This window comes from Perissodus microlepis, chromosome 4 (genome assembly GCF_051167445.1).
Source record: "Perissodus microlepis isolate ML-2025 ecotype Zambia chromosome 4, ASM5116744v1, whole genome shotgun sequence".
In the NCBI taxonomy this organism is placed as follows: Eukaryota; Metazoa; Chordata; class Actinopteri; order Cichliformes; family Cichlidae; genus Perissodus; species Perissodus microlepis.
In genome coordinates this window covers 15,245,307-15,306,254 of record NC_140464.1, presented here as the reverse complement: position 1 = coordinate 15,306,254, position 60,948 = coordinate 15,245,307, and the positions used below count along the sequence as shown (strand labels likewise).

The 60,948-nt window shown below is 40.4% G+C and overlaps 6 protein-coding genes and 1 non-coding gene across 8 annotated transcripts; 3 read left to right on the top strand and 4 right to left on the bottom strand.

Annotated features, from left to right (window-relative positions):
* The first annotated feature begins 5,103 nt into the window (after window positions 1-5,103).
* Window positions 5,104-17,632, top strand: sdr42e2 (short chain dehydrogenase/reductase family 42E, member 2). The gene is made up of 11 exons (XM_084924777.1): window positions 5,104-5,535; window positions 6,175-6,270; window positions 7,828-7,885; window positions 9,355-9,473; window positions 9,655-9,730; window positions 12,931-13,013; window positions 13,602-13,739; window positions 13,845-13,910; window positions 14,036-14,099; window positions 14,259-14,332; window positions 16,976-17,632. Exons 1-11 carry the CDS (start codon window positions 5,104-5,106, stop codon window positions 17,222-17,224), a joined length of 1,455 nt encoding a protein of 484 aa, XP_084780903.1. The 3' UTR covers window positions 17,225-17,632.
* A 1,098-nt stretch (window positions 17,633-18,730) lies between these two features.
* On the bottom strand, window positions 18,731-18,812 carry trnal-uag (transfer RNA leucine (anticodon UAG)). The gene has a single exon. It is a non-coding gene; the product is annotated as a tRNA-Leu (tRNA).
* Window positions 18,813-21,097: 2,285 nt separating this feature from the next.
* On the bottom strand, window positions 21,098-30,442 carry cdr2a (cerebellar degeneration-related protein 2a). The gene is made up of 7 exons (XM_084926017.1): window positions 30,015-30,442; window positions 27,830-27,942; window positions 24,605-24,753; window positions 24,287-24,463; window positions 22,737-23,051; window positions 22,299-22,575; window positions 21,098-22,145 (listed from the first exon to the last, which is right to left on the bottom strand). The coding sequence occupies exons 1-7, from the start codon at window positions 30,091-30,093 to the stop codon at window positions 21,870-21,872; spliced, it is 1,386 nt and encodes a 461-aa protein (XP_084782143.1). The 5' UTR covers window positions 30,094-30,442; the 3' UTR covers window positions 21,098-21,869.
* Window positions 30,443-30,533: 91 nt separating this feature from the next.
* Window positions 30,534-39,098, top strand: mfsd13al (major facilitator superfamily domain containing 13a-like). Of its 2 annotated transcripts, XM_084926016.1 has the most exons (8): window positions 30,534-31,060; window positions 32,375-32,689; window positions 32,773-33,201; window positions 33,733-33,887; window positions 33,995-34,078; window positions 34,566-34,709; window positions 35,877-36,002; window positions 37,614-39,098. In XM_084926016.1, the coding sequence occupies exons 1-8, from the start codon at window positions 30,893-30,895 to the stop codon at window positions 37,621-37,623; spliced, it is 1,431 nt and encodes a 476-aa protein (XP_084782142.1). In that variant the 5' UTR covers window positions 30,534-30,892; the 3' UTR covers window positions 37,624-39,098. The 2 variants fall into 2 exon arrangements, with proteins under 2 accessions (XP_084782142.1, XP_084782141.1); XM_084926015.1 differs by having other exon boundaries at window positions 35,877-39,098.
* LOC146388608 (uncharacterized) lies at window positions 37,895-39,262 on the bottom strand. The gene is made up of 6 exons (XM_084926018.1): window positions 39,178-39,262; window positions 38,774-39,070; window positions 38,593-38,690; window positions 38,444-38,491; window positions 38,138-38,236; window positions 37,895-38,008 (listed from the first exon to the last, which is right to left on the bottom strand). The coding sequence occupies exons 1-6, from the start codon at window positions 39,260-39,262 to the stop codon at window positions 37,955-37,957; spliced, it is 681 nt and encodes a 226-aa protein (XP_084782144.1). The 3' UTR covers window positions 37,895-37,954.
* A 1,684-nt stretch (window positions 39,263-40,946) lies between these two features.
* LOC146388607 (ER lumen protein-retaining receptor 2) lies at window positions 40,947-46,916 on the top strand. The gene is made up of 5 exons (XM_084926019.1): window positions 40,947-41,183; window positions 43,247-43,347; window positions 43,445-43,603; window positions 43,720-43,972; window positions 45,669-46,916. The coding sequence occupies exons 1-5, from the start codon at window positions 41,093-41,095 to the stop codon at window positions 45,701-45,703; spliced, it is 639 nt and encodes a 212-aa protein (XP_084782145.1). The 5' UTR covers window positions 40,947-41,092; the 3' UTR covers window positions 45,704-46,916.
* Window positions 46,917-48,880: 1,964 nt separating this feature from the next.
* LOC146388606 (lipid droplet assembly factor 1-like) lies at window positions 48,881-51,117 on the bottom strand. Its single transcript, XM_084926020.1, has 5 exons — window positions 50,963-51,117; window positions 50,599-50,712; window positions 50,318-50,486; window positions 50,084-50,229; window positions 48,881-49,510 (listed from the first exon to the last, which is right to left on the bottom strand). Exons 2-5 carry the CDS (start codon window positions 50,689-50,691, stop codon window positions 49,442-49,444), a joined length of 477 nt encoding a protein of 158 aa, XP_084782146.1. The 5' UTR covers window positions 50,692-50,712; window positions 50,963-51,117; the 3' UTR covers window positions 48,881-49,441.
* Between the last annotated feature and the right edge of the window lie 9,831 nt (window positions 51,118-60,948).

Sequence of the window (60,948 nt, the reverse complement as noted above, 5' to 3'; positions counted from 1 at the left end):
CCAGCTTCACCAGCCATGATTTCACCTCATGACTGATGACATAACTGGCATGCCACTCGTTTTTCTTTTACTGTTTGCCTGTTTTGATGTCATCAAAGTTAAAGTGGAGTTATATATATACCAGAAAAATATTTTTATTAGTAGCTGTCCAAGAGGGAATTTGTCTAATCTTTATGCACACACACACACACACAAACACAGACGAACCTTTTGTCCATACATACACACTTTCTCAAACGCACCTTTAACAGTCCACTGTGGACAAGCTTTATTATGAAGGTTTGAACTCTTAAATCTTAAGATTACAGTTGATTTACATTTGAATTACACTGTCACTTGCAGATTTGACATATCTCCTTCTGCTTTACATCCTACCGCTGTCCCTCTGCTCGCTGCACTGGAACTTTAATGAGCTCCTCATCCTATTTCCAGTCCTTGCCGTGAACTTCACCTCAGCGGAGAGCTCGGCAAGGTTGCAGACATGAGAGGTCTGTCTGTACCTCGGCGCTCCTTCCCCTCACTGCGGCAGCAGGTCAGACAAGGTGAAGGCTCCCTGCCGACTGTGATTCATGGCTGTGCTGGACAGACTTTAATGAGAGTAACTCAAGCCTTTTTATATCACAGAGAGTGCTGAAATAGCAAATGAGCAGCTGGGGAAAGACGTGTTCGTGTTGTATGGCTCGCTTTATGGTAGTGATTAAATTTCTTTTCTTTTGTTTAAAAAAAAAAGTAATTCTGAGCAAATGCACACCAACACAGACAATAAATCAAAGATTTATGTAACTGCAACTGGACTTCTTTGGTTTACGAAGAGCAGGTAAGAAGGTCACCGTGAATGACCGTATTTATTTTATTCACCCCTTTGGCTCAGAGCGACAGGCGCGACACCATTAGGGATAAAATATCTGGGACTCCTTATCAGATTTTATAACTTCATTTTTTTGGACGAAAGTTAAAAAACCCAAAACATAAAAAAATAAAAATAAACGTCCTGATGACGATGAGGTGGTGCCTTAAACATGTATTCCTCTTAACGGCCAGCAGGGGTGGAGGCTGCAGAAGTCCAGCTCTGTATAAGTCATGGGGAAAATGGCCCTCTGTGACCTCCTGATGACTTTATGGTTTCAATCGATACTTTCAAGCTTTCTTGGCAGGCGTTAGGACAGGTCTACCTCGGGATGTTCCTGAGCGTCACAATGCTGAGGTCAAGGTTTCGAAAACAGAACTTATATATTACTCAGTTTTTTTAATATGCAGCTTATTCACTAGTCTTTAATGGATAATATATGTATAATTAGAATATTAAAAGCCACAACAAACTCCTTCACTCACTTCAACCACTAACAACTGTAGATACCTGCTACCCTCAGGCACAGGCCGCTGTAGCTGGTACCTCACCTACACCTGAGGGTAGCAGTCGTCTTCATTTGAACTGTTGTTGGATGACATGCGTTGTGGAGGTGCTAAAAAAGAATCATTACCAGGTCTAGTTTGCTGATGACACGACATTACTCACTGTTACCTGGATGTCAAACAAAAGGCATGGCCTCTGTCCAGCGGTCTGTTTTTTAATGGCTTTTGTTACGCATCTATACCTGCATATAAATAAATAAATAAATAAATAAATAAATAAATAAGTTAATTTTAAAAATGGGTCCATGCTTCATCATACAAAAAGCACCACAATCCTTTTAGTTTGTCTCCAAATTGCCCCGACACCAGACAGCTCCGGTCGTCTCGGCAGCTGCTTGAGACTTAAATAAATGAATAAATTAGTTAACTTTAGAAAATGTGTGCATGCTTCTACAAAAAGATACAAAAAGCACAGTCGAAACTTCAGTTGAACAAAATGAGGTCTGAATTAAATCAGCACATAATGCGCTCTTCTTTAAAAGACAAAGTAAGTGCACCACAATGCTTTTTACTGCAGCTTGTCTCCAAATGGCTCTGATATGAGACAGCTTCAGTCATTCGGCAGCTGCTTAAGACTCCTCCTCCCCACCTCTTTAATTACGTTCAGTGTATTCAATGTCTGCTAAATAAGAAATGAGCCCTCTATTTCTGTCCTCTCCAAAAGCCCAGGGCGAGGAGTGAGTGTTTTACCTGACCGGTTATCTAGTTAGAGATGTCATTTGATGCCTGACCCCACATTTTCTCTTTCCTATTTTCAATGAAAATATTTTCTGTTATTTTCTCATAGCGATCTGACTCACATAGGTAAACTCACAAAGTGTTTGAATGCTTTACTCTCACTGTAATTACATTTTTATGGTTTTTGTGAGTTGTACCTGTTATTTTACACACTTAAAACACATTTATTCACTAACACTCAAAAATGTATTTGTTCAGACGTTATTGTGCTGCAGAAACTGAGGAACTAATGAACAGTTTTAATATTCATTCATAATAAAAATTGCTGCCAAATGTCAGCTTGAGGAATTTCTTTAAAAAAACATAGGCATTTACTACTTTTATTTATTTATTTATTTATTCATTCATTCATTTGGTACCTTGTTCTAAATCCTTCCAAGTCTCTTTAATCTTGTCTTATGAAAAACCACAAGTTTACTACCAGCCAGTGAGTCTAAAACATGTACAAATAAATTCACAGTGCCTTTTATGACTCCTAATCTTTATAATTAAGGAAATTTCTGATTGTGGGGATACAATACTAAATAATGGTTTAACCTTCCAAGTAAAGAATTGTTGGCAAAGGTCATTTGCTGATATGTAAAGCAGGTGCCCCTACTCACCGTGTACTAGAAACAACTCCTTGCATTTATCAAGAGATAAGACTTTCCCTTTTCTTTTTGTCCTTGATATTTATGCAGACTGCTGACTTACCGCTGCAATGACGGCAGGATGAGCAAACGCTCACCAGAAAATACACTTCCTGGCCACTTTCTTAGGTACACCTTGATAGGATGGACCACTTCTGCCTTCCTTACTCTCTTAATTCTGCATGGCACAAATTAAAAGGTGCTGGAAACATCATCAAAGGTTTTGATCCATGTTGACATGATAGCATCACACAGTTGCTGTAGACTTATTCATGCTGTGAATCTCCTGTTCCATCACATCCCAAATGTTATCCTGCTGGAAGCAAGCATCAAAAGATGAATTTTCTGGCTTACTTTCTATGAGTGCCATCGCTCTCTTTTATAATGTCTCTTTTTTGGGAAAACACTGTGTAGGATGTGTCACGTCAAGCGGGTAAAAAGATACAAATTAAAATTCCTTCTGTGGCACTGAGGTAAAAAGCCTGTGCAACTTGACTTCACCAGTCCACACCATTGTCACAGAAGGCAAAACAGGACAGCCTGGTTCATCTTGTGCTCTATCAGATGTTATTTCTTTTACTTTACTCGAGCTGCTCACAGATGCCCTGCAGCCTGTTTGCAAGTAAAGGAGGCAGCAAGAACACAGTTAACAGTTACTTTTTTGGTTAAGTATTTGTTGATCCTTATTGCATCTACTATCAGTTAGCCCTACCAGAGCTGTATGGACAAAGTGTGGGTCAAATATCAAATATCCTGGAACCCAAGTTGCTCTTCCATGTGCCCATTGGAGGGTGAATGTTAGACAGAAAGCACTTAGGCATAAAAAAAGTGCATGTGTGAATGGAATATGTTGTAGAAAGAGCTTTGTGTACTCAAGTAGAGTATAAGTACAATAGAAAGATCCAGTCTATTTACCACAAGACAGAAGGTGACCCTGGAGCTTTTAGATCATGAGGGGGGAATTAATTTTCCCAAGGGCCACATTAGAAACTACAATTTTTTTAGTTTTTGTTTTGGAGGACTTGCCAAGAAGACTGACTAATTTCAGCTCAACAGTAACAGTTAATTTTATCTCTCTCTGACTGAAGATCTACTTATGGTTCATTTAAAAGTAGAGTGTGGGGCAGAGCCTTCAGCTCCCACTTTGGATTCGGGAGACAGACACCTCTCTACTTTTATGATAAAGCTTTAAAGGGCTTCTCATGATGCACTTTGTATTTCTTCATCATTCACTTCATTTCACTCTCCTTGTGTTTATAGCCACTCTGCATTTAATCGTTAGTTATTATTAAGCTCTGCATCCAAATTCCCACCAGAGGTGTTCCTCACAATTAATTATAATGTTTAAAATAATAAAAATTATGTTTTTTGCAATCTGTAAGTGAAAATGTTGGGTTATTATATTAAAACTTTCTATTTGTAACTAATTTAAGTGTTACGTTTTTTTGCGTGTGTGTGTGGCAAAACCCCCCCCAACAACTTCCGTACATAAAAAACTGAAATGAGGTGCTTGCTCGTCCATCCGGTGCTTCTAGAAATGTGATCCTCGCTGCCGCGGGCCTGCGCACTGCCTGCAGACATTACGGTAGCAGATGTAAAGTGCAGGTGTGTGACAGGTGAGAAAGGTGACGCATCGAGAGGGCCCGACGGCGAGGTATAGACTGTATTATTGCATGAATCCACCAGCACGGGTACGGATGTGCGAGGAGGACAGGAGCAATCAGGTGAGTAGATGTGACATATAGAGATGACTATCAGGAAGGTATTTTTATTTAATTAAAGAGTGCACGTCATCGCTGTCGGACCTGCGTTTATTCATAGATTAGGCTCGTTTATTTTAGTGAAAAACACGTGATATTCTGCCTAATTTGGCGAAACATGATGGGTTTATTACTGACAGGCCAAAAACAAATAAAAAAAATACATATACACGCATACAGTAAAATTATGTATCATAAATTCTTCTTTCAGAATACCCCCCTCCCCACCCCCTTAAATATCCGTCTGTTATATGCAGTCTATAAAACATAACGTTATTATTTATGAGTGAAATGTTTGACCAGTTGTCATCTCTGACATCTTCTTTATCAAAACTCAACAAAGAGAAAAAAGTGGTGTTCAGGAGCACTGAGCTCTATTTTAAATAATGAAAGACTCTGAAGTGGTACAGCCATCCGAACTTGACTGATGTGAAAACAAAGGGATTATAAATGACAGGACACTTCAGAAAGTTAAGATAAATACTCATTACCGGTCAGTGTTTAATAATTCTGAAACAGTCAATATGTATTTTATTCCTCTTTAAAATCCCATCAGAGCATCCATGGAGCTGTGCAGTCCCAGCATGACTGAAAGCGGAGGCTCTCTGTGCCAGGTGAAACAGTTTCCCTGCCAAAGCGTCCCCATTTGTCGCCTGCAGACCAACGGGCACCACGGGCACAACATCGCCCACCTCACTCAGCAGCCGTGGGTCATCCATCCAGCCCCGGCGGTCGCCTCCAGCCCCTCTGCGGCTGTGAGAAACAGAGTAAACACCGCCACCGCTGCTACCTGCAGCAGCCCCGACTGTGTGGCCTCCAGACTGGGAGAGGAAAAGCACCGAGGTGTCCCAAAGGGGAAAGTGGTGGTGACGGGAGGAGGGGGATACTTTGGCTTCAGGCTTGGGAGACAACTGGCAAATGAAGGGTTTTCAGTAATCCTTCTGGACTTGAATAAGCCTCCCTGTGATATTCCCGATGGAGCGACGTTCTATCAGGTATGGCTTTACTCTGTTTACCCCTCTTCTCCACACATTCCTCATAGCTTTGCCCTGAAGAACACTTAATACTATACTGCAGTGTAACAGTACAGGAAACCTATTGTTTGATAACATCTTATAACACATGTCAGGTCTCTACATGGTGATGAAAAGCCATTTGAAGTCCAGGTCTGAAGCCTGTTGTGTCACCCATAGCACAGGTTTGGGTTATAAAGGTATGGTTTGTTTCCACCTAACTGACACAACTTCGTGTGGAGACGGGGAAATGAATTCTAGTATTTCCTCGTGTCAGCGTGCCTCTTTGGTCCGTATGCGTCTTGGCTGGAAACAGACACGGGTGATTGATCTGTCTCGGCGCACCAGCTGCTGCCTGGGTCAAAGAGGGTGGAAGCATGATTCGGGTTTCACCTGTACTCCTCTTGGCACACTTACCTTAATTATAACTGTCCTTTCGGGGGTTAGATATTGACCATTTTACATGAAAAGCACTGGGTGTTAATGTTTTGCTGTTGTACATTTCAAGCAAATCAACAGTACAAGCCTATCTTCATCCTCCCAGAAGAATCTGATTAGGCATCTTTTGTGTCCTCAGAGTTATAACTAATTATCTGATTGTCTTGTTCTACTTTCTTACAGAGTGACATTCGAGATTATTCTTCCCTGTATAAAGTGTGTGAAGGGGTTGACTGCATGTTCCACACGGCGTCTTATGGCATGTCTGGCCCAGAGCAGGTGACTTCATGCCTTCCTCTGCTTTTTTCCCCAACAGCCAGTCATTCAAACAAATCATGTTTCACTTATTAAACCTCCTGTGGAGGAACAGCCTTGTTTGGTATGTCACGCTTTCTGTTCAAACCGTGAACACATGACAGGCTGACCTGCACGACTGGTTGTTTTTCCATGCTCTCTTGATGCAAATCATAGGAGCTGCTTAAGGCTACTAGCAGCAGGAAAAATAGCACCTCAAGGTTCATCCTCAGACTAAATACAGAAAGTCAATATTTTAAAAACACATGCAACACCTGTTGTAAGTTTTAGCTGTGTAAGTCAAAAAGTGTTAAAAAGTATGTATTAAGTATGTACAAATAAATGTGCCCAGTGTTGCATATTAAACACAAGCTATGTAATTTTTATTTTCTATTTTTCTTTTACATTATCTAATATCATGCATCACTGTTTTGGTGTGTACCCCGCCTTTCAGGAGTGAGTGTCAGGCTCCAGCCTCCTGCCGCCCAAAAGCTGGACAAGTGCTTAAAAAATGTGTGGATATCCTCAATAGTTCATACGCCTATAAAGGATTCCAGCTGTGTGCCATAGCTATGAAATGAAGTGTCTGTTACGCATAAGATAACTACCAAGTCCTCAAAAGAAATGAGACTATATTTTGTTTTCCATAAGTTAAAATGTTGGTTTATTTTCTCAAATAATAACCTAATAACACAGAATTTCAAAGGATTTTTGGGGGGTTAATCTTGAATTATTTTCTTGGCATTTCAAGTCAGCAAGTAATGCTAATCCTAATTTCAAGTTATTCACTTGAAATTTTAATAACAACCCCAAATTCTGACTTATGGATGTCTTTTTTTCAGTGTGGGAACCAAGTTTCCATAAATAACAGCAAAGCTCATAATCAAAGAACATTTATAAATGAGTACTCCTCCCGTTTAGCCATTCGGCTTCTGCTTTAGAGCTCATAAACACAAAACAACATATGACCACAAATTTCTTTTTTTAAATACTGCATTGCCCACCAAACAGTTTGACTGCAAACAGTTCAGTCTGACAGCCAGATAGCTCAGCTCTTTAATGTCAGCTGATGTAGCTTCTGACTTTTTCTGAGGCTGCTCTTTATATTGCTTATGCCTTGTTTTCCTTATCTACAGTGGCTAGCATTGATGTATACAAATACGTAGTTCATCTTTAGTCTCCATAGCCTTGGATTCCAAATCCAAATATAGAAAAGTCAGTGAGGAAAAAAACAAAATTGCCATCACATGGACACATTTGTTTGCTGCAGACTTGTATACTTGTATTCTTGCTCTTCTGTTGTACATCACTCAAAATCCAATCTAATTTTTCCTATTTTTGTGTCTATTTTTACTATATTTAATGCTATTTGGCTTCTATCTGCTCTCAAAGTTGATTTTCTTTCAAATCTAATATGAGAGCCTAAGTGAGATGGATGTAAAGTCATTATTGTGCAGAGGTGGAAACAAGGGCTGTATTATCTATAGAAGAGAAAATATGCAGTCAGGAGTAACAGCCTTCCTCTTTGTCTCTGGCTTTTAGTTGAGGAAAGAGCAGGTGGAGTCCGTCAACATTGGTGGAACCAATAACGTCATAAATGGTAAGAAAATTGTCGCAGACAGAAAAGAAAGTTGTTACCTCTCAGCTTCACACACATCTCAGTAACAATAATCTCTACGAACAATTCCAGTCTAGTTTCCGTCCACCTTATAACACAAAAACAGCACTATGAAGCATTGCCAACAACCTCCTAATGGCAGCTGACTCCGGTTCTCTCACCATCCTCATCATCGATCCAAGTGCAGCCTTTGATACGATTTCTCACACGATCCTTCTGAAAAGACTTGCATCCATTGGCACAAGTCATACACCCCTTGCCTGGTTCACCTCATATCTGTCGGATAGCACTCAGGTCATTCAACTTAAATCTCACTCTTCAAGTTCATTTTCTGTTTCTGCTGGTGTGCCCCAGGGTTCGGTACTGGGGCCTCTTTTATTCCTTATTTACATGCTTCCACTTGATCACATATATAAAAAATATAATATTAACCATCACTGTTACGCAGATGAGACTGAGCTGTATATTTCTTCCAAACCCAATTTCACCCTTCCACTCATCTCCCTTTGTGACTGCCTCATGAAGGTCAAATCTGGTTCACCTCCAATGTTTTCAAACTCAAGAGTAATAAAACTGAAGTTCTACTTTCCTGCACAGCTTCCACATTAACCAAATCCCACAAGTTTTCCATTAATATTGACAACTCCTCCATCCTTCCCTCCCATCAGGTTAAGAGTCTGGGTGTCATCCCCGACAGCACTTTGCCATTTCAGTCTCATATTAATCACATCACCCAGTTCGCCTGCTTCCACTTACGCAACATCAATCGTCTCCGTCCTTTCCTCACCTCCCATGCTGTTGCTATCCTTGTCCCTGCTTTGATTGATTATTGTAATTCTCTTCTCTTTGATCTTCCCAACAAGTCCCTTTACAAATTACAAATTCTTCAGAATTCTGCAGCCCAGATCACAACTCGCACACCCTCCAGAGAGCACATCACCTCTGTTCTTCAACAGTTTCACTGGCTGCCCATAGATTGTAGAATCACTTTCAAAATATTGCTTTTCACTTTCAAATGTATCCATATCCTGGCTCCTTCCTTCTTGTATTATTTACTTAGGTCTTCATCCACCACTCACCTTATTATTCCCTCTCCCCATCTCACTACTATGGAGAACAGAGGTTTCAGCTGCTCTGAAATTCACTTCCTCCTGATAGCAGGAATACTGGCTTGCTTCCCTTATTCAAGTCAAAACTCTAACCCCATTTTTTAATACTGCCTTACTCTCTTTAAACATTAAATCCAATTATTTTCTAATACTGCTTTTTTATTATCCTTTTTACTGTTTGTCTTTTATGCTTTGTTCGTTGACCTTGGGTTTTAGAAAGGTGCCTAGAGAGTGACATTTTATAAATGGATGCACACCTGCATAATACATTGTGGCATATTGAGCATTATGTCAGCATTCATAGATTTGACTCTCTTTGCTGTGATCCTCTGTCTCATACAGTGTGTAAGGAGAGGAGCATCCCCAGATTGGTGTACACCAGCACCATCAACGTGGTGTTTGCAGGGAAACCGATTGTGGATGGTGATGAGGCTTCGGTGCCATATGTGTCCCTTGATGCTGTGAGTACTTAAAATAACTGCATTCTCACCACCATAACGATAACAAACCACATCACTAATGTTCGAGCAAAACCTTTGTCACACCAATAATAGCTTTGCAATTCTACTAAATACACGTTTGCCAGCAATTTTCTGCACTTTAGGGGTAAATAATAAGGCGGTATTTATGTTTCTGTTGCAGCATATTGACCACTACTCCAGAACTAAAGCGATTGCGGAGCAGATGGTCATCGCAGCCAACGGGGGCTCCCTCAAAGGTTGTGAAATTGATAGCTGTGCCTAATCGCTGAATTACATGGGAAAGGGCACATTGAGAGAAAATTGCAACCCGGCTTTTGCTTTCTGTGTTTAAAAAAACCAAAAAGCAACAAAAATGTGTGTTTGAAAGAGCAGAGGTGGAAAGTAACGAATTACATTTACTTGCGTTACTGTAATTGAGTAGTTTTTTTGTGTATTTGTACTTTTTAAAGTAATTTTTCAAGTCTGTAATTTTACTTTTACTTAAGTATATTTTTTAAAAAGTATTGTAGTTCGCTACGTTTTCAATCACACCCGTTACTGAGTAAATTAAAAATAAAAAAAAACATTGGGCTTCGGAAATACTGCAGGGAACAATGGGTAGTAGAACAAATTGGCGCTAAGGTCACGTTAAAGATGGAGTCTGACATCGGTGTTACGGATCCAGTGAAAAAAGAAGCCCCGTCGAATTCTGCTGACCCTGAACTCGAAGAAACGGATGTGAACTCCTGGCCGTATTTAAGGGACCATTTCGGCTTCAAGTGCAAGAAAGGCAACAGCTTTATTATGCAGTGTAAGCTGTGTTTGCCCAGAGAGACCGAGTTAGCAGCTTTTAAAAATTCCACATCAAACCTGCGCAAGCATGTAGAGGTAAGTTAAATACAACTCGTACCGTTATGGTAGCAAAAAGGCTGTGTTCAAATTAATCACATTACGTTAAGACATCTGTGAAGAACACATAAGGTTGGTTGGTACTAGCAACTTGCTGTAATCGGGCACGTTGTTGTCCACGCAACTTACATTTTTTTTACTGGGTTGGTAAATTGCCAAAAGAAAATGTGTTTACCTACATTTTTCCTGTTTGTTAATAATAATAATTTATTTAAAAAATAGTTAAATTAAAGACAGAAGCAGCTACTTTCTTACTTAACCCACATATGTTCACACTGCAGGCAAAAGAATAACAGAGCGCTCACTTACCTTAGATTAGTCAAAGACAGCTGACTTCTGTTACTTGTTAATTAGCACTTGCAACCTCCCGTTAACTAGCCTGTTACTGTCCAATAAAAAAAAAAAAACACGAGGTATATTGGTATAATTTACCAGCGGTAGCTATGTAATGCATTGATGTCTTATTAGGGACGTCAAAAAACTTTCTCTCAAACTTAACACTGGCCTGCCTGCCTCAGCTGCCTTCGAGCGTCTCTTTAGCTGTGCTGGACTACTGTTCACTGCAAAGTGAGCAAGGATGAACTCTGCTAACTTTGAAAATCAACTGCTCCTCAAAATTAACAGGAAGTTCAGAGAGTAACACTCTAGGATGGATACAAAGGAACTTTAATCTAGAAGTACAGTAGGGCAGGGCCAAGTTTAAAAAATTAAAAAACATTTTTAAAGCAGCTGCCGTTCAGTTCAGTACTTGTTCTCTTATTTGACAGTTTAGAACACATTCTCATGTGAAAGAATGATATGGTTTTGTATTGAAAACACTGTGATACCTGACAGTTTGGTTGATTGGTTTGGTGACCATTATCCATTTTCATGTATATACTTGCAGTTTACAAATTAAAGTGCAGTGGCAGTTAAAGTTTTTCTTTTCACTAAAAAAGAACTACTTTGAGATTTATATCCCACTGTCTTTTTTTGCACTACTCAGAAGCGGCTGTCCTCCTGCTGACAGAAAAGTAACTATGTAACTTTTACTCTGAGTACATTTTAAATGAGCTACTTTTTACTTTTACTTGAGTACAGTTTTAGACAGGTAATATTACTTGTACTTGAGTAAAATATTTTAGTACTCTTTCCACCTCTGTGAAAGAGTGAGAGAAAATAGACAGAGGCAACAGTTTCCATGGAGACTCGGTGTGCAACTCGATCATACAACGGTGATTGTGCTTTAAACTCAGCGCTGGCCAGAACAGTCTCATTAGTGCAGCAGTCACTTGACATTGATGTCTTAAACACACATGTAAAGTATATATCTGAGTGTATATAATGGCTCATTTTCTCATACAGTATTGTTGCTTTTTACACTGTGATTTATAAAGCCTTTCCTTTAGTGAAACCTGCACACCAACAGTGAGCACCAACATGCAATTAAGCTTAAAAGCATGCATGTCTCATTATCTACTGCAGCTGGTCATGTGTTTGTGTGCGTAATAATAATAATAATAATAATAATAATAATAATAATAATAATAATAATAACAGGATGCCTGTACCGATGTCAGGAACAACCTAAAAGTCACTGAGATGCTAAGACTGGGTCTGCAAACTTTTGTTTTGATTCAGTTGATTCGCTGAGATTGGAAAATAAGTTTTGAATCCTTATTAATGAGAAGAGAGAGAGAAAAACCCCTCTGCCCTCCAGCTGACTCCATTCCTAATACTGGCAATCAGGTCCAATCATGAGACCAACCACAAAAAATGAACGTAATCAAACACAAACACCATTTAAACATCTAATGAACAGCATACACATCTTTGTCTTCTTAAATTCATACGTGACTCCTACAAAGCCATTTTTAAGTAAATCTGCTCCACTGCACCTGCTCCACCTGATTGAGATTATATGTAAGGTTTACTTAAGAACACTTCACAGGCTTATTTAATGTCCAGCCATAGTTGTTGTTTCTCCATGCTCTCCTTTTAATCGTTTTCTTTCCATTCACCTGCCACAGCTTCTCACTGGTTCTGCTGGAGGTTTATTCTTGTTAAATGGGAGTTTTAAATCCCACTCTTACCATGTCCTGGCTTAAATTCGAGGGGAAGTAGGTTCTTTATATCGCAAAATTCCTTTAATTGGCATGATATAAATACAGTGAATGATATAAACATAAAAGACATTCAAATTTATCTTGCAGAAGTTTTCTTCTTCTTTGCTTCTTCCTTATTATTATTATTATTATTATTATTATTATTGTTGATGTTATTGTTGTTGTTGTTGTTATTTGCCTTAAATCTGTGTTAATTAATCATACAACATATAAAACTATCTTGATACATTATAAGGATCATATAAATAGATATAAATAAGCACAAGTCTTAATACCAGCCCTTTTCCTTGTTTCTGAGTATTTTAAGTACTTGTAACATTGGTATTTTAATGCATGTACTTAGTCCACTACTTCTAGAAGAGAAAAAAAAATCCCAATTAGATTTTAATAAAGAAAAGCTTTAAAATATTTATGAAGTGACATTTTGATCTTCCTTTATGAAGGTGGAGGCCCGCTGCGCACTTGCATCCTGCGACCCTGTGGCATCTACGGACCAGAGGAGAGAAGACACCTACACAGAGTGATGGTAGGGGACTAAAGCGAGCGTGTCTTATAGTGATGATGAATTACTTCTGTGCTGCTACTGGAAAAAAATGTTCATCTCGCGGTGTCTGAAGCCTCGCTGGCAGAATTATTCCTGTCTGAAGAGTTTGCATTATTGATGGAGCTCTTCTGGCATCCAGTTACGGATGCCTTTTCTTCCAGTGTCTCCTCTGCGAGGCGGCAGTCGGCACAGTCTGGTGAAGGGCTGCAAGGATTACATTATGTTCTGGGTTTACTACCGGCCAAGAGGCCAGAAGCGTTGACTTTTAATGTTCTGTCGGTTGCTTGTCTCTGTAACCACTAGTCTGGAATTGATGTGAAATAAAATGTATAATTAATCTGTATACATGTGGACTTAAATATTAGCAAACCCAGAGTTAGTAAAACTGACAGTAAAACACTGGGTTGAACATAAGGTTTTTGCATCAGACCGGTTTTGAATTAGACCAGATATCTGCACAGTGTGTGCAGATATCACCATCCAAAATGTTAGTTTGACACATTTTTGGGTTTAGTGTCCATGTTTAAATCAAGAAGACGATGCAAGACGAGCTTTTTGTCCCTTGCTCAGATGAACGTGGAGCGTCGGTTGTTCAGTTTCCGGTTTGGTGACCCCCGGGCTCAAATGAACTGGGTGCACGTAGATAACCTGGTACTGGCCCACAGGCAGGCAGCTGAGGCTCTCACGCTGAAGAGGAGCTGTGTCGCTGTGAGTCCACCTCAGAAAATTTAAACAGTAAACATGATGAGTTCCACTGCTCTGGCCTCACAGCTGCTTTGGTCATTTTTAACATGTTAACTGTTCCTTTTGCAGAGTGGACAGGCCTATTTTATTAACGATGGTGTTTCGGTCAATCTGTTTGAATGGTTGATGCCTTTGGTGAGTTGATGCCTCCGTCTGTCAGCAGACTTAATGAAAAAGCTAAAACCAGCGATTACCTGAAGAGTAACTCTGATTCTGAAAGCTGCTTTTACCTCTGTTTTGAATTCAACTTTCTGTTGCAGTTTGAGAAGTTGGGCTACAGCCAGCCGTTGATAAATCTGCCGGTTTCACTCGTCTATTCAGCAGGTAGCTCTTTTCTCTTTCACTTTCACTATAGTTGAGTGAAACTTTGGTGAGCTGCTGCTAAGTGTGTGTGTGTGTGTGTGTGTGTGTGTGTGTGTGTGTGTGTGTGTGTGTGTGTGTGTGTGTGTGTGTGTGTGTGTGTGTGTGTCTTCCTATTTCAAGCCATCCTGATGGAATATCTGCACGTGGTTCTGAGACCGGTGATAACGGTGCCGCTCCTTTTCACCAGAAGTGAGGTAATTATGCAGCTTTCTTCTTCTATAAAGGGTAAGTCTGATTCTGAAAGCTATTTTTAACTCAGCAAACTCAAGATGTCACTCTATACTGCAGAACGTTACAGCACCGGCAAGCTCGGTACATATATATCTACCTTGGAGATGAAGTTACCCGCTGTCTGATGAGAACATTCATGTTTAAGTCTCTCCAACGACAGAGACTGACTACATTAGTATTTTCCGATCAGCCCCCCCAGCCCCCCCCCTCCCTCATCTGATGCTATCTCTTGCACATGAATTATGAAAAACTAAAGTGAGCCCTTTTTTAAATTCAGCAGATAAACAAACAGTTAACTTTTAATTCTGTCTTTGTATCTGTGATGGTTTTGCATACATTTACTTGACTCAAAAAACTATCAAATTAAAGGAGCAGCTTGGAGTACGACACGTCTTAAGGCGCCTCCGTCACGCGCGGCCTGTGAGGTCCTCATGAATGTGTGATGAGACAGAAACCAAAGCTGAGCACCATGGGCCTGCATGCGCAGCTCTCTCTCTCAGGCAGCTGCTGGCTGTGGGGATCAGTGGTTGCCCTGTAAATAAAACATAAACTGCTGTGGGTCAGACCAGGAAGTTTGAGGTGAAGTTTACAGGAAGTGACATCACTGCAGAGGCGGTTGCTATGGCTGGGCCACCTCTCGGCCGGTCTCAAATGATCCCGGCAACCCTCAGGTTGAAGCGCGGTGTGATGCGCAGAGGAGATTTTCCTCTTCCTGCTCTGTGAAGGCACATAGGAAGACAGTTTCAAATTTTGAATCAATCTGTTGTAAGGAGCAACTAAGCATCTGGTTTTATTCTTATATCTTATATAGAATTTCAAATGAAGTACCTTGAAGTAAATATTTTAAAATGTTGCCAACAGAAATGAACTGTTTGGTAAAGAGGAAAACAGACAATGCATGAGGCAGAGAAGTTTTACTGCTCAATAAATAAATAAATAAATAAAATACAAAGTCTAAAAAGTTACACAAATACAAAGAGCACAAGAAACTGAGAGAAAAGGTAGATGGGCAAAAAAGATTCTGGTGCAGGATGTGAGGGACAACTGAAATTTTAAATAAAACAGGAAATAATCAAAAGACAAAACATGGTGACAAAAAAACTCACATTAAACATGTATGAAGAATTTTAAACTAACACCACAGCAGGAAACCATCTTAACAAAAACTAAACAGGAACCACAACCGAAATCACACTTAAAATCTAAAGCTCAACATCACCACAGCTGTAAGAGATCAAAGCAGGAATCCAAAACTCAATCTGCAGAATGTTAAAATCAGAAAAAGAATTGAAAAGATTAACTAACTAGGAATTCAAAACCCCAAAACATCACAAAACTACAAAACCATGATGAAACACTATAATTATTTTTGCTGTTAATGGTCTCCCTTTGCAAAAATGCACATTTTAATATTAAAGATCAATTTTATAATTTATCACGAGTTATATTCTGGACCCACTGGCATCACAAAAAGTAACGAGTCATTTCTTTATATTCTGCTTCCAGGGCGTCAAACTTTCTTGTAATTCTGTGACGTGGTCTTGAACAGTAGCTCTCCAGGGTTCCTGAAAGTCTTTCAAAGTTTTTCTTTCTTTGGCTCCTTTTTCACTTATTTTAAAACCAGTGCTTTATCTTGTATTATCATTGACCAATGAATCATTCAAGCATGAAAAAGGCTGCTAAGTCAAGGCAGCACCAGTGTCGTGTCTACACATAAAAGATCATTTTGACATGCTATCTTAAGGCACTTTGTTTCTAGCAGGCTGTTGCAAAACCATGTCAAGTAATTTTCCCCCAATTTTTTAGCTGAATTTAAAAAATGCCAAAGATAACACGGTTTGATTGCCATAAAATATTTTTTATGGACAAAGTGATTCCCAAGAAGTTATATGCTGAAAACCTGGCATATCTCAGCACCCTTCATAGGGGCACTAGTAAGAAGCCGAGCAGCTGCAGAAGGATATGTGTACTTTAGCCCAGAGAATACAAATGCATGGGTCACTTTTCAGCTACATTTGATTATAGTCTCTCTCCTGGAGTGGTGCCTGTGGCAGTGAGTTACTCCTGGAAGACAAGATGTACTCAATGTGAGACAATCAAGGAAAGATTGAAGGCTTTTCGAAATGCACGGGGAAAAATACTGTATATAGTCAGGATAACTGTCAGGTATAACAGAATAATCAGGATTCAGCAGTTTGGTATTAATGTGTGGATACACAACAGATTTGAATGAGTCATGCAGGAAAACTCCAAAGACCTAAAAGGTGTGTACCGACTGAAATCATTAAAGAAAATGTGACTCATGGATGGAAAAAAGAAAAGGGACAGTAGGAACTCTTTTTTTGTCTCACCGGTGTCTGTTTGACCTCTTCTGTCAGTCTGTGTTCACATGCCGAAACCTTAGACTCAGAGGAAAGAAGACACAGTAACTGGAGGCATCCGTCAGTCACAGGTTATCACAATGTAAAACTAAGTTTGCCAAACTGAGGCTAATGTGAGCCGTTAACCTGACAGAATGACCTTTAACTTGGACGACTCTGATCGTATTAAGAAATACAAAAACCAACAAAAAAGAAGCTATAAATGCCTCATCTCTTCCGCTGCAGGTCAGGAACATCGCAGTGAGCCACACTTTTAAAATTGACAAGGCCCGCCGAGATCTGGGCTACAGCCCGAAGCCTTACTCCCTCGCAGACTCCGTGGAGCAATACCTGAAGTCTCGACCGCCTCGCAACACCTCGTCGCTTTTCAGCCTTTCCCGGACCTCCCGGCAGCCCCGGCGCCTTTTTCTGCTGCTTCTGATGGGTTTCAGCGTGGTGATACTCATGCTATGTTGCGTAATTTGTCAGAACTAAACACATTCCTTCACTGATGCTCCGCTGCACTGCATTCATCTCAGGCATTGCAGTTTCAGATGAGAGACTGCTTTTACACAGCTTCTGTTAACTGATTACAGTGTGACAATGTAAGTGGTGACTGACTGATAATAACAAATCACCAGACCCAGCTGAACGTGCTCCAAAAATACGTCTCCAGAATACCAGGCTATGCAAGTTCTGTGTTTCCCCTTTTCAAAGACAGCCGCTGTTTTTATGTTTAGACCGCAGTGTGTGTCTGAGTTTAACGTGAGTCTAGCATTCGGCTGAAAACTATTATGTATTATGTGAATGTTATTGACTTCTCTGGGATTTGACTTTATTGTGGTTTATTTTAAAGCAAACATTTAACTTTATATCACAAAAAGAAAATTATCTGAACTGTAAGTCGTTGTATTTAAAGCATGCTTCCAATTTGTATCATAAAGACTTGTGATTTCATAGAGTTCGGTTATTATTGTAGCTGCAAATTTTGTACACTTTTAGAAATAAAAGCATCTAGAAAAATCCAGAGACCATATTTACATATACTGTATTTGTGCAAAAGAATTGAGTCACCCTTAATTTATTTGGTTCAAAGACATTATTATAGTCTTTTGCTGTAGTTATGCGCAATTTTTTTTTTCAGGGTTTCTGAATGTTTTTCAAACTTTTTACTTGCACGTTGGCTGGTTTTGCACTTATTTCCCAGTCCTTGTACCTGACCACATTCACTGGCTTATGAATCATTCAAGCATAAAAAAGGCAGCTAACTCAAGAGACGAACGAGTGTTGTGTGAACACATAAAAGACAGTATTAAATTGTATCGTCAGCACTTTGTTACTAGTAGCCTGTCATACAAAAACACATCATTTGTTCACATATCTTTTGCTGAATCTATTTAAAGGGCCGAGATAACACTATCTGACCGACATAAAATAGTATTTGTGGACGAACAAGTTGATTCGTGAAGAGGTATTAGGGGAAAACGTGCCATATCTCAGCATGGAGTGCGGTCAGTTTTTAAGGAAATATGAGTAAACTGGTCAAGTGCAGGACGAAAGAAGAAGTGGGAGGCCTAAAAAAAATATATGTTCAGCAGATGAACTATATCTGAAAGTCTGCAAAGATCTGACAAAGGACCCGAGAGATGCATTTAGTCTTTAGCTGCTATCAACTGTTCACAGAAGCCTCATCGAAAGTGGTCTTAGTGGAAGGATGGCTGTCAAAAAGCCATTCTACAGAAACAGGGACAAAAGACTGAGGGACGGATATCCAAACTATCGGGATCAGTGTTGGTTGAAAGCGCAACATTGTCATGTTTGAAGCTGCCACATGGGGGAGCACTTGCACTGCATAAGAATGCCAAGGGTTACCTGCAGCGTTAAAATTCACATCGTCGCTTGGATATTTAATGTTATTCATGACATCCGGTCCAATCTACCTGTCTACGGCCTTCCACATACTCAACTGAGTCATGGCTAAGCCAGAAAATAATACATTCTTGGCAGCGGTGGGATTCGAACCCACGCCATCGAAATGACTGGAGCCTAAATCCAGCGCCTTAGACCACTCGGCCACGCTACCACACCTTTGGGCCGTGGATACCTAGATTTAAATAACACATCGTAAGGTCGTGTAACCTGGGATTCGATGCGTTCGCGTCGTTTCGTCACGTCTTTCAGAAACGTCTACCTTTATATGCCGCAGAGAAAAATAAGGTGACAAAATAAAGGAAAATACTTAAACCCACGACACACTGAAGCCCTCTGGGGGCTCTGATATGCAGCACAGGTCATTTTGCTTTCATGATTTATGTTCAGTTCATCACTGCAAATGATCACAGTGGTCTGATGGAAATTAAAGTGATAAGAATCATATGATAGGGAAGTTGCAGTCAACAGATCACACAGACAACTTTGATGGACAATGTTTACCACTGTATTGCTCATTAATTTACAGACCCCTGGGCCCACATGTTTGATGGGCTCCAGCCTCTGATATTGAACAGAAAATGCAGCAGCCAGAGATATTTCATTAGTTTGCCATATGAATGATACTGAGCTATCTACACCTGTAGTCCTTCTCATATCTTTAGGGGGTTCTTGGCATCTGCCTGATGAGCTCCTATTCTTCTACATATCATCTCATAAATATCATCTACCAAACACACTTGGATGGGATGGGTCCCCATGTGACACTGACTCCCTACCCATTCAATATCTGTCTTATCCTATTCCAGATGAAGGAATAGTGTGAGGAGAGACCCAGATCCAGAGACTAATTACTGCCCCGATGGCTCTTTGGTAGCTCATGGTGGTCCATAAACCTTAACAATGCACTTTATGTTGCTTTCATCTGTCTGTATTTTATACACTGTTGGATGTTTCAATATTAAATTTGTCTTAATCTACTTTATCTTAATCGACCAGGTAACTGCAGCTGCCAGCTGCAACTCCTTTCTTTTTTATTTTTAATATGGAAGTTTTCAAGTAAAGTGTGAATGTTATATGCATTCAATCAAATCAATTATATCATTTGGTGCAGATCAAATGAACTTTTGTTGCTCAAAACAACACTGGATTATGTTCTTGTGAAACTGGCTGACCACCCCCAAAATGATGGAAACTACTTTGCTAATGGTGTCAATACAGTAAAAGGTCATTGTTCAAACAGTGTAAATCATTTCAGGAAAAAAAGATGATGCTTCCTCCACACACAGAGTTCATTGTTACCTACAGCAAGCCAGCCATTTCTCTCTGTACCATTTCATTTTCACTTGGTCTAGTTTTTCCACACAGCCGTCTGCTGCCTGCTTATCTGATGGCTTTGTGAGGTTACCACGTGCATGTCTTGCTAAGACCTGTCCCTTAGGGCGAGCATGGTATGCAAACCTCTTGTTTGGAGGTTTAATGGATTGGGAACTAGTGGCAAGTAGGGTAATTATGAAGCGAGACAAAAGGTTGTTTAATTGTTTGCTGTGCCAGCGTACACAAGGTCTCAGTGACCTTTAAGAATGAGGGCAACTCTGAGCTTTGCAGAAAATATGCTTCACTACTGTTGTGTGTGTTGATTAGATTTTCTCTCCCACAAAAACAGCAGCATTAGAGATAACTGAGTTTATTTTTACATTTGCTTTTATAGCAGTGTTCACTTTATTAGGTAACAGAAGTTTAAGAGAGGCAAGAAATAAGAGTCCATATGGTACATACTCCTAAGATTGTTTTTCATCTGCTGATAGCTCACAATTGTGCACTGAAATGAAGAACAGGTTGAAACATATCTGCTCAAAAGCTATGCAGTGATGCCATCTCTCAGATGTATGAAAAAAAAAAAAGCATGCTGCAAAACAGTCTGCACCTTTTTAAAAAAAAGAAAGAAAAAAAATACCGTATATATATATATAATTATTTTTTTCTGTGCACCTCCAAACAGGAGGTTTGCATACCATGCTCGCCCTAAGGGACAGGTCTTAGCAAGACATACACGTGGTAACCTCACAAAGCCATCAGATAAGCAGGCAGCAGACGTCTGTGTGGAAAAACTAGACCAAGTGAAAATGAAATGGTACAGAGAGAAATGGCTGGATTGCTGTAGGTAACAATGAACTGTGTGTGGAGGAAGCATCATCTTTTTTTCCTGAAATGATTTACACTGTTTGAACAATGACCTTTTACTGTATTGACACCATTAGAAAAGTAGTTTATCCACACACACACACACACACACACACACACACACACACTTTTTCCTGATCAACACAACTTTTCTTTCATATCATAGTAAAAACATCCACATAGGAAGAAATGGTCCAAAGGGAGAAAAAAAAAAAAAAAAAAAAAAAAAAAAAAAAAGACAAAAACAAAAGACAACATTGATTTTTTTTTAATGCTTTGTTTAATTTTGTGTTTCCACCACAGAAGAAGCACCGCATTGTACATTAAGTTTCACTTTGATTAAATTTTCTCAGAAAAATAAAGAAACAAAATAATAAATAAACATTTAATCATCTCTAATCTTTTGTTATTAAATAAATAAAACTGAACTCAGTCATGAAAAGTGCAGAGCCTTTCTGTGTCTTTCTGGTGTTAACACACTCGTTTTCCAGTGTCCACTTACTGTACGTTTTGCTCTTAGTGTGCCACCGAACCACCACTGGTGAGCCAACTAATGCCAACTTACAAAAACCTACTTACACTAACAATTCAACTCCTTAGACTTCCAATATTACAACATTCCAACTTCTCAGTTTACACAACTCTGACTCAACCGCCATCTTATCAAACACTGTAACACAGCGTAACACCCTTACATGTGCCTCTCTCTTCCAAACACCAAAGGGCCCAGTGGTCACGGGGCAGCCATTACAAAAAACAAAAACAAATAACTGAATACTATTGCAGGCGGACGTAATACTTTTGGATTTTGAAGTCAGTCTGCATGTGAAAATGTGCTTTTTGTTCATTGATCCAACTATAAATATTTCTCACAACAAATTTAATACATCTAGCTACTTTTTGCCACTTAATTTTTGATAAGGACGCAACAGGCATGTCTAAGACTTTGAGGGCCTGAAAGCATTTACAGCACCTGCACCCTCTGAACAGTGTAACAGAGAGCAAGTCATATTGAGATGAATAACATTCAGTTGGAGGATTCATCGTCCCTGACCGGTTGTTCGTTTCCGCTGAGGTCCTCTTTGGTCTTTTGGATGCAGGTGAAGATCTCCTTGAAGAGAGTCTTGTACTCCGGCTGCTGGCCGTCTTCAAGAAGCACGGACAGATCAGACAGAGCTGCAGAGCTGGACAGGCGGCGGCGGGAGCGGCCGCTGGCAAAGGGACTGCTGGATGTTTGGACGGCTTTGTGGCTGAGCTCGTCTGAGGCTTGCTGGCATCGCTGTAACAGCTCATCGTATTTCACCTGGAAAACAAACACATTTTAGGGAAATCTTTCTTCAGTTTTCAAACAGAACAAAAAACAAAAAAAAACAAAACAAAAACAAAAACTTTTACATCAAACATTCTGACATAGAAGATATTTTTTTAGGAATGCTCTGTTCCACAGATACACCACCTGCAGTGCGCTGTACTGTGCATCCACCTCATTGAGCAGAGAGATGCCCCTCTTTTTCACAGCCTCGGCTCGACGTATACATAGCTGCTCGTGACTACGGAGAATTTCATCTGGGTTTGTTGCCTTCAACACGCTGTCACTGTTGCACCTCTGTCGGCCGTATCTGCTCTGCTCCTCGACAGTTTCAGTCTTCTCCTCTGGCTTGCTTTGCTCTGGGCAGGGCTTGTCCTCCGAGGCAAAGAATATGGTGTCAGGCACCAGCAACTCGTCAGGTTTCCTGACAAGGGTGAGAGTGAAGGGGAACACGCGCATTTAAAAAAATATATATATAAAATAATAAAATTACACACTTTGGCTGAATGTCAACAGCAATATCAGAAATAGAGCTAAAATAATTTCACAGTTTGAATCTTCTCCATGCATGACATCATCATCAACCTTTTGGTGCAGTCGGCGCGCCACAGAAGCTGCAGCTGTTCTACTTCGGCCTCCAGCTCCTTTTGTCTGGCCTGGTAGCCCGACAGCTGGACCAGCCGCTGTTCCAGGGTGCTGTTTTCCCTTGCTGTCAACTCCATCTCCCGCTCTGCAGCCTCCCTGCGGCTCCGCTCAGCAGCTATCTGGCTTTGAAGCGTCTGGATGGAGCGCTGGAGAGCAGCGTTCTCCTCCTCTGGGTCTGGTTGCTTTTTTCGGTCTTGAAACGAGCCATAAGGTGACCAGAGTCCATCCACAAGGTGATTGCCATTGGCTAGATACCTTAGGCAGTGATTAAAGAGCTTATTAGAGCATCACTTTGAGAGAACAAATAACAAAAGCGATACTGAGGTGAGTTGTTGAGGATATCCTGAAGTGATAAGTGCTGCCAGCGTTACTGAAATATTCTTTGAACTGGATCTAACATGGTTGGACTCAGACACTAACAAACTCTCTTACAATGTGAGAATGAAATGAAACTGTTTATCATGGTGAAAGTGATTTTTCATTCTTCTTAAAAGGTCCAATTTGATAGTGTAGGAAATTATAAAATATTTAAAAGACAATAATTAAAAACTTCATAATGCAAACTAGATATTGTCATATTAATTTAACTAAACATTAGGACAGGTCTGAGTCGTTTTTGCTTCTAAGGTTTTTAATTTAACATCCTTTTACAACAAAGACATTTTATGACCTTACATCTCTCAACAAAATTTAATACCCAAAGACTAAGAATCTGCAGAACTCCCGTTACTATTTTGAGTTTTTCAATAAAACTGTGTCCTCAAAATCTAGTTCAGAGAAGCTCTGAGTTGAATTACTACCATACACTTCGAGCACTTAGGCTTTATTAGCAGCAGAGAGTAAATTTCCCTGTCCTCTTGGCAGAGGTTACTTGGTCTCTAAGCAGTCTGAGAAGAATCTTTATTGTAATTTTTAATGCATTAATATTACATAATTCTTTTCAATGCCATTTAAAGTCCACTACACCTAAACCATTAAATACATTTCTAGACACATCGTTCAGGATTTTTAAAGGCGACAGTTCTACAAAATACACCAAATAAGTGATATGAGATGCAGCAGCCGCATTAGTAAACAGTGACAATGGGGGAGGATTAGCTTCCCTCCCTCATGGATTATGTCTAAAGTAAGCTCTCTGGGTGACCTGAAGATGTCAAGTCAGCATACGTGACATGAGACAGCAGCGTACTGAAGGTACCACAGCATGAGAAAACGGACCCCAGCTCTCAGTGTTGAGATGCTTTCAGCTTCCCTTTTCTTCTTTGCTTTCATGTCAAGGAAGAAAGACGCTGAATCATATTTTCTTTGGTGTTGCCAGATAATTTGAGGCCATGTTTCATTTGTCATTGATCAAGAGTACCGAGACAACTCACTGTCTTTAATCCACAATGCTAGGTACAGTTTACCACACCATTTCCTCTGTGAAAACAGTTCCTCTAAAGATGAGCTATTAGCATTGTGTTGCTAAATGTGGATGATGAAAATAGTACCTGTCATGGTGCAAGTCATACAGCTCTTTAAGACAGGACACGCTCTGTGCTCCAAGGCTGCGCCTCTGCTCTGCCAGCTCTCTCTTATTTCGCTCTGCTTCTGCAGTCTTTAGTTCCCCGACTTGGGCCTGCAGGTCCTCCATGAGGGTCTGAAGTGCTTCGATAGTCTCAGTTAAACTGAAGGAAAACCAAAAAAAAAAAAACCAAACACCCGACAACATGTTAATGTGGTATATTTTTTTATTGGAAGCTGACTGGGTGGATAATTATTTAAAACACGATTTGAAAGGGTAATTCACAAATAACTGGTAGACTGACCTTTGGATCTTGTGTTGGGCCATGCGGTTGTCCTGCACCAGCCTCTGATTGCCTTGCTCCAGATCCCTGGCGGCCGTGTCTAGCTGCTCATACACTTTGGCATGCTGGTCATTCATCTGACGCAGCAGCTCCACCTGCTTGGTTAAGTACTGGTATAGAAGAGAGGGAAAAAAACAATAATAATAATTTCAAGTTGGAGTAGCACCACTCCTTAAATTTTTCCATGTCGCAACTTAAAATCAAGGGAGAATTTAATGTTCCAAGTTCCTACTCATACCACTCAACGAGTTACTTTACATTCTACTAGGAAAATGGGAAATACAGCAAACTAAGACAGTTAAGACCTGTTGCCACTGATTTCCCATTCAGGGGTCCGTTCTTCGTACCTCGCTAAGTAAGTTAGCTGGATTTGATTGTTGACGATTTCGCGTGATCTTGGATCGTTCGGTTCTCCGAAGCTCATCCGGGACTTGCTGTCATAGCAACAGATCCGTAAGCTTAAACCTGCTTGGGAGCAGGCTTATTTTATGTAAACAGGATTAGATCGCGGCCACTCAGGTATGTCCGCTTCATTTATACGAAAGCAACAGCGATATTTTTCCACTGTTTTTCCATAAATAAATATTATCAATGTAACTAAAGATAATGCAGTATTTGATTCTTTTATTGATTTCATACAGATACATACAGGTCATTTCCTAAAAAAAAAAAAAAAGGGGAAATGTACTATTAATCATTCTATTTCGTGTATTTGATTATTCCAGATGTAATTCATATTTTAGAGTAGTAATAGTAAATTACTTCGTGTAATCAAGATGAGAGACCACGGCTATAAAAGCGAAGGTGGATTTGGGAAGTCTGTCGCAGCCATGTCCTGTCCGTTTGTACGCGAGCAACCCATTGCGGAAGGTGCAAGATTGATAAGGAGAGTTTTCAGAATTCAGTGTATATTGCGGGATAGACAGGATCCTTTAGCTCAGCGCGACAGTGTGCTCATAGAGAGATATCGATTTTCCCGTGAGGGTATTATTTACTTAACCAACTAGTTGACGAGGGGGTGCAGAACCACCACCTGTCTTTCTTTGCTCTGCCCTTTTCTTGGTTGCTGTTATAAACAAACAAACAGATTATTTCAGGGTCTCTTTTCAAGAGACTAAAAGCAATATAAGTGATAAATATTACCATTCTGTAAAATATTCTTATATTTCACTTTTACTTGTTCCCATGTTGTAGTGGGTCCTGTTGTGGCTCTAATGTGAAAGAGGATATAATGTAATATAATATAATAAATTTACCCTACCGCCTACTGGTGTTGGCCAGAGGGGCCGGTGGCGCGATATGGCAGCCTCGCTTCTGTCAGTCTGCCCCAGGGCAGCTGTGGCTACAACCGTAGCTTGCCTCCACCAGTGTGTGAATGTGAGAGTGAATGAATAGTGTCATTGTAAAGCGCTTTGGGTGCCTTGAAAAGCGCTATATGAATCCAATCCATTATTATTATTGTTGTTATTAAATTACTTGTGAGTTTAATTTGTCAGCAACTTTCTGCCAGCCCTCTCTCCTTGCTTTTGCAGCCTTTGCAGTGTTCCCTTGCGTTTTAATTAAACTCTGAAACTCCTAAAATCCCTCAATCAAGAGTTCTTGCTCTGCTGCCGAAAAATACTGAGCGCGCTCCTTCGACATTTTCGCCGACCAATCAAAGGGTTGCCGATCAATGTTTCTACTATCGATGCGTAGCCCCTTTTAAGCCACCCAGTGATCTCACATTACTTCATCCAGCTGTACTAATCGTCAACAACAGGTGTGTTCGGAGAACCGGAATAGCGAGCTTAAAGTTGGCGCGATGATTTGATCTTGGATGTGTCATTTGATCTTGGATGTAGTAAGCGAGGTACGAAGAACGGACCCCTGTTCTTCCTGTTTCTCTTCTGTATGAACGGCCTTTAGACAGCCACCTTTCCACTGAGACAATTTATAATAGAGCTTTATTAAACAGCACATGGATCAACTGAAGGGTCAGATGCATCTCTCGAGGTCTGTGTGAGGTTCTTGCTCCCCCCCCCCTCTCATTTCTTAAGATTTTCAGATTCTTTCAGATCATGTTTATCTGCTGTTAGTGCTTCTTTTAAGGCTGCCACTTCTTCCTTTGTTAAGTTTCCTCAATTTTTTAAGGACATATTGCACACCATGCTGAGATGTGCCATGTTTTTGGCTAACAGTACTAACAATAGCCTTTTCCCACATAGGATACCAAAACAGCAACACCAAACTTTCCTGAGAATAAATGTGCTTAAAAAGTACATTAAAAATTCATTATTTCTTATATTTACTTCATACTAAAAGATAACCTTTTATTTTAAAAGCTGGATGGGTACAACTGATCACGAATGAACTTCAGACACAGAGTTCTCAGTACTGTAGTGTTAATGACAACACAGGCCTGTAACCTGTATTTGTCTGCTGACCAGCTTCATCAGTTGGTCAACCGATGACATCAGCATCAGCGCTTGGCTTTTCAAAATGCTACACTGGACTCGTGATAGTTTTCTTTGGCAAGCATTTCTCCAGACCTTTTGTAGTTTCGTGAAACAAAAGCACACCTCTGAGACTGGAAAGGCGGGTAGCCAGTACAATGTGGGTCAAAGAGATGTATTGGGATTACCAAAACAACCTCTGTAAATCCTTACACCGTAGACGTAAACAAATTAAGGCTCTTATGTGTGCTGACCTTCGAAGTGCTGTGTCCTCCAACTCAGATCATCAGCAGTTTACGCATGCGCTGTCTTAGAACTAAAATATGAGTCTCTCTGCTATTGGATGTTTATTATTTTTAGAATACAAAAACAAAATTTTATTGACTCTAACACAAAATCAAAACCAGGAACAGTGTCCAAGTAAAACAGTGGTATTCTGTTACTGGAAAACCAGTGAAAGTCTTCAAATAATTAGGTAGACAAATGTTCTGCTCCTTGCCAAAGGCTTATTAGATCAGACTGGGTGGGATTAGCTTTTACTCCAACCTATTTTCAGCTGTGCCAATTTCACAATGACTTTCCATTCGGACAGCTTTTCACATGTCTCAGCATGGACTTTTCTCAATGAGTGACCTCTAATCATGGACTCATTCACCTAAAAATCAACCAGAAACTGCATACACTGACAGACGAAATTCTGGAGCACATATTGAGCCTCAAAAACTCAGATTAGTTCCTTCCTAAAATTTATCACCTCGATTTCCTGCAGCTGCTCCTGGTTGGTGGAGTACATCTGCTGCAGGGCCTGCTCCAAGTCATGGTTTCTGTCGAGGAGGGTTTTCCCCAGCTCTGCTGCCAAATGAAGATCTGTACAAAAAAAAAAAAAAAAAAAAAGGAGTCAAGTAAAACATGCAAACACAAGTTTCGGGATGGACTCAGTGCCCGAATACAGACAGCTGAAAGAATTAGGCAAGTGTGTAAACGTAGCCTCGCGCCAGTGCCACTCACAACAACAACTCATTGTCCCACACCGAGGAATCTAAGGCATGTCTTGTGACCCCTTTCCCCTACTAAATTCTCATGAGTACTGGATCTTGGCCAGCCATGTGAAGCTGGTCTTTTGTGGGACTACTAAGTGCAGGAAATAAAAATGCAATTAAACCAAGCCAAGATAAACTTTAAATGTCACTAACAGAGATGGCAAAATTAACACATTTTTCATTCAAGAAGAAGGACGGGAAATTGTGTTTGAAAAGGGTCTGGCAGAAGCTGAAGTACTGATGCAACCTCTTTACTTAAGTAAAAGCAAAAAAGCACAGAGGCTGAAGTGTACTAAAAGTATAAATTTAAAAAGTGGCTACTCAAAGGAAATTTATACTTTCCATTTTTGTGCAAAGCTCATGTACTTTTCACACGTTTTTGTGTTCACTGCACACGTTTTACATACATACTTTTATTTCTACATCTTCTAGGTTAAGCGTGTGCAATCAGAACTAACAGTGCGTACACCAGCAGGATTATAAAGTAGCATTTTGTGGGGAACAAATGTAAAATAAACAAGTGAACTACCTAATAATCTTAAATCCTACTCTGAAGCCCATAAAGTTGGTGGAGGAGATGAAGCGGCATACATTTCTTCCTAAATCTCCTCGTGTAAATGCTAAGCATTTTTGTTGTTATCCATGCCCACTGAGGAATGCTACAGGAAGTCATTCTTCCCGCCTGCTGCCAGTGAAGGCTGCAAATTTTTCCTACAAGTTCATCTATTCAATCATGATAGTAAATGATTAACAATTCTCAGTTAGTAGTTGTTGTTTTTTTTAGCCCTGGGATAGACTGGAGACCTGTCCAGGGTGTGCCTCTGCCCTGTGCAACCCCTGAAATTGAACAAGCATAAGAGACTGGACAGATGGATGGATGTGATAAAATATACTTGTAAGATGGGCAGCATGATTTTCCTCATCCCAAAAGGAAAATATACTTTATTTTAGGATATAAAATACAAATAAACTTTAATTGGTTGGTCAGTCATCTATTTTCAACTATCTGGCCATTTCACATCACTAAATTATAACCTAACTCTGGTTGCATTCATATAACAATACACTGTAAACAACACATTCACAAATCAGCCACACCACACACATAATTATGTTCAGTGTCACATCTTCCTCTTCCTTACTCCTTCTTATTGGTTAGATGATCTGTGTGGCTCGCTTAGAAGCACAGACAAGGGTCATGTTAGTCTGAAAACAATAAACACAGGGGGACCGGTGACAGCCTCAGGAAATCCTGGCTGTGTAGGAGACCTCATGTGGATTGCATGACTATTGTGGGTCTGTGCCACAAGGACTTCAACTTCAATTTAATCTGTGAGCTCTTATTTAGGGGCTTTTCTCACTGTTTTTCCTAAGGCTCTTACAACTAACATTAGTGATAAAAAAAAAACACTTCAGCTAATAGTAAAATTATTTCAAGTATATTTTTGAACTAAACCTAAAACTAGAAATAAAATGTACATAAAATGCCTTTAGTGTTAGTGTTGGTCAATTTGAAGTGATCAACAAGCATGAGGAGGCCCTGATGCAGAAGTTTATTGAGACATCCTCATGGCTGTGAGTCAGTTTTACAATGAGTTGTGTTTACATTACTAATACCTATTCTGGATGTGTTAAATATTACCTCTACAAACTAATTTAACACTTAACCTAGCATAAAAATAGCATAACTAAATAAAAACTCAACTTTAATAAGCAAACTCACTCTGGAGACTAACTGAAACTTAACCTAAAAAAATAGCTACAATAGGCAGACAGTAGCAGCAACGCTCATTAATTTACTCATTTAAAATAAAACATAAAACTGGAGTAACACAACCTGCCCACACAGACACAGTCAGTCAGAGTTAGGGTGCGACCTCAGGGCTGAGCGGCTCTTACCGTGTTCGAGCTCTTGCTGGTTGTACCAAGACTCTCCATTCTTCTCAAATTCTTCCTCCAAAATCATGTCGGTTAGCATTTTCAAACCGAGGGGTGACCCAAAACTCCACCCGACAGAAGCCCCACACACTTGAGTTCAACGGCTAGAAGCTGACCGCAGTCCACCGCCTCGAGTGGTCAAACGTAACTCACATCCTCCCCGGTGTGTGAGAGGCTTTAAAGTCTGTTGTCTACAGCAACGTGGCAAATCACCCCAGCATCCGGCAGGAGGCAGAAAGAGCATATACGAAATTTAATCGATTAATTAAAAAACGCACTGAACACATTTTACTTGTTTTTTATCCTTATGCACAGTTAAATAAAGTTACAATAAGGAATGACAGTTAAATATTTTAAAATCAGGTTTCACTGCCGTAACGTCCCACGTTGCCTGACGGAGATTTGTATTGACGAATTACGAAGCAGTAAATACAAGGAAGGAACTTTTTATGCCCAATCAGATCGTGTTTCTTATCCTGAAGTCCCGCCCGTTGGTGACTGTCAAAACAGCTTCGTTGGGGTAGATTTTATGTTTTTTACAATGCTTGGGTAAATATTTAGCAAGTGTTACTTCCTAACAAGTGTACATTCATGGGAATTAGTGAACAGGAACAATATCCGTCTCATTACCAGACTCTTTTTTTTTTTGCCCTGTGGAATTTTGCTATTCTTACAGCAGTATCATTAGCAATGCTAAACAGCAGTAGCGTTGTAAAACCGGTGCTGAAGGTGACAACAACTCCTCCTCGCTCCTTGCTCGTTTAGAGACACATTTAACTTGGTTAAGCTCTCGTGGCCGTGAAGGTGAAACCTGTCTCGAGCGTTTCCAGACCGGAACAATGAATGTCTTCCGACACCTGATAAACTTTGGGGTGAACCCTGCAGCGCTGGCTTATGCCATGACCACTCTGGGGTCTAGCATGATAAACAATATGTTCAGCTTCTACTATGTGAAACTCTTCCTGAATAGGTACAAGATATCCGAAGGAGCGTTTCACCAATCACAAGTGAGTATGTTGACCTGTCCTTCTTGACCAATACTCTGTGAGTTGCACAGTTGTAGAGTACAATTTAAAGAGCCGGTTGCTTAAAATAAAAAACAACTGGCTTCTGAATTCTTCAAAGCATCAAAAAGAAAAGATTACCCATAAGAATTTCTATGGGTTTCTATGGAATTTCTATCTTCATAAAATCACTTCAGTATCTGTGAAATTCTCAGCCAGTTGCAGTCAAGAGGGCTAATATAAGCCGATGTTGATGTCGATGTCTAACATGCATGCCCAGGAATGACTTCTTTTAGTAACCTAACGATTACTGATTATGATTGAATAGTAATTGTAGTTTCTCTCTACCACTATAAAAAGGATTTGCTTGATGGCACTCAGTGGAATAACAAATACCCAGAACAATGGGAAAGTCCAGAGAGCTCAGTGAATATTTAAGCAGGAAAACTGCTGATTTACACAGGATGGGAAGGTCTCTTGGAAACATTTCTAAACAAATGCAAATTCCAAGATCATCAGTTTAAACAAGTTATTCAAATGCAATTTGCAGAGGTCTAGAAGAACACCCCAACTGTCACTCTCAGATGATAGGAAATGGGTTATGATGTTCAGGAAAAACTCGAAAACCACCAAAGCTGAAGTGAGTGAAGCCAAGTGAAGTGAGTTTTACATCGCCATGGACTGCGAGTGTGTCAACCGAGATAGAAAGCCCCTGCTCCAAAGTCTGCATCTTCAAGTTACACTGAAATCTGCAGCTGCTCACATGGACAAGCCAAAAAAAGATTTAATCCTAACCTGGTCAAACAAGGAAAAAAATTGAGTTATTTGGACACAGTGGCAAGGACATTTTGAGAAGTAAAGTTGAGGCTTTCAATCTTAAGAATGCTCCATCAGCTTTGGACATGGTGGTGGTAGCATTATGCTGTGAGGCAGTTTTGCACCCAGTGGTACTGATATATTGCACAAAATGGGTGGAATAATGAAAAAGGAGGACTACCAGGAGTCACAAAGACAAGGGTCAGCTTGGTAAAGACTTTGATATGGACCAAGGGATAGATGTGGAAAATTCAAAGGACAGCATAGGTTTTGGGCTTAACTCTCTTTTCATAAGTTTTACAGCTTTTCCTGATGATAAAAACCTCCAACATTGTCATTCATAATACAAGTTCATAAGTGATTAACCAATGGATAAACAATTAAATGGCAGTAAAGTTCCTGTGTTATTTATTTATTTTAAAGTTTATTTTTTTAAAAAATTTCTGACAGATTTCCTTGTTGTTTTTTTTATTAACACTTTTACATGCTTCCTATCCACAGGTGGTGTACATGGTGTGGAATGCAGTTAATGACCCTCTCTTTGGTTACCTGCAAGATAACTCCAGGGTACCCTGCTGCTCTCAGCGACGTCTCTCCATCCTGTACGGCGCTCCCCTCTACTCGCTAGCTTTTCTTTTAGCCTGGTTCCCGTGGCGTTCCTACGCCCCTGGCGACTGGTTGAGTGGTTTACACTTGACAGTAGCGCTGTGTGCTTTCGATGGCATGCTAACTTTTGTGCTGTTGGCACAATGTGCCTTGTTTGCAGAGATTTCCAGCCATCATCAGAACAGACTTAGACTCATAAAGTACAACCAGGTAGGCCCTTCATCCTGACATCTATTCTCTCTATGTACCTAAGCACGTCATTCTTTTCATATCCCTTCCTATTTATTTCCCAGGTGGCTTCTCTCATTGGCTCATCCAGTGTCCTCTTCTGTGGTGTGGTTTCCAACAACATGGAAGACTTCTTGGCCTTTCAGGCATTCGCTGTGCTGATTGCTATCCTGAGCTGTGGCTGCATGCTCTACACAGGCCTCCACAGCGAGAGCCGCTTTGACAATAAAGCATCTCAATCAGATGCTCTCACGTCTGTTAATCAGACTTCGCATCCATTGGCATGCTCTTTCTCCACGTTGAAAACATTGACATGGCAAATCCTGACCAACAGGGACTTTCAGCTATTTGTACTAATGAACTTCTTCCAGGTGTTCATGCTGGCCTTCTTTAATAATTTTACCATGATATTTACTGAGCACCTGATTCCTCCAGATGTGCTTCCATCATTGGCAAAGAGCATCATGTATGGAGCAGGATTCATCTGTCCACAGGTATCGTCCCACAGTGTTAGTGTTTTAGTTTTTTCCCCCATAAAGATTAGAATAAATGCTTTAAAATACCACACTGATTGCTTTAGTCCATTAAAGTCACATGTCCTGAACAGTGAGGTACAAAGATCATTTTCAGTTGATATTTACTGCTGACTGCACTGATAAAGGAATTGGTAAACTCCACATATGATTCTCATGCTTTGGAAAATTTGAAATCCGTTCTCAGGCGGTACCAGTTTTCAGTTCTCAATTTGGAACAAGGTTGAAATATGGGGAATATAGACAATGTTAAATGGACAGTTTTTGTAGTATTTTGGGCAGAAATATTTGCAATAACTACTTAAAACCATTTATTTATATCCGTTCATAAATAGAGCTATTCGGCTGCCCACTCTCCACCTTGCTCAAATGTCAGAGGTCTAAATAAACACCTGAAAGCACCGAGAAGAAAAGGGTTTTAAAATACTTGCAGCTTTTTAATCATCTGCTTTGCCTAACCCAATGTGTTGTTCCTGACTGTCCTCGTTTTAGCTTTTAGTACTGAGCTCTCAGAGTCTGCTGCATAGGCTTGGCTACTACAGGATCATCCTCTTCATCTTCTATGTGGAGGCTGGAATGGCAGCTGTCATGCTAGCAATTGGTCCTCAGCACTACTATTTCATGGCATTTTTCCTCACCATTAACATGTAAGAAGTTACTGCTGGGCTTGTTTGTCTTGATATGTAAAAATAATTTTTTTTTTTTACTATACTGCATTGATTTTATTTCTTTTCGGTTTCTATGTTTTATACAGGGTTATAATTCAGGCCTCCTTCAGTCTTTTTGGGTTGCCTTTGGCTGACATTATTGACACTGACCTGCAGAAATACAAGCGCAGGTAAGAAACACATTCGACAGTTTGGACACCACTGTCCTTTATGTCATACCGACAAAGCCAAAATTTTAATCAGGCGAGACATTTACCCTGTGCACTATTTCTGTCAGTTATATGTAACAAAGAACAGCTGAGTTTGATGGGAATATTATTAGTATTTATTTAGTATTTATTCAGAGATGGACCAAACTGGTGGGCCTGCAGACTAACACTGCCATCCCCTTGACTTGTGTCACTATCATGACTATAAATATGAACGTCAGCACAAATGACTAATTCAGTCATTCCTCAGATTCAAATATAAACCACTTCATTAACTCTGGCTGCTACAGCATTGTTTTAAAACCTCGTGATTTTACTACATAAACTAGGAAAATATGCAACATTATTTCATTTAAGCACTCACAAATCTGTGTACTAACATGCAATGAAACAAGTTTATGATTTAATGTGTGATGATGCGTTTTCTTCTCTTCCTCACCTCCTGTAGTTCCCCTCTCTCTTCCATGGTGTTTGGAACAAATGCACTGTTCACAAAGCCAGCTCAGTCTCTGGCTCCTATGATAGTGTTAAATATCCTGAACCAGTTTGGGTATGAACAGCTGAAGGATGTCACAAAGGATTCAGATCCGAGGTACAGAGAGTTTCTTGCTACTTGTTGACTTAATGGACGCAAATGTTTTTGAAGCTGGTTTTAAGATTATACCCATAAATCTATGACATGTGTCCTAACCTGAGGAAAAAATAAGAGGGCCTTAGTTGCTGCAGCTGCTGATACCTATGTTTAATGTAGTACGTTTTACAAAGCGTTCAGTTACTATTCAGCTTTAAGCCTGGGGCCGTTTATCCCATTATAGTATAAATATATAGTAATATAGTATTTTTCTATTGAATGTAGATAATCCATCCTGTATAAAACAATAGCACCATGTAACAACAATCTAACTTTGACCAATAAACTGTGATGACTAAACTGTAAAGTAGTAAAATAAACCACCAAAAATCCACCACTGTGATCTCTTATAATTTCAGATAATCTAGATAGAGGCACATTTAATTTGAAGAAGAACAACATTTTTTTCTATGGTTGCTATTTAGTTTTATTATGCAGAAAATCGACTTTATAGTCAACTGAATAAACACCAGTTTCAAGAGACAGCATCTCTGATTTGGCCTTTTTTATTTCTAAAGTCGCTGTTTATATAATTTTCTAAAATCTGAACCACTGAAACATTTGTTTTCCATCTACAATGTTTTTTTTCTTGGGCTCTCCTACAGTTGCTTTGTATGGGTCACAGTTTCAATTAATTGTTATATATCTTATCGCAGGCCCTCACTTGATCCACTGCCTGGAAATAAAAATAAGAGTCCCTTTAGACCACCTTTCTTCTAAGTGGCAACCCTCGTAAACATAACATTTAACCAGTGGGTGGTTAAATTGAGCTCATAGCCATGAGCACGATTGGCCATATTAGGGATAGTGTTTCTCATTGACATCGTTCAGAGCCAAGACCTTGTCATAAACTGTTTAGAGGAATCTGAAGAGTGCTTTTGGCTCGCAGCGATTCCTTGCACATAAACTGACTCTTGAAATATCTCAAATCTATTTGGTTTTGTACGTCCACTGATTCCTCTTTACGCCATTTATAATCTTGTTTTTCATAGTGACATTAAAAACGAGTCACAGTCAACATGCACCGGCATGCTTTTGCAGTTTCCGTAATTAGCATTGCGACAGTCAGGATGATTCAGCTGTAAATAAATGTAACTACACCAACACTTTGTTTGTCCTTGTTTTTAGTGCCTTGGAGAGCCTCCACAGAGCCATGTTCTACTTGGTTTGCTTGGTGCCCATGTGTGTCGCTGCTCTGCAAGTCCTGGCTTGGAGGCCGTTTTCCATTCGCAACAGTCACACAGTTGACACAAAGTATATTGATGGCTAATATCAGTATTCTCGGTATTCAAAGAACCTGGCTTAATTGCCTGTAGTTGGGATCTGTAAATGAGTAATTTAAAATGAATATTTTTGTATATTTAAATGAGTGAATATATTGAAATTTTAACAGGGAACAACTGTAAATCATCAAGTACCTTAAAATCAAACAAATCAAGGGGCTTTAAATATTTGAAGTGGAAAGAAGTAAATGTTTTAAATGGCAATTTTCATCTGGGTGCAAATATATCTAGATTTTATCCCACTTACTTTGATTTAAAAGTGGTATTTTACTTCCCATTCTTAAACATTTACTGGTTGTTGGGTTGGGCGGGGCACAAATTCAGCATTATAATAGTTTGTTAGTTTATAATTAGTTTGTGAGATATATTTTTATGACAAAATCCCACCAACTGTTCAGCTACACTTATCAGCATCCTGCATTATATAAGTTGGATGTTCGGAAGGCCAAAAGGTTCTGAGTAAACAATGAACTTAACTAAAGGAACTTTACTCATGCAAACATTGAAGTTGGATGTTAGATCGCTGCTTTAGCAATGAGAACAAATAGTCGAGACATTCTGGATCCTCAAAGAGTCAACTGAAACACAAACTCAAGCATCTACTTGAAGAGAAGTATTTAGTTAACAGCTTCACATCTCTGGAACAAAAAACTTGTCGTGTGGTTATTTCTTGAAGACTATCATTTAAGTGTCGACTTTGATTTTTTTGATCATTTTGTGCACAAAAAATATTTTGTTTCATTTTTTTGTCTGTTCATGATGCTTTTATATATCATCTATATAATAGAGAGGGAGAGAAAGGTAAAAACACTCCATTTAGCTTTTCACAGATGCAGACGCATAAAGTGGCCACATAACATCAGAAATTATTGTCACTTAAACTCAGGTCTCACAAGCTCTGGCATCAACAGTGATGATTGATGAAAGGTATTCATCAAGAACAAATAATTACATTTTGTCTGTTAATGAAATGCCTTATTTTACCCGATGAAAAAGACAGTTAGTGTTACAAACCTGATGGTTAATAACCTCCATGCAGATTTACAAAAAAAAAAAAAACATAATGTAAAATGTATTGAGATTTAGGGGATGGGATATGCTTCACAGCTGGCTCAGAATGCTAAACACTGCCTTAATGTGAATTTCTAATAAGTTTACTGTGATTTCTCTAAAGAGAAACAACGTCCTCTCTTTTCCTATGATAACATAAGCTGTATTTGACATACAGACATGTGCTGTATTTTGTTCTATGTTTTGGTATCAGATTCTATGAATGTGTTGTTTCTAATTAAAAATGGTAAAAAATCTATCCGTGATACATTTATGTTTTTGATTAGATTTTAAGAATGTTTTAAAGAAATTCTTGGTCAATAATGTAACAAACATTAAGCGCTATCAAAAAAGTGCCATGACTCCTTTAATGAGAAATGGCTTTATCATTTCATGTCAGTTCACTGCCAGTAATCGTTGTGATTAATGATTCGTGCAATAAAAGGTGTAACATTTTGCTTTTTGTAGAAGTGAAATTCAGATGTAATTCCTCTAATGTGGATCGTCTAATTATCCCCCTTTTGTGTTGCAGAAAGTCCTGAAAATAAAATCCTTGGAAAAAGTTGTTATGAGCAACAAGGAAGCTGTGGAAGCGCGGTGGAGACCAACACAACTTCAAATGCTTTGTGAGAGGCGGGTTGTGTAAGAGCCTTAACGTTTAGAGAGGAAATAGTCGCCTGGTCCACGCTGGTTTTGTAGTTTTTATGTCTCATTTCATGAGAAAAGATAAGAAGCACAAATGACTTGCATCCTTTGCAGACTTGCTTGTTTCCTCAGACTCAACAGCATCATCCAGCTGGTGTTTAATGGCTTTACAATTTCCTTTCCGTCAAGATGATGGAGGTCTGAATTCATCAATTCCTTGAATGAAGCTTAGACATTTTGATAGATGTCATCAGAAGAATGCTGCAGGTCGTTCCTCGAGGCCTGAAACAATATTAAAACTTGGTCAAAAACAGTTAAGTTGAATTTTCTACAGACATCCTGTGGCAGAAGTTACACAATCTGTCTGTTTGACTAAATCTAACCTCAACATGCTGCAACAACAACATTTACCTCAACTTCACAAGAGCTTCTACTTGCTGTTTGATTGTTTCTCTTCTTGTGCATTTCTTTCAGCACGTCCTGGAACTGTACTTTTTTATTTGCGTTTTTCTATAAGGGAAAAGATGAGTAAAAATGTATTATAAAGCCCTTTTTTTGGAGGGGGGAGTTAGGATTTTTTTCTGCCTTTGTATTTACAGAGGGTTTAGTTCGTTCCTGTTCCTCTTTTTTTTTTTTTTTTTTTTTGCATCTGTGGGCTTTTCCCTATTTAGAAAACAATGGATTCATCAAACATAAGTTAAAACAGAAGAGAGAGACCTTGTCGTTTTTGGATGTCTTTCTGCAGATGTTCATATTGCAGCCATACTAGAACAGAAAGAGAAAGGTTAATTTCACGTGAGCACAAACTGACTTTCAGTCCGGCTTGCACAATAGATCACATTAAAATAAATGTGTCTGTGATTCACCTTCTTTAGAATGATGAGCGTCACTATAGCCAAGCTGTAGACGGCCAAGAGGACAAATGATACCGACACGATTTTTCCCATCACTATTTTAGCATTTTCTAAAAAAAAAAAGAAAGAAAGTGAAGGCGTCATCTTCATTTTAATGACTGTAAAATGAGTTTTCTCTCTAAACAGTCCTTACCTCTCACTACAAGAGTTGCTCCCTCCCCTACAAACGGTGTGCAGCACCCATTCTGAGTTGCTGCGGCACAGAAGTACATCCCACTGTCACTCGCTTTAAGTGAATTAATTTGAAAAGACGCTTCTCCTTGGTACGTTTTATTCATATGAAGCGGTAGAGAGACATTCTCTTTGAACCAGTAAAATTCTACTGAACACTTGGAAATGACTCTACAATTGAAAACAGCTTCTTCCCCTATGTTCTTCCAGATTATGTTGTTTGACTGTGATATGTTGACATGACATGTATCCTCACCAGCTGCAATAAACAGGCAAAAGAGAATCAATATGAATCACACCCAGCCTTTTACATATATTTCCTAGAGGAATTATTTACAGACGGCAAAGATATGAACATGATCTTACCTGTGACCAACAGGTGGGCGAGCAGGAGAGACAGCCAAAACAACCGGTCCATGTCTGCGGCTTGAAAGACACTGAATGATCTCATGATTCCTTGTATCAGCCGTTTTTTTTTTTAAATGGCTGACAATATGGGAAGTGGTTGACTGAACTTCCTCAAGTCTACTAGTTCCTTCTTATTTTCCTGTATTGTGCAGCTCTACAGTACAATTAATGGATTTGTATATATTCAAAGCGTTTATTGTGTTTATGGTAACATGATATTATGAACTACTGTACTACTAGTATTTACTGTTTAAAGTGTAAGTACATTTAACTCTTGATTTCACGCTCTTAAATGAAGGACTGCAAGGTTTGGTGTCACTGGCGATGGGAAATCACAAATAGCCCCGTTACCCCTTATTACCCAACATGGGCAACATTTTTGCGTGTAGACACAAATGTCAACTCATGCTGTGCACACGTGATGGCGCAATCTAGGAACGGTAGAACAATAGTTTGAATTATTGAGAATGTGTAGAGATTTGGTGATAGGACTCCGGCAGTAATAATATCATGCAGGGTTATGCGGAAAGCAAATAACTCAGTGCAAGTCAATAAAGCTGAATGTGTAGTTTTGGTTTGGAGAAATATGTATGAAGCAATCGTGCTCACACGAGAGTAAATTCTATGAATTTTGTTTTCGCTGATTTTATTTTCCCCACATTTTGTTATTTATGCGTCTACACTGCCTTGAAAGAGGATTTACCACATTCCTGACTTCTTAGCTTTTTTGCATATTTGTCACATTTCACGTTTCATAATAATCAAACACAACCTGAGTAAAAACAGAATTAAGTTTTTAAATGATTCTTTTCATTTATCTATTATCCAAACCTACTCAGCCCTGCCTAAAAAATTGCCCCGCTAACCTAATTATGAGGTTGTGACCAATTTGACAGCAAGTACTGCCAGACACTCGTGCCACTTCCCTCCACCCTCTTGTAAATCATTACTTAACTGTGATTAACCGTATTTTTGGCCTGACAATTGCCAGACCTGCTGACTCAAGAAATACATATCTGGCACAGTAAAGTGGGGTAGAAATATCCGAAAAAGCCAGCACATCATGCCCCAATCTAAAGAAATTTAAGAACAGGTGAGGAACAGTCATAGACATCTATCAGTCTGGAAAGAGTTAAAAAAAAAAAACGTTTCTGAGGCTTTGGGGCTCCAGTGAACCACCCGGTGAGAACCGTTATTAACAAATGGAGAAAACTTGGAACACTGGTGAGCTTACCAGGAGTGCCCTGCGAGCCAAAATTACTCCAAAAGAGCATTAAGGACTAATTCACAAGGTTACAAAAGAATCCAGAATGACATCTAAGGAACCGAAGGCTTCATTTGGCTCAGTTAAGGTCAGAGTTCATGCTTCAACAATAGGAAAGAGACCAGGCAAAAATGGCCTCCATGGGAGGAGAAAACCACTGATGACTAAAAAGATCACAAAGCCTGGTCTTACATATGCCAGAAAAAACATTTTGATGAGAGCATTTCATAAAAAGAAAATCATATCAACAGCCAGTTCTTGCTGCCAAGGATGGCACAGCCAGTTATTAGGTTTATGGGGTTTACAAGTCTGTGATGACCCTCCTCATTCAACCAGGGCTCATGTTCTCAGCGTCGTGCTTGTTGTGGGCGGGTCCTCTCCTGCTGTCACTCATTCTCTGGTCCAATGCAAATCTGTCTATGTGTTTTGTCCCGCCCCCTTCCACGTCGACCTGCACTCTCGCCATATTTTCAAGCCCGTGAATCCCGGTGTGTTGTGCCTCCAAGTTGAGCAGAAGAATCCTTCACACCAGGCAGGATCAAACGTGACCCGTTTCAAAGTCCACGTTAGCTTCTCAGCTGTGTCTCTGTTATTTTTCTTTTCGCAGCTATGAACATCTTCAGGCTCACAGGAGATCTTTCTCATCTGGCTGCTATCATCATCCTGCTACTCAAAATATGGAAAAGCAGGTCGTGTGCAGGTGAGCACCGGATATAGCTTTAATATAAATGCTACAGTGAGGTTTTCTAATGTCACTAGTTCCGTTTCACTTGTGTTAATCGATAAAAAAAATCTGATCTTTTAAGGCAGCAACCTCTAAGCTACCTACCTAGCAATGCTAACGTTTCCTCTTCATTCATTTGAAGCAGCGGCTAATAGCTGCTGAATGGGCTAACTGATGATGGCAGCTAAAAAGTGCTGCCTGCATCTCCATCACAAGCTACTACTAAGTTTGCTGCATTTAGACAGTGAAATATTAAAGTTGGTGGAAAATATAACGCAAACACATCAAAGTAACGGTTGACTTTGAAGCAATTCCTTTTGTACGTTAATCGTTCTCCGAGCTGTGGATTGAGTGCGGTCAGTTGGGTTCCTACTGCTTACTGGACAATTAAGCACATTAATGGAACCTTTAACAAATATATTTAGAATAACTTTTTGCAGTTTCTGCTTCTACGTTTCAGCACCACCCCCTCCACCTCACATCCATTTACTCCTGCTCGGATAGTTTGACTGTATAAGTGTGAGGGGCTCGATTTTTTGGGTCTGGCTTCTGACGTGGCGTTCTAGAAAGCGCTACGGAAGTAGCAAACCTGCTAAAAAGAGTTTGTACAAAGTTTTACTTATTTAAAAATGCATTTTATGCTTATAGACTCACATACAAATTTAGGCATTAATAATAATAACTAACAACATAGGTAGCAGTGATGCAGTCTATGATTATCTAAAGTCATAGATAAGTCATAGAAGGGGGCGGTTTTGTGTCCCACTTTCGATAAAGATTTGTGATTGATTAAAAAAGTTGACGCATGCGTTTTGGGTGAAAAGCTAAAACCTGAAGAATATGTAGCTTTGTGTTAAATCTGGAGGTACTGGAAGTTTTGTGTCGTTAAAGGAATAAATAAAATATTGATTGATTTATTAAAACGTATAGGTCTTAACAGTCACTTACACGACTCCTTATGGAGATCCCCAATAAAACGAAACCAAGAGAAAATCTAACTTGTGTTGAGGAAGAGATTACTCAAAGTGAATCTGAGAGGCTGTTAATTGAACTGGTCTGTCATTAAAATTGAAAGACAATGAATATGCACTCAGCCTGACATCAACATACAATGAACATACAAATAATTCGCTTTTTTTCTGAATATACATACTCTTAACATATAACATCCTCTGATCTGAGGTCATTGATTTTAATGACCAATAATTTTGAATATTGTCTACTTGGTGGAAACTGGTTGAAAAAACACGTCTGTTTATAAAGAGTGTCTCCTATTATTATTATTTTTTATTTATTTCCCCACGTTGCCTGTCTCTTACCACTGCCACCAGTAGATCAGGGCACACGATGACCGACCCAAAATACCCTTAAAAAGTGTGATATCAGTTAAGAATATAAAGAACATGGATCAAAACATTTGACATTGTTCAGGAAAGATTGTTATAGATTCCAAAAAGACACACCGAACAGGCCAAACTCAAACATGCCACAGAGAGTGAAGATGGCACTTGCTGAAAACCCCCGATGTTTATCAGGAAGAATGTCGAGCAAACACTAGTTGAGATTCCTGGAGAATTAGGACCTGATTGTGGTTTTGAGGTGGTGCATCATGTTCTTGCATCATGTGTACCCTGTATCATGGGAAGATACAGGGTACACTTTGGACAGGACATGAAGTCTGATAACAGTTTTACTCATGCTCACAGATATGAACAATTCACAGCCACTTAAAAAAATAAATAAATCTAATCTCCATGTATTTGGAATACGTGGGAAAAACTGTCCTATGGGCAAATCAGGACAGGCTGACATCACTCATTATTCCATTAACCCTTTAAAATGAATCCAAACGAAAAGAAAGGGTCTTGTTTTTTGAACTCTTTGACTTCGGAGTTTCATCTTTTTTTCCAGCAGATGTCACTGTTCAATAAAGAAAAAACATGATTTGTGTTTTGCCCAGGCTGTTTGTGAAGCTTTGTGTGAACTGCTGAGGTATATGTCAGCCTAAACTGTGTTTCTGCTTGATATTTTTCTTAAAGGCATCTCTGGAAAGAGCCAAATTCTGTTTGCTCTCGTGTTCACCACACGTTACTTGGATCTGTTCACCTCTTTCATCTCCCTGTATAACACATGCATGAAGGTAAGACACCGCCAACCACACAGCCCTGACCCTCATATAGGTTTCACCATTTCTCCCAGAACACTTCAGTGACAGGCTGTTCTTTGCTGTTTACCAGGTGATCTACATCGGTTGCGCATATGCCACCGTATACCTAATCTACGCGAAGTTCAGGGCCACCTACGATGGAAACCACGACAGTTTCAGAGTGGAGTTCCTGGTGGTTCCTGTCGGGGGTCTTTCTGTTCTCATTAACCATGACTTCTCTCCCCTGGAGGTGAGTTCAAACTGCTGTATCGCAGTCAAAGTGTGAGGTACATGATCTATTCCAAACCAGACATTTTGGGAGTAAATGTAAAATTGTGTTCCTGAATATGTAAATGTCTTCTTCAGATCCTGTGGACGTTCTCCATCTACCTGGAGTCGGTGGCAATTCTGCCTCAGCTCTTCATGATCAGCAAGACCGGGGAGGCTGAGACGATCACCACCCACTACCTGTTCTGCCTGGGGCTGTATCGGGCCCTTTACCTCTTCAACTGGATCTGGCGTTTCTACTTTGAGGGCTTCTTTGACATGATTGCCATAGTGGCTGGTGTGGTCCAGACTGTCCTCTACTGTGACTTCTTCTATCTTTATGTCACCAAAGGTGGGTTTAAGCATCAATATTATTCAGATATTGGCTAATTTGTTATTATTTATATAGACGTGAAATATGTGGGGACACTTTAGTTGATGTAGTTGCTCCTTGTGCCCTCGCTGGCCCTGAAATCATTCCTTAAATTTGATGAAAGGGATGAGTGTAAACATCCAGTGTCTTGTTCCCTGGAAAACCCTCATGCTAGAGTTCAGCCTACGCTAATCTGACGTTTCAGCAACGCAAGTTTCCTGAAAGAAAATTCTCCAAAGTTATGGCTGTTTAAGACAAAATTCCCTCCTTATGTTACTGTAAATCGAGAGTCCCGGGAAAGGCATAAAGGAGATGTTGTGTAATGATTTGGAAATTCCCAGCTGGTTTGATGGTTGTTAGCATCAACTGAACTTGTATTTTATTATTATTTAATATTCTTTCTATTTTACAAAGCCAAATTATAGTGCTTTGAAAACCCACCCATGCGTTTCCTTCGGCTTATCTAATTCAGGGTCATGGGGGTGACTGGAGCAAATCCCAGCTGGCACAAATCAAAAGGCAGGATACAGCCCGAGCAGCTCGCCAGTCTGTCAAAGGGCTTTCAGAGCCATTAACACCAATTCACTGTTTAAACAGCATTATTAGAGAAAACTGCTGCATCTGTGGAGACACTCGTTTGTCACTACAGAGATCTTTGGAAACTCAAATTTGATGTTTTTTGTAAGTTTGTTAGATTTTAACTCAACTTAGTTGATATTTTTTAAGTTCCTTTTTTAAATGGATCTCATTTTGTTGGTTGTTAGTTGTTACTTGTAGCTTGTTGATTGGGGCAACTTGGATGATTTTTTTATCATCCTCATCTGGAACTTTCAGTTGCTCCCTTATTTTTGACCTTTTAAGAGGTCATCACAGCTGATGGATCCGCATGTTTGATTTGGCCCATTGGATGCCTTTCCTGACGCAATCCCAATCTCATTTAATCAGGCTCGTCCCATAGCTTGTGACCCCCTGGGTTTGTGTCCTTTCCTAGAAATAAACCAGGGCTCTCTTTAAGGCAAATGTGTTAAGCATCCATATAAAAAATGCTTAGCAAGTGGATTGAACATGAGAAATATGTGTTTTTCATTCATCAACACGTCAAAGGAACTTTTATTCTCTGCTCGGGGCACATAGTTCTTGGAACAGTTTAACTCAAAAGAGCCAGAGGGCGTTCTTAACTGCTGTGAAAAAGCTTGACGTCACCCAGAAAATCTCTGGCTTTTCCTGAAAACTCACGCTTGTATTCATCAAATGTGACGGCTGCGCAAAACTACACACTTGGATGTACTTGTCCTTTTGGTCCCGCACAATGGGGGCTCACACATCTTTCTGTTTGCTGTTTAAAGGATTTTTCTAATCATCAATTAACCTTTTTAACATGAAAGCTTGTATCAGGTAACGCCACACTGTTTGAATGCAAAAGAGAGAGTTGCTGGAAATGAAAATGATTCCTTTTAAAATTAATGTTTAATTTGTAGCATTAATGATCGGTTCATCTTTAAAAGACAGCTTTCCCAAAGCCTTTGAGCCACAAAGAGGGAACACAGACTGAGGAATGGCCCACTTTTAAGTGATCCTACATGTGTAGTGTCAGTGCATAGTGGAATAAATAACGTGTGGCTGCAGGAATAAAGATGGCTCTCACCTGATGACTGTCTAACTTTATATCCCTCAGTGTTGAAAGGCAAGAAGCTGAGCCTGCCAGCGTAAAAAAGCATGGAAGGAGACGGCGACTCCGAGCAGACTCAGGAGGTGTGGAGAGGAAGTCATGGATTCTCATGACCTGTAGTAAAAGACGCCTGAGACAGAGAGCCAACTATCGGGGGAAAAAACACTTGTCTTCTTGATGATTACTGATGGAACTGGTAAATGCCAACAAACACCAGAGCTGAACAAAGATCAGTCCAGATCAACTATTGGATTTTTGTGTTCAGCATCTTGCCTTAAGCTTTTTTTCATTGCTGTTCAAATAGGAGAAAAGGATTTGGTTTTTTTTGTTTGTTTTTTCGCTACATGTGAGGTGTATGCGCTTTTTTTTTTTTTTTTTTTTTTTAAAAGAAAAACATCATCCATGGTGGTCGACTTTGATAAGTACCTTGTTTGACTTGGTAATGAAATGCACAAAATGTACAGTCTTATTAAAGCGTGAGATAAAGAGTGATGTATCAGAGTGCCTGATAAAGTTCTCACAGTTTCTCACAGTATTTTTTTTAATTCTTTTTACTTTTGCATTTTTTTTAAGGTATGCATATCCTCTAATACATGTATCAAGTTTTTTTTTTCTGTAATGTTTAAAGAGGTCAACATAATTTTGCACCAGCATGCTCATTATTTTGTAAAACATGGCTTTCTAAATGAACATTTTAACAGAATTAATCGCTTGATCTTAAATTCAAGAAGTAACCCATGAAATGAATGACTTTAATGCCAGCAATCATTTTATCGCAGGTATCAGTATTTTCCCAATGGTGGCTGTCTCGAATAAGGATGCTTGGTAACGGTTTTTCTTCTGCTCACTATTCTTTGTTATATAGCTTCACACAGTCTTGAATAAATGCTGCATCACATTTATAGATGTCGACAGAGCACAAACTCTAACCGCACCCCGGCAACAAACTCATGAACGCCTTCCGGTGGCGACGCGCCAGTTACGTGGATCCTGAAATGTTGGGAATGGGGACAAAACTAACCGCCACTTTTCCCACACTGGGGATGCTTCCCTGTTTATCCTCCAGCACATTGTCACATCTCAGTTGTTACCTGTATGGCTCAGTTATTAAGAAGGTGCGATGGTCACCAACGGGTGCATTGCTAAAAAGGCCTCTCGTTTCTTTTTATAGTAGCGTTCCTAAATAATTGATTCTTTTTTTTTCTTTCTTTTTTTTGCATGTTATCACCTCCATTAAAGATTTTATGAGAATCATATCTAGTGTGTGTGTGTATGTGAGTGATTTTTATTTTTCCTTTTTCCAATCAAAATTGTAATGTCTTTTGTTAAATATATAATCGGCAAAGGTACGAATGATGATAACCGGAGAAAGAAAGAATAGGTCCAGAAGGAGGCAAGAGGAAAGAAATGAAGGAATAAAGGTAGATGATCCTCCACACCTTTGGTTGTGGACAGTTCAAGATGAGCAACAGAAGTTTCTGGCTTGTGACTGTCAACCATCAAGTGTTTCTGAGCCTCATGTAGTTTTAATTTATTAATTTTTTAATTTATTAAGTCATTTAAAATGAAACAGGAACACTCCAGGAATTTCCCATACCATGTGATAAAAGATGCAAGTTTTACCGAAGATGCAAAGGGTACAATTTGGGCCAGCCTTAAGTCTTTGTGGAGTCACATATGTCCTGTGTATAAAAATGAAAAGGTATTAGTTGATGATTGTTTAACCATGTACCAAACACCAACCCAGTCAAAATTAGGGCTACCACACAAAGTAATTCATATACTTGCTACAGAGTGAATAGAATTGCTTAAAAAACAACCAACCAAAATAGAGCATGTGAGGGAAAGTAAAGCAGCATTTACTTGCAATAAAATTCCAGCATATACAGTTTAAACAAAATGGGATTTGTCAGGATTTCCGTATCACTCACACACTCTTACTTTTCATATATTTGAATTGAAGATACTGTCGAGTACACGTGGTGTGTTCAGCCTCAGCCTGGACTTTCTCATCCTTGTCCCAGTAACTCTTCCAAGAACAACCTGGGAGCAGGTTTTCCAGGTTTTGGAGATGGTACTGGAAGCATGGTTGCAATGTACCAGAGCCCTTTATGCTGTTTGTACTGAAAGAAGGTTGGTGTGGGAGCTTGTTTCTGCCACTGGGAAAATATTTTTTTTTTTGCCGCCCATAATTCAAAATCTTAAGTTTATTGTTTTGAAAGTGAGATATTTTGAGAATTTTTTTCGGTGGTTGAAGCATCCATAGAGTTGGTGTAAACCATGCTGCTTCCCTCCTTTTAATTTCTACTTCTGTCTACAACATAGCCATTGCAAGTAGCAGACACCATTTCCAGCAGTTATACCTGAGTGGCTGTATCATCAAATGTGATACAGCCCAGGGAGGAATGGTCCAAAACGCCTCTCCATCACTTCAGCTTTCATAGAAAACACTGGAGAAACACTAACATAGTTTGAGCTACTCCCTTGCCCTGAGGGCGGACGAAATGAATCCACACTTGATTTGGCACAGATTTTACACAAGATGCCCTTCCTGACGCAAACCTCCCATTTACGCAGGCTCGTGACCCCTCCTGAGGCTGCATTCATGTCTTTTCCCAGAAACAAACCAGGGATCAAACAACTAATGAACATCATTATCGCTAAATTCGACAAGAGTTCCCTTACTCCAGCTAAAGCCAGATAAACCCGAGATGTGACTTGGATGAAGCAAAGACCAGATGGTTTCTGATAACAAGAGAAATAAAGTATAGAAATGTTGATAGAATAGCGAAACATACCATACAGCGTGCACTGGGTTCAGTTTACCCCAACAATGTTTAATTTGTATTCAGTCATCAGATGCACAATATGCAGTATGGATAAACATCTTCTCAGTACATGGAGTTTGGCCTCATTATGATTGATATCCCACCAATAAACAGCTGTGTACAGTAAATAACTACAACTGCATGTTCTACACAACATTTGTCACCATTCTTTATTTTTTGGAGCGACCCATCAGAATATTTTCACCCCTGTTTGGACAGAAGCGTTCCTCTTCACACGTAACAGCAAACATAAACACATGACAGTCATTTTGGTGCATTTCACTTAACATCAAGTAGCTGTACACTGCAGTCGAACACACAAACATATCAGCATTTCCATTCTAACAAAATGTTCATCTGTAATGAAGTAGTGCATGACCTTTTTTGGGGGGGGGGGGGGATAAAGTAACACTGCAAGTGCATGAGTTCCCCCTTTTCTCTAGTTCTTGAAATGAGCCTCACATAAAGCCTCCCTCACTGGTCAGTGAGCCCTCACACTGAATGTTTTTGAGAGTTTTTAAAACTGGACGCTACAAATAAGGGATGGATAAATAACACAGGCACACTACTACACAGCTGTAAGTCTTCACACAATCAAAGGAGTGGCCATTAAAAGAGTGCACGTTTAAAACACCTCGTCATCGGCTTCACTCTTCAGATCGGAACGCTGCCTGCATCTTTGGCATTTTATTAAAACAAGGCTGCTTGACTTAGCAAATGAGGTAGGTTCAATATTAGCTATTCCATGGGCCTCTCTTTCTCCACTACAGTGAGACTATTGAAATAATAACAATATTAGGCTTAAGACATACAATAACAATGAGATCTGCTACAACAGCAGATTTCAAACAAAACACCATAGTGCACGTTCAGGAGTCTGTATCACTGCATCGCAACCTCCCGGATTCAGCAGGGCTGACTCAAAACTTCAGGCAGGCAGAAGAAGAAAAACTAGTTGGCCTTCGAGTCCTTCTCTGTTGAAGTTTCACACTCAGTCTTCTCGCCCTCGATTACACCTTTCTGTTATCGAAGAGGAAAACAGATTACATCCACTAAGAAAACAAACGTTTCCAATGCAAGCTACAAACTTTTTAACATTACCCGATGATATGAAAATGTATGCCTGTTTATGTCTAAAAAGGATCTGCCATATTCCTTATGCTCCTTATTTTCTGTTACATATTACTAGCGCAGGGTTGGACCCCCGCTTGCCTTCAGAGCTGCCTTAATTCTTCATGGCACAGATTCAACGAGGTGGTGGAAATATTCCTCAGATTTTGGTCCATTATCAAGAAGCTGAAGAAATGTACCTAATAAAGTGACGACTGAATGTATACAGTTCATATTTAATAAGTCAAAAGTTAATCTGCAAGTAACACCTGTGAGCCAGTAGCTCATCTCTCAGGCAGCCAGTCAGAAGAGAGTTGTCTTTAAGGGAGCTAAAAGGTCTGATGAACGTCAGAGCTACTTTAGTAGAGCTCATGAATAATAACATTGAACTTAAAATGAGTATAATAGATCCACTTTAATTTACAACACAAACTTTGTTCCAAACAAGCCAACTAAACTCATGCTTAATTGTCAGTACGTTACCTTTGTCAGATGTGGGTAATAACGGTTCAACAGGCTGAAAGTGGTGACATGCAAAACATTGACGATGGCCGAGGCCACGATGGCGAAGAGGGCGATACCAGAGAGCACCCAGAGCAGAGCCAACCCTCCGACAAACAACAGGAATGCTGAGAGAGCAAACACAGGTGACAGGTTTGTGACTACCAGGTGGTGCGGTGTCATAAAATACTACAGCGCAAGGGTGAGCACACCTACCCTCACAGAAAACAAAACCCACTGCAGATATCATCATGGTCACAACAGCAAAAGTGACAAAGAGTCCAACAGGCACTGCAGCCATAGCGCAGAACATCAGAGCTGTGAGAGCTACAAACGAGTGGCTGCTGAGGTACCGTCCAAGTCTCGTATTCAGCAACCGTGCTACCTGTAAGAGATCAGGTTTCAGTGCAGCTGCAAGACAAACCATCAGCTGATGCACACAAATTAGTGAAAACATAAAAGACTTTGACTAGTGGAGGTGTGAAGTTTTGGGTTACCCTGGGGTCATCTTTTAAGTGTTTCACCAAGGCCGTCCATCTTTTCTTCAGCTGCTCAAAGTCAGCCCCACTCTCACTGCTGCTGCTCTGCATCTCCACACAGGTCTGAAGTGACTGAGAAGGAGGAAAAACACACACAGTCAATCTGGCTGCTTAAATCCCAACACTTCCTATTTAAAAGTTACTCCAACGGCTCAACACATCCTCGGTTCAGCCCCAGTAACAATAAAAACTAGCTCAGAAACAAAATCTGGGATAAAGCTAACAACTGTTGTGAACTTCTGTTGCCGTTCACTGGACGAAAGTAAGTTTCATTACACACTTTTTAAAACAAATAACACAAGTTCTGCTGTGAGGTACAAACCTTAAACTGAGTCTCGGCAGCTCACAACATGAGAGAGAAATCACGAATGTCTCGTGGCTGCTTAAAACACGTCCACGGAAACAACACACCCATTTAAAAACGCACATCTCCTTTCTTCTCGTCCCTCCTCCTCCTTCTTCCTCTTCACAGAAACTCAGAAAGGGTTCTCGATGTTAACGCTGCTGCCTAGTGGTGGCCTCAGGTATTGCAGCTCTAGGTGGCTAGCAAGAGCAACGGAGCAAAGAAAATTAAAAATAGTATAATCTACAATAAAAGTAACCTAGTCCCATACTGAAGGCTTTGTCGTGTGAGGGAGTGCATTAAAAAAATATTAATAATTATAGAGCAGTGACAAAATAATACAAAATGAATTTAATTTTTTTAAAATACACTCATTACATTGTAAAATGAAACTTTAGCTCTTCCCCACCCTGCACTTTCATTTGTTTTGGAGAAAAGAAATGACTGATGGCCCCAAAAAGTTGATTCTGTTCATCGTTTTCAGTGGGAGAAACGTTGCACCGTCACTCATCCAAGGGTCTTCTTCACTTGGATTCCTTTTTGGGATTTCCTTACCTGAAGACTGCACATGAATCAAGACACTTTGTGACTGATGATATCACTCTGTGACTCTACCGCAGAATAAAATATGGATGCAAGGATGCAGGAATCAAACATCTGGAGTGACCAAATATTTGCACTGCCCTCTAAAACCGTTTATAAAAGATTTAAATCAATTTAAATAAATGAGAAAATAAATGTGAACAATAGATTTCACTTCCAAAATAATAAACCAGCAGCAACTCCAAAATAAGCATGGCTAGTCACGTGTACTTATTTATTTCCTAATATTAGGAAAATATAATTTTTTTTACCACAAGGAAACATATACAGATAGGTAACCATAAGGCAGTAGAAGTAAGTATATAGTAATAAAATGTCTATAATGAAAACACATATCGTTTGCGCCTGACCTTAGTCAGACTCATGTATATTTACTGTCCTCTAGTGGTAAAAATGATACTTTGCACACCATAACATCACTGATACAGTCATTTATGTTTAAATGTAAAAACAAATAATAACTTGATAATAACAAATAATACTTTCATTGCTAATGCATTAATAATGATGTGGCGCTTACGATCACTGCTTCACGTTATATTGATGTTACCTCTTATTTTGCCATTAACTGATTTTTGGAACAGTGAAGTTTCTTCCCAGGTTGTTCTCCTGTTCCTCTTCAGCGGTGACATTTCCTTTACCCTCAAATGTATTTCCACCTGCACAGCTGCGTGTCTTCCCCTCCTCCTCAGACATATTATTCACTGTCATTAAATGATGCAGTCAGTAATTATGATGGATGCCGGTGCCAGCCTTCTCTGCTTCGGCTTAATTGTGCCATAAAACACAAATGGATTTAATTGAGTTGGTCACGAGGTCACGAACGATCAAATGATTTGTTCTTGCCGTTTTGTTTTTATTGTCACTGGAGTAAAACGGAAATCAGCGAAGAATAAACGTGCATTTCTGGAAGTGTGCTTCAGTAGAAAGCAAACACAAGCAGGTGACATCATTATCAGAGGTTACTCAGCACCTCTGATGTGGAGTAACCTCAGCAAACTGTACCTTTTGAATATGCCCTCATATTGACTGCCGAGGCTTTGCAGCAGGTGCTTTATTATCAGCAGTTCCCCCGAGATCCTGCAGGGGGGGGTGTTCCTATTTCACTTCGACTCTGAAATGGCCCTTTAAAAATAATGACCACACTGTTTAGCTCTCAGCTCTGTGCTGCTATTAGATGGCAACAGTAAGATTTCTCTGTGAAGACTGATCGGAATATCAAATGACTGAGCTTCACCCCCGCCGCTGATTACTTCCTCGGTAAAAGATAGCAGATATTACCACAGGTGCCCACAAATTACGTTAAGTCCCTCGAGTTTTGGACGGCATTAAATTTTTGTGAGCACATAACTGCCAGGCATGGGCGAGCGAAACGGTAGGGCGATCTGTTCTGAATTACACCAAAGAGAGACACCCCTGGGACCAGTGATGACAACTTATTTGGAGCCTTTATAGCTGCTGGCCATACTAATTAATCACGCTGTTTGGTATTGTGTACAGGGGGAAGGTTCGGTGGGAGAGAAAAAAACCCAGCATCCACCTCTCCAGACTGCTAAACACCGTGAACTCAGTGAACCAAGGCTTTTCCGGAGGTACACAGGAGTTACACAAAAGGAGATTGTGTATGCAGTTAGTGCATCTGCACCCAAACAACAAGGGATTCCCAATAACTCAGCTCTGCACCCTTCACCCCACCCTCTGCAATCTCCTTGAATTTCAGGCTTTCATTTTTATGGCTCTTCCCCATCAGATTACACATTTCATAGTGGGGAAACTCTGCATGCTGGCTGCTGCACTGCATTCCACATAACTTCTGGCTGCCAACCAATGCATGCTTCATTAACACGACCCTGCCTGTCTGCTGGTTGTTCATCAGCACGCCCCTGTTGAACTGCATTAAGCTTCATCTTCTGCCAAAGCTGTGAAACATCTCGCAGGGAGACCAGCCTCAAATCTCAGTCATCTGTCAAACACTCAGTAATCAATACATCATTAAGAAACAAATGACACCTTTGAAGCAATTGACAGCCTATTCTTTGCAAATCTTTAATATTGTTTTGTAGATGAAGTCAGTTTAAACAAAGAACCCCCCTTAAATTACAATTATTCAGTAACAAGCAACAGGTGAGAACTCAAACAATATTATTCTATTTACTTTTCTCTTTGGATTATCTCCTCCAATGTGTTTTGTCCCCGAGCCTGAAATTGTGCACTGCTGCGCTACATGCCATCATACAGTGTTTTGTAGTAATGCATTATTTAGGAGGAAACATGTTGAAATCAATCAAATCACCACGGCAGTGCAGCATTCATTTTTCATCACTTAGAGCTGCAGTGGGCAACAAACCTTCAAGCAGCTGCCACCTCTCCGTTTTATGTCCCCTTTCACCAGTACATTATGCTACTCACCTGACCTGCTCGGATCAGTCCTCACTTACCATCTAGATTAAAAAAATAAATAAATCTAGTCTTAAATTGGAGCTAGAGGAGGTGTAGAGGTTTAATCACCTTCAAAGTACATGGTCATTACACAATGCTAGAAGGTAATTATGGGCTTTTTTGCTCATTAGGCCAAAAACATGTGGTCTAAGTCTGCAAAATTAAAGGCACTTTGTTCAGCAGTGGTTTTTTAAAAATATATTACACTTGGTTCAAGCAGTGTGTCTTTTCAGTTTCTTATAAAACCCGTGTACTGATTTTTTATAAGGCTGAAACTACTACTGATGCTGAAATAATAAATGTCAAGCAGAACTAATAAGGGGGTTTCCCTTCTGTGACCAAAGTGACTGAAGTGAATTGCCATGCATTTCTTTCACATCTCATTTAAGATCTTCAAGTAAAATATACAACTAAAATGGGATTTAAATGAGGTGAAATCATATTATCACTTTGGTTGTGCGCTAGGTTGAATTCATATATGCTTTGCGCTGGTCAAAATAAGACATCTAAATGCAACAGAGCTGTTCTGTGGCTCTGGAGAAACAGTGAATGACATGTGTGACGAGCAGCCTGCTTTCCCTTGAGCGTAGTTGAAAACTGAATGTTGTTAATATGTCCCATATACATGTGGCACGGAGATATATTTGGCTGTCTGAGAGCAAATTGACTGCACGATATGTCTACTGGCATGTGTCAGGCTGCTCAACAGATTGCAACCAAAATGTGATTGATGGGCTGTCAGCAAATTCCAATTTGCATTCGCTGATTGTAAAAACTAATCACTGCGAGAGGAGGAGCGATGAAGAACCATGAAATAGTTGGAAATCTCCAGTGGTGCCCTGTTAACTGGTGCATGTCCAGCATTTTTTTTTTAATATCATTTGTTTGCTGATGTCTATCCCTTCGCTGACACACTGCAGTCAGTGCCTTCTGTGCAGTATGAGAAAATGCGAGGGACCCGCTGCTTTTATTCGTCTGTGTTCGGCTTGTCCCATTCAATACCCACACTGCTCTCTCACACTTCCTCACTTTGTTCGCCTCTCTTTGAAGTTGCACAGGAGTGTTCGTCCAACAGCTGGCCGCAGGAGAACAAAATGTCTTTGGAGTCTGCCCTGTGTCAAATAGGATAGCCCTCATTGTCAGTGGTTGTCATTTTGCCAGATGAAGGGGGTTGTTTGTGCTTCCTGTCCTCCGACTGGGCTGAGTGAGAGGCTCAAAGGGAGCTCCCTGGAGGGTGGTAAAGGGCGCTGCAGAGGATGAAGTCAGAGCCCTCATCAGCCTCTTAAAGCTGACCAACAGCAGCAGCAGCACCACTGCACCCTCCCTCAAGAGGGGACACAGGAGGAGATAATAATGTGTACTTGATTAAAGCTCTCCATTCGTGGCAATAAAGGTGGTATTTTTAAAAGAAAAATGACAGCAGCAGCCCCGAAGCTCACCAGTTATGCTGAATCCGTAGCCTGAATAATGGACCAAGATTTCCTAACCTACTGGTTTCTCGTATTGCCATTGTGGGTTGTTTTTTTTTTGTCAGCCAGTGCTAGTAGGTTTGATTAGAGAGCTGAATCTGTCTGGATGTGCTGCACAGATGCATATACCTGGAGCGCAGATGTCTTGGACAAAACACCAGTGTTTTGGTCCCCACACCATGAATATGCTGTCATGTCCTTGTCCCCATAATGCAGTAGACACGCACGCACGCACGCACGCACACACACACACACATCATCTGTAAGACCTGAACTTTTTACGTGAGATATTTTTCTTCTACCAGTCTATGGTAACACATGCCATCTACTTTGCTGTTGTCTGGTGTTGGTGGTGGCAGTGGGGAGATGCCAGAAAGATCAACAAACTGATTGACAAGGCTGGAAGCATCACTGGCCAGAATCTGGAGGTGTTTCAGTCAGCGAGGGACAGGAGACCCCTCAGAACAGGAACCTGAAATAGCAGTTTGCACAGGCTCGCTAAAAATCGCCAGATATCAATCCAGTAAGATACGTTTGGATGTGATGGAATGGGAGCTTCACATCATGGATGTGCTGCTGAAAGATTTGCAGCAACTGTGTGATATTTAATGTCAATATGGAAAATCTTTCATCATCGTGGTGACTCTATGCCACAAAGAATTAAGGCAGTTCTGAAGAAAAAAATAGGGCCTCCAAACTCGCACCAGCAAGGTGTACTTGATGAAGTGTACATATGAACATTTTTTGGTGCTCTGTATCCAGAGAGACTTTATTGCATCCTTATAACAGAGAACTGTCTGATCCTCAACCACGGTAGTCATTTATTCAAGCATACGGTGGGAGAAGATTAATTTCATGCAGGTGAACTTTTCTCTGATCAAACCGTTGAGTTGCTTAGTACCCAGTTGCATCTGCAGTTAATCCTTACTGTGAGAAAATCAACCTAGAACAAAAACAGTGAGCTTCTTCAGAGCAGAAATTAATGAATGCCCTGACACACATGTGGAATCAATCTTTTCATGTACCTTCTGGCAATTAAATGCCTTCCCAGACGAGTTAGATTTTAGGAGTCACATGTTGCCTGTTTTCTTCTGTCCTCACCATGTGCATCTCTTTTGATAAACCCTAGCATCAAGCTTTTGATTTATCATCAAATACATCATAGACGGTAATTTAATTTGCGATACTTAATCAGTGTTTTCCCCACTTTCAATTACAATGAATCAACACTGTCACCGCAGTCTGTCACTAAACAAACTTTTCCATCAATTCCATGAAAAATCTATGAGGCGTCACTGAATAACAAAGTAGAGTGAATATTATCCAAAGTCGGGTCAGTGGGTTTATGCAAGAAAAAAAACACGAAAAAACGAAAAAAAAAACTGTGCTGCAAAATGTTGCAATGTGTTGTTTCTGCTCCTCATCACATATTCAGGTTCTTATTCAGTGTCAGTATTTTGATGGATGGCTCTCGGTGCCTTTTGCTCCTGCATTTTGATATACTGTTTGAATTATGATTAAAGAGGGAGTTGGCTAAAAGCAGCAAGAGGATTAGTGACAGCTCTCGAGACAGGAGAGACTATATTAGAGAAGGAAGATGGGCTTGAGAGGTCACCATTAAAGAAAGGTGATGGTAGAGTAAATTACCCTCATGCATTATTTGCTTCACTTTTGTGCCAGTCTGACCTGGAGAAGAGAAGAGAAGCGGGAAGGGGGAAAGTAAAGATGGGGGACGAATAAGGATGGCAATAAGGGACTGTTAAACTTGTAGACGTCCTTTTGTATTCCCCATCACTTCACAATGTGCCCCTCAGGAAGGCAGGGAGAGTCTTCTGGCCATATATCACAGCTTTACTGTCAGTGACTGGACTCGCTCATTAAACCTAACTTGATTGTTTTGAAGCAAAGGGAGGGATTTGTGCATCAGTGAAGGATTTGGACAGGAAAAAGAGATGATTTTCTCCTGTGTTTTTTTTGGAGGTTATAGCAGTGCTCCACATGGTGGAACATCCTCTAATCAAACTGCAGGGCAGTGGTCTGTCAGTGTTTAAACAGATCCTTTATGATGCAAACAAATTTGTCAGGTGCATGTGCATAATATCTCGCTTGCACAAATGCGCAGAGAAAAAAACGACAACGCGCGTTTGCTGTAAGTGTCAACTTCACAGGTGACCTTTTGTTTCTGTTAGCTGTTTGGACTTGCAGGTTGTTTGATGCTCTAAACCACCCTGAATTAAGCACTACTCCAACATCAAGGTGGCGTGGTTAGCTAGATGAAAGCAAAGGGCTTGCACGGCGGGTAATACATTCAACAGGCGCATATTCACAGCTAGAAGTGAAGCAGCTGGGGAGAAGGAGTAGGCACGATGAAAGTGGATTAGCATGGATTCATCATTCTCTATCACAGAAAAGGCATGAGTGCTTCATGAATCTACTCTGTATTTCCTCGCAGAAGGGCTCAGCAGTTTATTGGTTGCTATAAACACAAAAGAGCATAAAAGTGTCCAATTACTTGTCTTAGGATTTAATGGTAAAAATTTTTATACCGCCTTTTTTAAATGCATTGATTGATTTATTAATTAATTGATTATTTATTCTGACTCGCTTCATTAAAAAAAACAGAAGCTGGTTGGCATGTGTGGAACTGATCTGTAAGTCTTTGGTGAATCCCACCTCCCATTTTTTTGGTTTAAGTAAGTAAATTAAAACCACTGAGAGGTTTATGTGTCATGGCCTGGGTCTAGGGACCCAGGGCTCATGTATTTTAGTTATGTTTATGTTTATATTGTTCATGTGGTGTTTTGGCTTTCTCTCCTTTTTTCCTCCTGGTGTCTCCGTGTGAGCTTCCAGACGTTTTGGTTTGCTGTGGAGACTGCAAACCCGGAAGTGTTCCTGCACTAGAGACAGCCACACCTGCCGCTCGTCCTCCTCTGCCAGCTGCAACAGATTACGCAGTGTTGCCAACTTAGCGACTTTGTCGCTATATTTAGCGAGTTTTCAGACCCCCTTAGCGACTTTTTTTCTAAAAAGCGACTAGCGACAAATCTGGCGACTTTTTCTGGTGTTATTGGAGACTTATTTATGACGACTTTTTGACGTGAAAACGCGTATCGCTCTTACTCTCAACAAGCAGCGGTGCTGCCGTGGGCACCTCACCCATGCCAAAGCGCTCCCAGGCGGAGGATAGTCCTCCCCCAGCTGCTATCAGGGCAGGAGACGTTCACACCTGTGCGTCCAAACGGCAAATGAATCGCGCATGAGCGAAGCCGCTGCTCCCGCACTGACTGTAACGCAGTCACTTCTTATCGAGTCCCACCTGTCCAGCAACAATACACGAGAGGTGTGGCAGGGAATGCAAGACATCATCAACCACAGAGGCAGCACTGCGAAAACAGAAAACCCGAGTGGGCAGCTGGCAGAGGAAATAAACAGCTTCTTCGCCCGCTTTGAAACACCACAACAGCAACACTCATCTGCTTCAGCCCTGCTCCCATCCTCATCCTCACCTGGTTCCTGCACCGCTCCACTCACTGTAACAGAGCACGATGTCAGACGTGTGCTCCTAGCAGTGAACCCCAGGAAGGCGGCCGGTCCAGATGGAGTACCTGGCAAGGTACTAAGAGCATGCGCACACCAGCTCACCCTCATCTTCACCAGACTCTTCAACCTCTCACTGGATCAGGCAGCCATCCCATCCTGTCTAAAATCAGCCACAATCATCCCAGTGCCGAAGAAGTCTCCCATCTCCAGCCTGAATGATTACCGCCCTGTGGCCCTCACACTGGTAATCATGAAATGCTTTGAGAGACTAGTCCTTCAGCACATCAAGGATTACCTCCCCCCAGAATTCGACCCCCACCAGTTTGCATACCGTGCAAACAGATCCACAGAAGACGCCATCGCCACAGCCCTCCACGCTGTGCTGAGTCACCTAGAGCAGCGGCAAAGCTACGTCCGAATGCTCTTTGTGGACTACAGCTCAGCCTTTAATACAATCATCCCGGACATCCTCATCACCAAACTGGTCACTCTTGGCCTCCCTCCTCTCACATGTGCCTGGATAAAGGATTTCCTCACAAACCGGCCCCAGACTGTAAGACTCGGCCCTCATCTCTCCTCCACTCGCACACTGAGCACCGGCTCCCCTCAGGGCTGTGTGCTGAGCCCCCTCTTGTATTCTCTCTACACCCACGACTGCAGTTCGACCCACAACAACACTCTCATCATCAAGTTTGCTGATGACACCACGGTAGTCGGACTCATCTCGAAGGGAGACGAGGCAGAGTACAGAGAGGAAGTCCTGAAGCTGGCAGCATGGTGTTCAGAAAACAACCTGGCACTGAACACCAAGAAAACCAAAGAGCTCATTGTTGACTTCAGGAGACACAGCACCGACTTGGCCCCCCTCTACATCAACGGGGAGTGTGTGGAGAGGGTCCACACTTTCCGGTTCCTTGGTGTCCTCATCTCTGCTGACATCTCCTGGACAGGAAACATCTCAGCGGTCATCAAGAAGGCCCAACAGCGGCTGCACTTCCTGAGAGTCCTCAGGAAGTACAAGCTGAACTCCAACCTGCTGCTGACCTTCTACCGCTCGTCCATTGAGAGCCTGCTAACCTACTGCATCACGGTATGGTACGGCAGCTGCACCAAAGCAGATAGAGTGAGGCTTCAGAGTGTGGTCAAGACAGCACAAAAGATCATCGGCTGCCCTCTCCCCTCCCTGATGGACATTTATTCCTCCCGCTGCCTCACCAGAGCAGCAAACATTATCAAGGACAGCTCCCACCCTGGCTTCAACATGTTCAGCCTGCTTCTCTCAGGGAAGCGCTACAGGTGCATCAACACAAAAACCCACAGACTAAAAAACAGTTTCTTCCCCAAAGCGATAACCACCCTGAACTCACACATGCACAGATAACACAGCCCCCCCACTTCCCACTTCCTCTATGGACCACCACTGTGCAATACCAATTCTATGTGCAACAACTCAACTGTATATACATAACACTATTTATACCAATTCTATGTGCAATAACTCAACTGTATATACATAACTCTATTTATACCAATTCCATGTGCAATAACTCAACTGTATATACATAACACTATTTATTACATATTACTTACGGCTTGTATATTGTACATTTTATATATATATATATGTTTTTCCCTATGTTAATACTGTCCATATGTACATAGCGCTGCAGAACTGTACCCCCCCCAGCATGTTTACACTGAGTAGGAGATGCTCTGTATCTCATTGTACAACTGTATAGTGACAATAAAGGCATTCTATTCTATTCTATTCTTTTACTGTGATGCTGTTTTGTGGATCACGAGGTTTAAAACTACTTATAAACAAACACTCTCACACACAAAGTAACTCCACCAGAGCGCCAATTTCGGGTCACTTTTGCCGGTCCAGGCCCGGATAAAGGAGCAGGGTTGGAA

Coding starts and splice junctions, on each gene's coding strand:
- sdr42e2 (XM_084924777.1), top strand. CDS start 5,104: ATGGAGCTGTGCAGTCCCAGCATGACTGAAAGCGGAGGCTCTCTGTGC. Junction 9,731..12,930: donor CAACGGGGGCTCCCTCAAAG/GTTGTGAAATTG, acceptor TCCTTTATGAAG/GTGGAGGCCCGCTGCGCACT. Junction 13,014..13,601: donor GACACCTACACAGAGTGATG/GTAGGGGACTAA, acceptor TCCCTTGCTCAG/ATGAACGTGGAGCGTCGGTT.
- cdr2a (XM_084926017.1), bottom strand. CDS start 30,093: ATGCTAACCGACATGATTTTGGAGGAAGAATTTGAGAAGAATGGAGAG. Junction 22,576..22,736: donor CGCGCCGACTGCACCAAAAG/GTTGATGATGAT, acceptor CACCCTTGTCAG/GAAACCTGACGAGTTGCTGG. Junction 22,146..22,298: donor CACAGTACAGCGCACTGCAG/GTGGTGTATCTG, acceptor TTTGTTTTCCAG/GTGAAATACGATGAGCTGTT.
- mfsd13al (XM_084926015.1), top strand. CDS start 30,893: ATGAATGTCTTCCGACACCTGATAAACTTTGGGGTGAACCCTGCAGCG. Junction 34,079..34,565: donor CTGCAGAAATACAAGCGCAG/GTAAGAAACACA, acceptor CACCTCCTGTAG/TTCCCCTCTCTCTTCCATGG. Junction 34,710..35,876: donor ACAAAGGATTCAGATCCGAG/GTACAGAGAGTT, acceptor CCTTGTTTTTAG/TGCCTTGGAGAGCCTCCACA.
- LOC146388608 (XM_084926018.1), bottom strand. CDS start 39,262: ATGAGATCATTCAGTGTCTTTCAAGCCGCAGACATGGACCGGTTGTTT. Junction 38,691..38,773: donor AGCAACTCTTGTAGTGAGAG/GTAAGGACTGTT, acceptor TTTTTTTTTTAG/AAAATGCTAAAATAGTGATG. Junction 38,492..38,592: donor CGCTCATCATTCTAAAGAAG/GTGAATCACAGA, acceptor TTTCTGTTCTAG/TATGGCTGCAATATGAACAT.
- LOC146388607 (XM_084926019.1), top strand. CDS start 41,093: ATGAACATCTTCAGGCTCACAGGAGATCTTTCTCATCTGGCTGCTATC. Junction 41,184..43,246: donor GAAAAGCAGGTCGTGTGCAG/GTGAGCACCGGA, acceptor TTTTTCTTAAAG/GCATCTCTGGAAAGAGCCAA. Junction 43,604..43,719: donor ATGACTTCTCTCCCCTGGAG/GTGAGTTCAAAC, acceptor TGTCTTCTTCAG/ATCCTGTGGACGTTCTCCAT.
- LOC146388606 (XM_084926020.1), bottom strand. CDS start 50,691: ATGCAGAGCAGCAGCAGTGAGAGTGGGGCTGACTTTGAGCAGCTGAAG. Junction 50,487..50,598: donor ACTTAAAAGATGACCCCAGG/GTAACCCAAAAC, acceptor GATCTCTTACAG/GTAGCACGGTTGCTGAATAC. Junction 49,511..50,083: donor ATTACCCACATCTGACAAAG/GTAACGTACTGA, acceptor CTTCGATAACAG/AAAGGTGTAATCGAGGGCGA.